The following is a 72,089-nucleotide window of genomic DNA, read 5'->3' on the forward strand; positions in this document are numbered from 1 at the left end:
GAAGCAATTCATTTTTTTGAAGAATTTATATTTATATGTGATGAAATCCTTTGTTTGGATAAAGAAATTAAAAATTATTTAAAATGAAAATATTTTTTTGAAGCATTTCAATTAGCTAAATTAGTAGAAATTAATATACCCTCAAAATAGGTGGAATTTGAAATTCTTCTCACTTAACCTCACACTCTAGACATCTTTGGTAGAGTTGCCAATTTGGCCCAGTCCATAGGTAGGCTCGATGAGTTGGGTAGACAACTCGATGAGCAAGACGAGCCGGGTGGGCCCGACGACTAAGACGAACTTGACTAGCCCAATGACCCAAACAGGTCGGGCAAGCCTGACGACCCACGCAGGCGGGGGGCGGACCCAATGACCCACACGTATCGGGCTAGCTTGACAATACAAATGGGTTGGACGAGCCTAACGTCCCAAATGTGCCCGACGACACAAACGAATCAGATGTGCTCGATGACCAAGACAGGCAGGATAGGCCCAACGACCAAGACAAACTAGATTGGCCTAATGACAAAGACGGACCGGATTGGCCCAATGACCAAGACAGGTCAGATGGGCCCGATGACCAAGACAAGAGAACATACTTGACGACCAAGGTGGGACTGATGTACCTGATGATCAAGACGAGTCAGACAGGCCTAACGACACAAGTCGAGTGGGCCTGACTACCAAAATAGGTCGGGCAGGCCCGACGACCCAAACTAGTCAGACGGGCCCCACGATTGAGACGTATTAGGCTGCCCGACAACATAAATGGATCGGGCATGCCCAACGTCCCTAACAGGCCCGATGACCCAAACAGGCCCGATGACTCAGACAGGCTAGACAAGCTTAGTGACCCTCACGGGCCTGGCGACCTAAGGGTGTCAAGCGGGCTTAGAGACCTAAATGTGTCGGGTAGGCCCAACGATTCGTACGATATTATGATTTATATTATGTTTATGTACATAAATGTGCGTTTATGTGCGTAAAAGTGTGATTATGTGCATGAAGATGTCAGAATGAATAATAAGATCATATTCTGCGTTTATGCTTACAATATATACTTTATTTTCTTCTTCTACAAAAAGATGAAAAATTTTACAAGACCATATACATAACTTAACTCTTACATCGTTTTCACAAACACGTTGAGAAAGCCATATTGAAAGTGTGAAAGCTGTAAGATTTCAAACTTCATAAATAAGATATGTTTTATTTGAATTAGCTCAAGCTAGTGATTATCCTAAAATAAAAAGTGAAGTTGATTGCTTAGCAATTTATGAATTAGAAAACTTTGAATTTTTGGTATGATATTTTATTCGTAGTTAACTCAATTTATAATCAAAATATATGTGCATTGATGAAATTATTGAACAATTAAAAGATTTTGTATTATTGTTTTGAAGATACAAAGAAAATGAATTTGATCATGCATTGATTTCTACAAAGGAAATTAGTTTTGATATGGATATAGAGCTTAAGTTTCATGAAAAATATATTTGTCATATAAAGAAATAATTTGATAAAACGTTGATAATAAAATCATAAAATAGTAGATTTGAAAATTTAAAATATTTGAAAATATTTTTATTTTTTATTTAGTGTGGAAAAAATTAAAGTCACTAACTTATATGTATTGAAAGAAAAATGCTTAAACATCGTAAAATATTTAAAACATGAAAATTTGTTGGATCTTAATATATTAGATTTATTTTAAAAGTTAAATATCTTAAAGAAAATTATATGATTGAAAAATTATAAACAATTAAAATTCTTAATTATATAAAAAAATATATTTTTTCTAAATGCATATATAACCATTAAAAAAGTTTTTCAAAACTAAAATTAATACAAACTTATTTAAAATAAACAATGTCTTAATAAATATTAAATGAATTTATTCCACTGTCTATTAGAAAAAGAAACATTAAATTAAATTAATTACAATAATTTAATTAATATTTTTGTATTTGAAAACTCAAGATATAAATTTTAAATAAAATTATTTTATTATTAAATAAAAAAAATCCAATTCTTAAGTTTGTTTTAAATGGATGATCGTGGGTTATCTATAATAGGTGTGGCTGCTATCACGGTAGGTGAAACAATTTTAATATCTATACTTCTATATAAACTTTTTTTATGTACATATTTTAGTTTTTTAATTTTAATCTTCAAATAAACATTGTTTTAAACTAAAATAATTAGATTTCCATTTTTTTACTTTTTAAATGACTATTAATTTAAATTTAATTCTTTTATAAATTAAAATCATTATTTTATCATTTTGTCCTTTTTAATAACTATTTTTTTAAAATTTAAATAAATATTTGTAATAAAAAATTGTGTATACCTATATATAATGAAATGAATTCGTTTCTTTGATGTATACAATTTTTTTCCCAATTTTACATTTTAAGTAATTGGTATCTTAAACTAAATAATTGTGTTTTCATCTGTACCCCTTGTTAAATCTAAATTTAATTATTTTATAAATTAATATAGTTATTTTATCATTTTATTTTTTAATTACTACTTTTTAAAATTTTAATAATAAAAAATTATATAAATTGTTTATTTAAAAAAATTTCATTAAAAATTATTGAAATATAAAAGATCATAATGAAAAAATTAATAAATTATATAGTTTGAAGCAGCTTAATTATAATAGTTTCTAAAATGGCTTATCTTAGTATACTAATCCAACACTTTTATATCTTTTATATTGATTAATTCAACTTATAAACTAGTAAAATAAATTAATACTTTACTTAATCTTACCAAAGTTACTCTTTTAAACATTTTAAAAAGAATTTGACATGTGATTCAAACGTAATAATTACCTGATTAAGTGAAAATGAACAAATTAATACTAATGCATAATCTAAACGGTAATTTTTTCTGTATAAAAGCTCGTCTTAAATTATAGATGAAGAAAGTAAAATGATTAGTCATTAATAGTGACCCACACAATTTGAAGATTTGTTGTCTATGATAAATTGATATTTCAATTTACATTAGGTATTCGTGTTCAACATGTATCTGTGTTTAACACGTATTGATGTCTTACACGTATCCGTGTCCAACACGTATCCGTATTTGATACTTTAAAATATTTTATAGATACTTATAAATGAAGTATTTAATTTATGAAATCATAATATACTACAAGAAAATATTTTAATAGAGATCAATTTTAGTAACAAAAAATAAGTGACTAATTTATAAACTAAACATTAACACTAAAAATTTCAAAAGTTTACAATTAATCTCTAAATTGTTAACAAAAAATAGTTTTTATTATAAATTAATATAGTATTTTAATTTAAATTCACCTAATAATATTTATATATTTATTATATTTCTAAAAATTACTATATTTTTTTTAATATTTATATATAATGTAGTGTATTCTATTATTCTTAAAATAAATTATAAAAGATGATTATCATATATATATATATATATAAATCATAGTGTACATACCGAATTTGATATATTTATTGTATCATAGGTTGTTGTACTTTTTTAGTTAATATTTAATGATGAAATATTTCATGATGGGCAGTGGTACGACGCCCATAAAAATTACATTCGTATGGGTTCCACGTAATCATTTTCCAATTTTTTATTCATTAGTGGGTCCTGGTTATCAGTTAGCAGAGGGTCATTTTGTAAACTGTCCTTGAATTTGAATTTGAGAGTAAACTAAGTCTCGTTGTATTAGTTTTGCTTGTTATTCCATTCCCTCTCCTCATTCTCGGTTGCGGTTGCATTTGTTGGATTCGTGAAGTTGTTGGTTGGATTTCACTTCATTTTGGGTTACTATTACTCTCCTAAGGTGTGCCCTAATTTCTGTTTCGAGGGGTTGTCATTCGTTGAGGTTCGTTCTCGTCTCCCATGGCCTGAGTGTGTTAGGTTTGTTGGTTTGATGCGTGAATGAGGTTAGATTTGTGTTTTTATTTTTGTATTAATCGATTTGTGGTAGGCGTATTCGGTTTTATTGTGTTTGTGGGTGTGATTTAGGTTTCCGAACGTTGTGGTCTTTGTGGTGTTATTTTGCTTTGGTTAAAAGAGGGTGAGAAGTGAGGTACTGGTTTCCCAACCACAACGGAGTGGTTGGTGGAGTGAACCTCGTCGCACGAGAAACATAGCTTGGCTGAATCGGCTCTGCATTAGAGAACCGTCGTGGAGCGGCCACAGTAGTGTCAAGGTCGCGCTGGTTTTGGCGCTTCAACGCTCCTGTTTACGATGCTGATGAGTTTTGGGGGTGAGAGTTTAGGGAAGAATATGGGATTAGGTGTTGGGAGATTTGAGAAAAGAGAAGCCTTTGTTGAATGGTTGAATAGGTGGATTTATATTCATTGTTCGTTTTCTTTGAGATGAAGAACTACTTGATAATTGAGTTTTTTTTGTTGCAATGTAGTTTGATGGTGATGAATTGTTGGTGAGCTATTTTTAGATTTCTTGGTGATGGATTGTGAAATGGGCTGAAATTTTATTGTTTTGAAGTGTTTTTATTGAGTATGTGAAGATGGAGTGTATTGGAAATTGGAGTCGGAGGCAAATGTAAGAAAAGAGAAGAAATTGTGCTTTGACTTATATGTTAAATTGCAAGAATTAATTGTTTTATTGCCCCTGAAGCCCTACCAGGGAGCTGCCAAAACAAAACCATTATTTCCTTAAAATGATCTAATCCATACTTGCATGGATTGATGGTTTGAGAAGGAATTCTTTTGATGCCCTTGTGGAAAGAGTACTTTGTCAAATATTTGGTTCTTTTAACTAAACTGCAGATCCTATGTAAGAGTGAAATTTATCTTTCTACTCACAATTTTTATTATTGCCATTTTAAATGAGCTAAATATTTGGGTTTCATTTTCTGTGTTAGGATTTTGTTAGTGTGAGTATACGAAGTATTTTAAACTTTATGACATATATGTGGTTTTTGTTTTGTTAATTTTATTATAAATATCACCTAATGGCAAGGATAATTGCTGTTTACTTTCTATGAGCAATTTATGCACTTAGTGTATGCTCGAATGGATCTTCTATCAATGCAACACGAAAATGCTTTGACAGGGCTAGTCTTATCTATGACTAGGTGCTTTCTCATTATCTAAGTGGCAGGAGAAAAAATGGTGACGAGGAGTGTTGTCACTCCCTTAATCAATTATTCGACGGAGTTTAGAACTTACGAAGATGACGCATGGTATACAGTCTACGTTTTGTTCGATGGAGATACTCTCAGGGTGAAATACTTGGATTTCTCTCCAGAAAATGACGTTGTGTTTCATTCTTCAAATTTTCAAAACTGGACAGACCTTGAAGCCTTTAAACAACGTTTCAGACCCCTCTCCAAACAACTTCAAGATGAAGAGTGTGGTTTACTCAATCATGGAACTAGGGTTTGTGCTTCTCATGTCTTCAATCAAGAAGACATTCGCTTTTACGACGCCGTTGTTGATGGGGTCAGTCATGGTTTACTCTATTATACCTTGAGCCTTTTAAACTCACATTTTATGTTTAAATCTACTTTTATTTCTTCGAACATGCAATTCTAGGTTATTAAAATTTGTTTGGTTAAATATGTTTTTGCCCTCTTAACTTTCAGTGAAAATTGAAATTAATCATTCTTCGAAACTTTGACTCAATTTAGTTCCTTAAATTCAGAAATGTTTGGATTTAGTCATTTTAACCAAATTTTGTTAAGTTTATTTAATGTTTCAAACATTTTTCATGTTAGTATTTGAGTTGTTTACACCGTTTGACACATTTTTGCTTCAATGTTAGTTAATAAACTATTATGAAATGTGTTTGAAACGTCAAATAAATCTAGCAAAATCTGGTTAAAAGAACTAATATACATTTCTAAAGTTGGAGACTAAATTGGGTCAAGGTTTCGAAGATGGACTAATTATAATTTTTGCTGAAAATTAAGTGATGAAAAATATATTTAACTCTATACTTTGTTTACTTTTGCAAAATTAAGCGAATTTAGTCTACTACTACTATAACATTAGATTTGTAATGACTTTTTGGTGAGTGATAATAGACATTTGAAGCCATAAGCCAGTGACGTCTTGTTTTAGTTAATCACTCTAAATTGTTGAAAATAGTGAAAATTATGTATAGGATTGATTCCTTTGTGTAGAAAATACATATAGGATAACATATATATAATAAAGAATAACAAAGGAAAATATGGACTAAACGTAGATACACATAATATTGTAGCTAACATAAGATGTATAACATAAAACAATTAACAATACAATCATCATAAAAATATAATCATATTTACTTATCATTGAGTGTCAACAATGATTGCCAACATTGGTTAGTATGACAATGGTTGGGCTCTTCTGGGGTGCATTTAGATGTTGGGATCCTTTGTGGACATATGGTATGGTGGGATTATTTCTCAAGTAAGCCATTTTGGTATGATTGAGGATGATCCTTTCAGATGAGTCATTAACTGAACATGTTGTCTTAAGCCATGTTTGAATGTAGTCCAAAACAAATTTGAAGGCTAAATTTTCATGAAGTTGATTGGTTGGAAGACTAAAGTAATTTTGGTAAAGGGCTTGGAGATTAAATTGCTAGAGAATGTCATAAGTTTACTGATTTTCAGACTAACTTGTGTAGATTGTAGAAAAACACTTTCAAGTACAAATCAACACAGGTTGCCCATCTTGATTTTAAATTGTATATCTACACTTTCTTTTTCAGTGACACTTGGATAAATTCTACATATAATGAAAAGTGTGATGGTTAATGTAATACTAGCATTCTTCTTATGGTCTTGTCAGAACAATCTATTATTAGCACCATATCACATGATCTTAAATGTTTCTTGGACATTTTGTTCCACCCGTTATCGGGTCGCTATCGGACCACCCATTTATAGACCTACGCACGAGATGTATATATCTCAATGTGAGAGGTGTGTGTTGGAAGTCCCACATCGAATAGAGATAAGACAATTTCATAGTATATAAGTGGGATGCAAACCTCACTTTATAAGCCGATTTTATGAGATTGAGTTAGGCTTAAGCCAGTGGGGTTTGCACCCCACTTATATACCATGAAATTGTCTTATCTCTAGTCGATGTGGGACTTCTAACACACCCTCTCACATCGAGGTATATACATCTCGTGCGTGGGTTTAGAAATGGGTGGTTCAATAGTGGCTCGATAGCTGATGGAACAAAATGTCTAAGAAATCTCATTAAGATAGACTTTTTAAACAATGATTCTGATATCAAAAGTTAATATAAACTAAAGAATAGTGTTATCCACTGTAGTGTCAGATGTTATTGCACAAAGTCAGATAAATCTCAACAAAATACCTTCATGCATCAACCTCCTCCAAATGAGTTGAAGCTTGACAATAAAAAAAATTTTCATCAAAGATTCCTATGTCTTTTAATGAGAAGTTTGACCATTACTCCATCTCTAAATCAAAAAAATTAATATGTGATAGATCCATTTGTGACTAGTTCTGTGTTTCCTTGTCAGGGATGAGAAACTCATTTTGGTATTGAATAGAGATGTCAAAATGGGTTTCAACCCATGAACCAACCCGACTCACCATGGGTTCGAGTCGGGTTGGGTTGAGAAAAATTCAATTTTTTCAAAAGTGAGTTGAACTCAATCCGGCTCACTTAACCCACGGGTCGAGCCGGGTTGATGGTGGGTTGACTCACTTAACCCACCAACATTTTTTTACAATTTTTTTTAATTTTTTTAGAATTTTCTTTTATTTTTTTTTTATTTTTTTAATAATTATTTACTACTCCTATTATATATGTTCACAATTTCATATTTTTAAATGCTAGAATGTTGTTGAATAATATTTGAATAGTTTGAATGTTTAATTAATTTGATTGTCAAGTTATATATGTTGATACTTTAATCTTTAACTATAATCTTTGTAGTAAATTATTCAAGGAATCGTCTTATAAACAAATTTTTCTAAATTAACATGACAAAAATGTATAGTTTCTTTATTTATATTTTGTTGAATAGCATGACAAAAAATTTGTAATATTAGTCATGCTTTCTTAGACTATATGGATACTTTCTTGGAAACAATTATTCATATATTGGTGGTGAGCATAATCAAGACAGTGGTTCTTGATTTTATTATAATTGTCATCTCATGGGTTACTTAAAAAATTATTTAAATATTTGAATACTAAAAAATAAATAAATAAATAATTTTTTTAGGTGGGTTGGTGAGCCAACCCACTTAACCCACCAACCCGTGGTGGGTTGAGCCGGGTTGGGTTCACTCATTTTCAACCCGGCTCGTGGTGAGCCAACCCATGTGAGTCGGGTTGGCTAACTTTGACATGTCTAGTATTGAATTTTCCAAAAGTACAAGAGAGGTATTGCTGACTAATTCCTTCTTATTTTTTGTGTTAGTATATGAATTTATAGGAGAATTATGAAGGCTGGGTTTATAAGTTATTTCTTCTTTAGGACAGACCATAACGACCTCATAATGAGTAACAACATGCTTAATACATGTTGTAACAAATTTATTGGTTACTGTTCTAGGATGTGTTTCTATGATTGATGAGTTGGTGGAAACTTGTGATCCTGTAGTTGTAGAATTTGCAATTAATGATTGAGTCACTAATGGTGGGAACATGTTTATACCTTTAACTTGATTTTTCTTCCCAGGTGGTCTACCACTAGTTTTTTTTTTCTTTTGCAATTGTGGGTGCATTTATTGCTTCACCATTTTTTCTCTAGTGAGATTGTTGCCAATGTACCTTGTTGTATGTGTTTGTGTTCTGTACAGACGCCATACCAGTACACATGCCTGAAGGGGTTTTATTAGCAACAAGGATTAGCCTTTGTAAGGTATGATAATCATCGACGACATTTTGCATGTCCTGCACCAATTTCCGAATCAAAAACCCAAGGATTAGGAGAAGAAGATTAGGTCAGACCAACAAAATATGTATATGCATGTGCGATAGATGCAATGAACTAGAAGACTGTTGATCCTTATACCATTTGAGAAATTTGTTGAGCATAGCAGGTGTATTAGATGAAACAAAAGAAGGAGGATCCCCAACTCAATTATGGATTGTTTAGGGCTCTTGATACAAAGGAGAATCCAAGCCTTGCCAGGTTACATCAGCTTGTCCCTGCCTTGTCCAATTTGTCCCGTTTTGGTGTGAGTCATGTCAATTAGGCAAGCATAGTCGTACTTCCTTTCCTCGTAGTGTCACACATGGTGCTTCGTCCCCTTTTGTCACGGTTCACTTTGACATTTAGGGACCTAGCAGCGTTAAGTCTACTTTAGGTTTTCAATACTTTGTTATTTTCATTGATGATTATTCTAGATGTACTTGATTATTTTTGATGAAAAATCGTTTTGAATTATTTCATATCTTTCAAACTTATTTTACTGAAACTAAAACTCAGTTTGGTGTTTCTATTAGAATTTTGCGCAATGATAATGGCTGTGAATATCTTTCTCATTCTTTTAAAAAATGTATGACTTCTCATCGTATTCTGCATCAAACTTCTTGTGGTTATACACCTCAACAAAATGATGTAGCTGAACGTAAAAATAAACATCTTATTGAAACAACTCACACTCTTTTAATTCATGGAGAGGTTCCTGAACATCTTTGGGGTGATGTCATTCTTACTGCATGTTATTTCATTAATCACATGTCTTTTTCGGTTTTAGATAATAACATACCTCATCCCATTTTATTCCCTCATGATCCTTTTCATCCTTTACCTCTAAGAGTTTTGGGTCTAGATGTTTTGTTCATAATTTCAGTGCTCGTCTTGACAAAAGTTTTCCTAGATCACATAAGTATTTTTTCTTAGGGTTTACAAGATCACTAAAAGGATACAAATGTTTTTCTCATTTTCTTAACTGTTATTTTGTGTCTACAGATGTCATCTTTGATAAGTTCTCCCGTTATTTTAAGAGTTAATCTTCACCTCTGTCTCCATCCAATCCTGTCAACGCTCCTAGTACATTTAATGTTTCTGTTGTTTGTGACCCTCTTACTATGTTCTTTTCACCATCAGTTCTGCTCTTCAGTCAACTTCTTCTCCATCGCTCTTTCAGGTTTATAGTCGCTGAAACCGTTCTCAACCACCACCATGTGACTCCAATCAAGTGGCAACTACTCTGTCTCCTCCGACTTTGACACCTGAGTTTGATCTTCCTATTCCTCTCCGAAAAGGTATGCGTTCTACACGTAACCTTTCTCCCCATTATATTGCTTTGAGTTATCATCGACTGTCATTACCTTTTTATACATGTCTTTCCTCTATTTCTTCTATGACAATTCCAAAAATTGTCCGTGAAGCTGTAGCCTATCCTAGTTGGCATCAAGCCATGGCATATGAAGTAAGTGCTCTTCATAATAGTGGAACTTGAGAATTGGTCCCGTTACCGTCAGGGAAATATATTGTTGTTTGTAGGTGGGTGTTTGCTATCAAAGTTGGACCTGATGGTACTATTGATCGCTTCAAAGCTCGTCTTATGGCTAAAGGTTATACTCAAATTTTTGGGTTGGATTTTCCATATGGCAAAGATGACTTCTGTTCGTTTATTTATCGTCATGACTGCTCTTCAACAATGGTCTCTTTATCAACTCGATGTTAAAAATGCTTTTCTCAATGGTGATTTACAAGAAATCTATATAGTAACCTCCTGGGTTTGTTGCTCAAGAGGAGTCTTCTGAGATGGTATATATCGTCTTCGCAAATCCCTATATGGCCTAAAACAGTCTCCCAGGGCTTGGTTTGGAACGTTTAGCAATGTTGTTTAACAATTTGGTATTACTTGGTGTGAAACAAATCATTCTGTGTTTTATCAACACTTGAGTGTTGGATGTGTTTTCTTGATAGTATATATTGATGACATTGTTCTTACAGGTAGTGAGAACCATCACATCTCTCAGTTGAAACAACATTTCTGTCACCATTTTTAGACCAAAGATTTTGACAAACTCAGATATTTCTTGGGTATTGAAGTGGCACAGTCCAATGATGGTATTGTTATATCTTAGTGTGGTAAGTCAATTTCTTAATTCTCCATGTGAAGATCATTGGAATATAGTCATTCATATCTTGAAGTATATTAAATGATCTTCTGGGAAAGGATTATTGTATGGTTAACCATACAAGAGTTGTTTGCTATTCAGATGCTGATTGGGCAATATCTTCTTCTGATAGAAGATCTACATCTGGGTATTGTGTCTCCATTGGTGGTAACTCAAGTGATATCAAGACTGAGTTTGTTAACTCAAGTGATCAGTTAGCATATATTTTTACTAAGTCTTTACGAACGCTTAAAATTGATTATATTTGTAACAAGCTTGACGCATGACTTATATGCTCCAACTTGAATGTGAGTGTTAGATATTGTTTGATATTGTTAAGATATTGTTAATCACAATATCTTCTATTTACTCTATTTATTTTTAGTTATTCCTTTTAGTTGTACCTCTCTATTATAAATAGATTACCGTATGTGTGGTGTATACACAAGGAAGATTAATATCAAACCCTATTTTTCTCTATATTCAACAATATGTTTGGATTTTTATGTGAGGTTTTTTCTTTCTTATTTGAGAAATAATAATGCATGATTTTTTCTTTATTTGTGAGAAGGTTTTATGTTATTGTTTCTTTAGAGCTCAAGGTGAAATGGATCAAAGGATTCTTGGAGCAATGAAACTAGTTGGTTGAAGTAGATGAAGATATAAAAAGAGAGAAAACTCATATTGAGGTTGTTTGAATCTGTTGGGCTGAAGAAGATAATACGTTTTGAAAAGCTCCAGATCGCCTATGATAAGTTAGGGAGTGAGAGTGTTGGTAAATATATAATGAACTCCAAGTCCATGGTGTTTTTTGCCCCAGTCAAAAACACTTAACTTTGTATTTGACTTCTCTTATACTCTTGTTGTAGAGTGTTATGAGGTTTCGTTAAATTCTTGCTTTGGAGAGTGTGTGTGTACTTGGAGTCAAAGGGCATGAGAGGATAGTCTTTGTGTTGTACAAATTTTCACATAGTGTTATTCTCTGGTTGTCATTAGACAATATCGTGTTTTTTCTCCAATTTTGGGGTTTCCACGTTATTATCTTGTGGTTTGCACGTGGAGGAAGTGCTCTATGGTTTGCAGATCTACCTTGGTTTTCACGTGGTGTAACTTGTGAATCTGGGCTCACATGGTGTGCGATCTGTTTCCATAGATGTCGCAGTGGCTCGCATGCGTCTTCCTACAATTGTTTGGAGGAGAACTTGTGATTTGTTTCTACGTTTTCCGACAAGGTAGGAGGTCCGGTGAGGCATGCACGATAAAGGTGGAGTTGTGGCGATGTCCAACATGTGTGTAAGGAGGAGCAGTGGTGCTGCGTCGTCGGCGATTGTGCGCGGTGGGGTCGCAGTTTGGTTGCTCCGGTGATTGTGTGGAGGTCCAGCAGTGGCTATGCGGTGAAGACTTGTTACGTCTCTAGATTTGCTTGAGGAAGGAAGAGATGACGTGACAACTCTTAGTTTGTCAGATTTGAAACTGGAGGACTGTGACACGTTAGCTCCTGGTTGGGAGATTGTGAGTGTTAGAATATGTTTCTCTAGCGGTAATTTTATACACGAGCATTGGCCAATATTAATGCAGGGTGCGTGGTGATTATACACGTGCATTGGTTAGCATTGATGCAGGGTGCATGCAATGTCTTGGGATGATTTAATTCCAAGTGAGTATACTCTTGTTGGAGTATGATTGTTGGTATAGGCAATGAAGATGTGTTTATTTTAATCAGGGTAAAGATTGTTGGGCTGATGAACATAATATGTATTGGAAAGTTTAATATCGCCTAAGATGGATTTTAAGTCCCTGATTTTTCTTATCCCAGTCAAAAACACTAAGCTTGTATATGACTTCTCTTATACTCTTGTAGTAAAATGTTGTGAGGTTTGGTTAAATTCTTACTTTGGATAGTGTGAGTGTATATGAGGTCAAAGGCATGAGGTCAAAAGGCTTGAGAGGGTAGTCTATGTGTTGTACAAATTTTCACATAGTATTACTCTCTAGTTGTCATTAAATAATGGTTGTGGTTTTTTTTTTTCAATTTGGGATTTTCACATTATATTCTTGTTTCCTTGTTTTTATCTTATTTTTATGTTAGTAGAATGGTTTTTGAGGGTAAAGATGATAATGTTCTTAATTGATGATGTGTTTTTTCCGACCAAATGACGAGAATAAAAACATATACACCTTTGGTGTTCGGAAAATAACAATAAACTTTCTTATATTCTAGATTAAAATTACTTCAGTTTTACCTTTGGGCTTGATATTGTGTATGCTTACATAGGTGCAACAAAGAGAACATTCTTGGAAAACAGGAGAGGAACAATGCTTCTGTACTTTTATACTTTTTTGGTTGCATGGACCAAATGCAAGAAAATTGACTGCTACATCAATAGAGAACATTTGTGTAGTTCAGCCTAAATGGGAGCTAGATCGTGCAGTGGCTTCATTTGTGGATAATTGTTCTTCTTTTTTAATGCCAAAGGAAGATTCTGGCTTTGGAATGGTTCCATATCGAGGCAACAGGTCTAACTCCGCACGTCAAATTACTTACTTTGGAAGAATGATAAAGGCAAGTAGTACATGCCTCTCTATGTAACTACGATTCCTTTCTATGACCTTGCTTGCTGAGGAAGATATAAAAATAGTGATACTGGACGTGTTCTGGGTGCTAATATTATATCCTCTAATCTATTGCCCTTTACAGGAAACACAATGTGCTAGGCGGTCTATAGTGAGTGCATATTCACCTGAAGGTTTGTTCCGATGTATAGTAGAGGTTAACACTATAAGTAAATTAAACTCGCTAGGTTCAGCTTCAAAAACCTTTTCGCTGCGATTAAGAAATTTATGGCTCTTTTCACAGCTTTTTCTCTATTTAACATAGTTCTAGACACCCCAGTATTATATTCATCAACCTTGACTTTTATTAGGGTAGTAGTTATTTATATTTTTACAAGGATGTTCCATAATATGAATCCTCTTACCTTTTCCTTTGATTTTTCCTTGGATTTCGTTTGATTTTTATTTTTCCTTATATTTTGTTTAGTCAGTTGTCACGACCGAAGAATGGAAGACAGGGATCTCGGGGGAACGAAAAATGTGTGTATGATAATGATTACAAATATGGATAAAAAGTTATGTTCATCTACAGTTGCAGAATTCTTACGAAGACATACTTCTCTATCAGTCAGAGTCTTCATTTTTCCAAATTTGTCAATGGAGGTATATACTAGGGGAGCCATTATGGTGCATTCTGAAAAAGAGTTCCAAGAGCTGTGTGGCTTTTTGAATAATCCCAACTGCATCATAACATCTTCAACTGGCAGGTATTCTACATTTTAGCTCTTAAATATTGATGTCTACTATGGTTTTCATTGTTATTGTGTTGTTTCAACTTAACGTTGAAACCAGGCTTGTCAATTTCTTTTTTTATTTCTTATTAATTGTTTTAATAACTTAACCATCAATTCTTACAAAATTGTATATATACTGATTTAGTAAAACCTCTGTTTAAAATTGATCTATTCATTGTGGTTTTTAGGCCTTGGGTGGTACTTGAAAAACTAGTGGGATTAGAAAATATTAAAGCATCAATAGGAGAATTGGTGCATATATCAGAGGTAGGTTTGTATCCAGAATTTTACTTCAGAAAGTTGTTTATACAAGGTAGTAATAATCCTCACAGGCTATGTTTTCATTGTTTTCTTCAGCAGAATATATTGCAGGAAAAACAGAGAGGAACAATGAACAATTTGAAGGTTGTATATTCAGGAAGTAAAGAATTCAAGATAGCTAGTATTATGAGGGATTTGTTTTGGGCATTTTCTGAGCACCAAGAACGCTTAAAGAAGAGGCTTGCATTTGAGGAGAGAAAGATATTTGCAGCTAAAGAAGAACTAGCTTAAATGTTTGTCCTTCGCTTCTTACTGTTTTTTTTGTGCTCATATGTGTAAATATGTAAATACGATGACTACTGCAAGCCTATGGCTTACTTTTTCTTTTCTTCCAAAATTGTTGATATTAAAGCGTCAAGAAAAAGTTGATCGGTCCAGAACTTAGGTTTTAAAGTTGATTTTTATATTGTAAAACCTAATTTGCAGGAATGCAAAGAAAAATAGTGAGATGTGCGGATAGAGAAAAGAGAAAAGATGAAAGCCTACAATTTCTTAGTGCGCCCACAAATTCTCAAAATGAGCATTTTACATGTTCTGGAAACTTTCTGTAAAACATTTTCTGAAATTTTCAGAATAAAATTTTTAAAACAGAACTTTTAGGATGAGATTCTCATAACAGTTTTTAAAACGTATGAAATATATTTTGGAAGAAGTTTTTTCAAAATTAATACAATGTCTAGCAGAACGAGTTTAAATCTTACATGAAATAGGTTATGGAAAGAGATTTTCAAAATGAGTTTTTTTTTTTTTTTTCTGTATTTTTTCTCTTCTGCAGCGTTCTTTCTGTTTTCTTCCTCAATAACAGTGGCCATTATGGAAAATGGTAGTGTGGTACAATGATGAAAGATATTTGAGTCTTTTTCTATTATCGTGGGGTGTAGTTTGTAATTATGGATGTGCAGAAAACAATAGCCGAATACGAATAGAATTATCCAATGACCAAAAATGATTATTTTTTTCACAATAAACCCTAATAAAATAAAAATACCCTAGTAAACTATGTCAGTATGTATTACCTAAATAAATCTATTTACTTTTCATATTGTGAGTTTGATGCCCATCTTCAAATTGGTATCATAAACATTATTTTTTTCCTTACACTACCTAGTGGAAAATAGCTCCTTATACCATATTTCTATACAGGGATTTTGTTTTTACTTTTTTTAATAATTTAAACAATGTTCAAATTATTTTCATATTATTGTATTAGAAAAATTGATAATTAATAATGAATCTATTTATTATGATTAAAAAGAAAAATGTTTATAATACTAATTAATAAAAAAAATAATTAGAATTCATATTATTTCTAGTTTTATGTAAAAAAAATATCATATGTAATTAAACTAATGATTATTATTACCAATCAATAATGAATGTATTTACTCCGTTATTAAAACTTTTAAGATTACATTTTTAATATTTAAAGAACTTTTTGTGAAATTTCATTAAGGAAGTTAAATAATAAATTGAGTCTTTTAAATATGATTTTATAGAAATTGTAAATAGTATAAATATTTTTATAAAAAACACTTTATTATTATATTATCAAAACATTCAAATTATAAATAAAAATTAGTTAATTGAATTTTATTTTATAAAAACTATTATCTATTTCCTTTTTCTTCTTCTGCACTCTTTCTAAGTTTTTGACCGATTTATTTCAATGTTTAAATATCGAAATACATCATAGGAATCCTTGTGAAGAGCTCTACATTCCTATTTGAACCTTGTTATGTTGAATTATTGTCTTATGGTGTAAATAGATTGATTGTTTATGATCAAGGACTATATATATATATAGTATATGTGAGAGTAAGGTACATTACTTTTAATTTATTTTTGCCTTTTATGGTTTATAAAGGAGATGAAAACACCTATTAGAGGCAATTGAGAAAATTGATATATCTGCCATGTCTCTAGTTTTATACAAATTCATTGGATGAGCCAACATTAGTGAGTGAAAATAAAAAATTAAAACTCTAGTGAGTTGTGGACGTTCTACTCGCTGAGCGAGCCATAGTTCGCTAGGCGATTCCAATGAAATGGGCTTGGTCGCTAGGCAAACGAAATTGTTAGTAGGAAAGAAATCTTTTTGAAAAATCCAAAGAGCTTAGGTTGGCTGTGGTCATTGGGTCACTAGTTAAGAATGTGAGATTTTTACTCACTGGAGATTGTTAGACTTTTAGATTCCCAGTGGTCATTGAGCAACCTAATTGCTTTCAATTTGAAAACTTTGGGCAAAGTCGATGAATTTGAAAACTCTCAATTGCTTACTAGGCGAGTTAAAGAGCTCACTTTGCAAAAAGGGGGGATTTTAAGAAGCAAAATTATATTCTTTTAAAGAGAAAAAGTGTGTTAGGTTAAGTAGAGCCTAGGCAATGGGTAAAATCTACCGAGGTATTGAATGTCAAGGATGAAATGTTTTGTTGTGTGATTTAAGATGTGTATTATGCAAAGATTCTTGAACGTGATTATGCAAACTATTAGATGTTCGAACTCATATAAATGAAAGTATTTAACTAGTGAGAATCGATGAAGGTTCCTATAATTAAATTTAGTGTGAGTCGAATAAGCAAGATTGTAAAATCGTACAAATCGTAGTCTTCTCGTATCTCTTTTACTACATTTCCATACATTACTTCACCTTTTTAAATTAATGGTTTTCAATTAATGTTCAATCCCGATTAAAAAAAAGGCACATTATAATGTTTTTCTTACATAATCTTCAATACGTAAAATTACACTTTTCTCCTTGTAAAGTCACGATTTCTTCTTCTCAAGAAATTCAGAAATCACTAGCTCACAAACTCACGCCAATAGCAAGGTTTTGCTTTTACACCTATTTTTTCACTAGAAACCAATCTCACAAGCTCACAACACCAAGACAATTTAGCTTTCGCATCTCCATGTTCACTGAAAACCACTCATACTCACGAACTCATGACACTGACATTTTTTGTTTCAGAAGGAGATCTCTTTGATCACTAAAAAAACTAGCATCCAATTACTAATGAAGTAGAAAAAAGAAGAAATATTTGAGGTTATTATGGGTTGGTAGCAAATATTAATGAAAAAAAATAAGGTTTGATATTAAAAATGATGATTAGAAATTGAATAAAGAAAAAAGACCAAGGGGAAAATGTTGGGAGTTGTAGAAATATTTTTAAGAAGAGGGTACTAAGTTCACAAACCACAAGAAATCAACTATCGAAGAAGGATAAAAGAAAAAGTACTTGTAAAGATTTAACAAAGTTTATCTACAAAAATATCATACCATTTGATGTGCCAAGAAGAAAAAAGATTCAGAAAGATTTCTAATTCAATTTCAAATTATGACTCGAAGATTTAAGTCACTTTCATACCATGATCAATATATGATTCATGATTCATGTAGATGGACCAATAAGAGAAAATGACTTGGAATTTTTTGTTAATAATCCGAAGTGTTCTTCTTAAGTCTATTGATGCATTTGATATCTTAAAAATAGTTGATAAAATAAATCCGCGAAAAGAAGGTTTTCCGAATTATAAGAGACAATATTATAAAGGAGTTGGTGAGCTCTTAATGAAGAAAAAGACTCTATCGAAACCCATGTGTTGCATATTACATTGACTTAATGTTAGAAAATTTAGATGTTCATCAAAATACAAAATGGGAAAAACTCTAATTCAGAAATACATGTTTTTTTTTATAGTTTTTTTAGTGTTAACAACTTCAATAAGACGAATAATTCTTATCCTAGTTTGAAGGGAAGCTAATAATACTTATTTTCAATTGATTAAATACTAATTTTTGCTTATCCTCATTTTGAAGGACAGCTAATAATACTTACTTTTTAATTGATTAATTAGTATTTTCTTTTTCAATTAGGATGCTAGTTACTTTTCTATTGTGTGTATAATTATATATTGAACGATGAGTTGAGTTTTCTTGCTCTTTGATTTGTATATTCTCTCTCTTTTATTACAGTCAAAAATTATAAAAAGAAAAGTCGAATCAAGAATAACTCAATTTATTTGTGGTCCCAATCGTAAGTAAGATAAATGAATTAATCTTTTCTCAAACATCATTATTTCTACAACTGTTAAATGAAAAAAAAAAGTTTTATTTTCAATTCTCTCTTTGCATTCACTTACCCTTTTTTTTTTGCATTCACTTACCTTTAATTCTCACCAATAATATTCTGTGTAAAACGTAGAACATTATCCAAAAACCTAAAAATGAGTGAATGAACAAAGAAACTTGTATTAATATATATATACATTATACACATATTACGTGTTAGACTAAACCAACTTGTGCCTCATCATGCCTCCACGTGCTGGAAATTCTGTGTTCTAATTCGATTATATTTTGGAAATTTTTTACTACCTAATGGCATTAATATTTTTGAACATATCTTTGGAAAAGTTATATTAAGTTGAAAGATGACATATGAACCAAAACTAACTGGCTTAGTGGTCCTTCGATTCTTGAAGAATATTCTTTATTAGGAAAAAAAACAAAAATGGGATCTGCAAGTGTATCTGAGATTCACATGAATTCAACACTCTTGTAGGTCATAAATAAGATGAATATGATAGTTGAAACTTCAGTTCTACCTAATGCTCATCGATCAATTCAAATTGTTCCATAAACGCGTGCACGTGTTTCAGCGTGTGTGAGTTGTGATCTCTTATGGCTTCAGCTTCATGCATATTGAAGGTGTTCACACTACTCTTATCTAACTTTTGTCATTTCTTGAGTAGAACAAATTGAAACATTTGTTGAATCTTTAGTTTTAATATACTCAAATAACTATTTTCGTTAGCAAATTTTTAAAAAATAGCTATTAAGTCTAATTCAATTCTATTAAATCAATTTGTAAAATAAGATTTATATCCATTTACATGATAACTTAATGGATCTTCAACACATTCTTTTTATACCTATATATAATATGTGAGGACTAAACATTTACAATGATTTAATACTAATTCAATGACAGGTGACATGATAAATTATAAATCTAAAACAGAAAACAATGTAAATATATTTTGTATAAGAATTGGAACACCTTCGAGTGTTCTATTATATTTTTTTTATCAGTAAAGAATAAAATAAATAATAAAAAATATTCATGGAGTGTACTAACCCTTTTAAAATGAAAAAAATTTTAAGTCTGAACCGCAATACAACACTTTCCTTCAAAATTAAATTATCCTCAAACTAGCAAAAACAAAAAAATTCAACAAATACGGATGTTTTATTATATATAGATATATATACTGATAAAAAGAAATTCAACACATAACAAATTCACTGATAAATTTTTATATAACTCTATATTAAAGAATAAGCTTTTAAATTTAAGACAACTTTATAAAATCAATTTATATAATGTAAATTTAAATTATTTATAATCGATGTGAGATCTATAATAAGATTGAATATTTAAAAATAAAATAATTTCTTTCAAATGATAAAATTTGTTTATATATATACAATAATTTGTAAAACAATTTCTTATAATTTTTCTTTCAATTTTTTAATTTTAAGAAAACTTATATATAATTATTTTTTATACCACATTTACTTTCATTTAATTATTCTCATTTAATGAAGTAATAGATTTCATTCTCTTAATGCATTTTGCATGATATAAGTATAATTAACTATTTAATACAGAAACATCTAAATCGAGTGATATGTGCATATACACAAATTAATGTGAAAAGGCCTTCGGTACAAATACGCAATAATACCAATGTTTTCTTTTTTTCTATAAAAAATTATAAGTGATATGTTGTCTTATTGATTAAACTTTAGGAATATTGCAAGTGTACACACTAATTTTCTTTTTCTATGAACTTCTTCATTGGAATAATAAATAAACAAATATTATCATGTTCCCACTTAAATTGGACTATACCCAACCATTGTATTTTTGTCGTTAAACAAGAAAAGGATATTCTTTTGAGTAGCCTTGATCAAACTAAAATATTAAAGTCAAATTTGCGTGGATATTGAACAAAAATAAACTGAGAAAAAATCGGTCAAGATTTTTGAAAAATTAGGATCTATTTTTTTTTAAATAAAGTAAACAGAAACATGTTAATAATTATAATATACATGTTGTAAGAAGATTATAATTACTCTTCACACAAACATGTGCGTGTTTACAATTATCAATGTGTTAGAATATCCTATTTTCTAGTTTAGTTCAATCTTTTAGGGACAAGGTATCCATAGGTAACTCGGGTTTGCAAGTCCATATACTATTAAAATATACTTCTTAATTTTTAACAACATAGTGCTATAATTTTTATATAAAATTGTTATTTTCCTAACACGTTATATCACTTTGATGTTGTGTGTAAACTTTAAATTAATATATTAGATATGGTAAGGCATGAATTTTAGAGATATACAATTTAATGGATAAAGAGTTAAAAAGTTTATAAATAATATATATTAGTTTCATTTTTTATTTTATAAGAATTTTTTTAGAAAATTTTTTCTACAATATTTCTAGAAGTATATTACCCAACCTCTATTTCCACTTGTCAATTTAAGCCGTATTAAACAACGTAATGTCTTTGATATCCGGTTTTCTCATTTCTCAAATTTTGATATTCTTTCATTTTATTCATGCTATCTCTTTATTCATTGTTTTCCAATCCCATAAAAAGTTTCTTTTGTACTAATAATATTATTTAGAAGGTCTAACATTTTTAGTTGATTATCATAAGAGTGTGTTTATCTGTTATTTACATTTTATCCTAAGTTTCTTTATGTGTAATATTAATGTTTAAACCTTCTCTTTTGGATGATTTTTGGTAAAAAAGGTTAGAATACCTCAAGTGTTCCAATTAATATATTCTCTATCCCGATGAAATATAAAATAAAATTTTTGCAAGTTGTGGTCACATGAGCAAAAGATATTTTTTGAGCCATCTATACATTCCTCTTAAGCAAATCATCTCACACTACAACTTTATTCCCAACATGGTCTAAACAACCTTATTTCCAACATTTTCTAAACAACATTGGGGGATTACAAACCTCACCAAGGAAAAAATCAAAATAACGGTTAAGAAGTTAAATTTCAGTCTAACTCAACCTCACCAAGTAGGTTTTGTAAAGTTGAGTTAGATTTAAAATTCACTTCTTAATATAATATCAAAATCATAAGATTCCAGCCTATAGAACACATCCTAACAAAGTTTGTTGCTTGTTGAATCTATTGTTCTACTTACTATTGAGTCGCTATGGCCACCTATTAATGTATAGTCTCACACTTGAAATGTATATGCCTCAATGTAAGGAGGGTGGGTTAAAAGTCTTACATTCACTAGAGATAAAGTCATTTTTACAATATATAAGTGAGTGTAAATCTCACCTTACAAACCAATTTTGTAAGATTGAGATAGACTTAAAATCTATTTCTTCACAACAACAAAAATCACAAAGACAAAAGTACCAAATTGCCCGATGTCGATAAAAAACTATGAAAAAGAAAATCTAAAATTACTATCTAGAATCACGGATGAAAAAGGAAAAAACAAACCACGAAACAAAGTGAGAAAACTGTAGACCAAAAGATGAACAAACTTATTGAATGATAATATTTGACTTATTTTCACACCTTAATTTTGTTTTTTGGATCGAGTATTTTGCAGACAACGAGATTTGTTGGGGAGAAAGAAATGTACAATATTTGTTCACAAAGGCAATTGCAGCTTTAGACGCAAACCTTTCCCAAAAATGACATGTTTTTCCTTTAAGAAAAAAAAATATTAAGTTTTCCACAGAAATTGGGCTAAACTAATTATTCATTTTCTGCCAAAATATAAAAAAATAATCATTTTGTCATTTTGTTTGAGCTAACCTTCATCAATTTGATATATATTAAAGTCAAATTTGCGTGGGGCATTTGAGAAAAACAAATGAGAAAAATCAATGAAGATTATGAAGAAAATAATATTAAGGGTCCAATTCTGTAGGTAAGTAAACAGAAACATGTTACTAATTATTTAATCATTTTTTTCTCTAGAGGACTAAATTTGTGGCAGTAAACTATATAGCTTCTTGCAGAGAATAAGCTCCACTAGGGTTTTTTTTCTCTCTCAAGTGAAATATAGCTTTTATTTTGATTAGGGCACTTCACTAATTAGCTGTTTTAATTAATCACAGTTATTATCATACCATGTTGAAGAAATTTGGCAATCCAATTAATTGAGTAGAAAAAACCTAATTTCAATAAAAGATGCATAAGGGTATCACGTTTGCTAGTTGGCAAGTGATTAATTCATAATTAAGCTGAAATAAACTACCGAAACAAATCTTGAGAATCTACTTATATAAACCATTACATGCTACTTTTTCATTTGATTTTGTTCTTGTTCAAGAGAGATTGTTAAATTGAATATTTTGGGAACTGTTTGTGGAAAACGAAGGTTGCAATCTTAATAAGGTAGTGAGAAGCAAGGATCGGAGTATATAAGATTTTTCACACATGAATGTTTAATTAATTATTAATTGTTAACTATGATAATAATGATTGTAGTACGGATATGTATTCGTAATTTTAAGAAGATTAATCACATAAGCTAGTATTAGTTATGAGAGGTTTTAATTAATGACGAAATGCCAACTAATATAATTATGGATCACATTCAGCTTTACTATTTGAAAATTCATTTCTTGTACATGGTTTAATTATTGTACATTTTAGACGTGTAAATTGTGTAAGAAAGTAAACAAAACATGTCATTTAAATTCATTTTACTGACATAATAATTTGGATCGTTAAATTTATCAATTTTATACTTTTAACTAAATTTTGGCAATTATAATTAAGATAAAATGTAAACTGTAAAATATGAACGAGTCAAAATGCCATATGAAATAATATCATACAGATATCAAAGACTAATATACTCAATTTTTAATGTGTCTAGGCTCCTTTAAAAAAACATATATAATTTATTATTTATGTAATCTGATTTTGTGCTGACTGGTTTCATCATTCGTTGTATAATAGGCAAAATTTCTCTCCTTCAACTTCACATCAATGGACTTTGCTTCTAAGAAAAAATGTAAAAAAAAAATATCAACTCAAATCTAAAATATTGAGATCTTATGTTAGGATTAATTGAAAAATTAATTCTATTACGTGATTCATTTGAAATATTATGATGAGCTCAATTGTGATTTAATAAAATATAAGAATCTATTGGTTATTATGGGAAGTCGTAATAAAATAAAATAAAGCTCAACCCAACTTGATCGACGTTGGCTTATAAAAGGATATTTGGGTTATGTATCTGGCCATAAGGTTCTTTTCATAGTAACCTATCACGAACGTGTGATAAGAGAAAAGAAAGGCAAAGAGATGAATTAGAAAACGGTAGTTGAAGAGCACAAGAAAGAATACAAATTGAAAAACGCATATTCACAGAATCTCTCATAAATCCATAAATCATAAATCTTAACTATCCTCTTAATTGTTTTACATCTTATGCACCCAACACTAAAACAAACATTAAATACCAATCAAATTTAAAAATAACAAACAATTAATTATTATATTAATTAAATTAAAGATAATTATAAACTAAAGATTAATTAATGACATACTATATTTGATTCTAAATTTAATTGCTATTATATGATTTTCTTATAATGTAATGGAAAACATATTAATATAGTGGACATTATACAAAATTGAATATTCAATATTTTGTTGATGAAATTATATATATATATATATATATATATATATATATATATATATATATATATATATATATACCCTCAATTTTAGAAATTAATTTCCGAGAAATAACATGTACTATTTGAAGGATTGTGGGATTGTGTATGCATATCCTACAAAGGATAAAGGAGAAAAGCAAAGTTTATCCAGAGAACAATACTCGCGGAGTCAATTCAAAACCTTAAAACATTATATTTACATTAAAAAATGTGCTAAAATATTTTTCAATTTATCTATTTTTATCTGTACTTCAATATTAACACGTTATACGACCATAGTAATGTACTTGTGCAAAAGGGTTTAAAAAATGAAATGAACCTGATGCTAATTTATAGAGAGATAGATCATATGTGGAAGCTTCAAATACATTACTACTAAACAAGTGGTTTTGAATTAATTTAATTCAGAAGAATAAGACGGTAAATAAAATAAAATAAAATAATTCAAGTATTAATATCAGTTTTGTTGAAATAAAAAAAATGCAAAAAAGAGCAAAGTTTAAAGGAAGATAAAGCAAGTTAGTAGCTGTTATGATAAAGATATAATTGCGATGATTATAATTATATTAATAATGATAATAAGTGTCATTATTATCCTTATGAGGAAGACTCGGATGATAAGTCCCTTCCTTCAAAATGGTATATCTTTGCTTTAAATTATATATATATATATATATATATATATATATATATATATATATATATATATATATATATATATTCTAAAAATTTACTTTCTTAATTATATTATAGGATACTAATAAAGTAATTTTAGATATTAATCTTTTATATTTTAGTTTTTCATTTTTCAGGTTTCAGTGTAATCCTTCTCTTTTCTATGATGGATTGTGGCTTGGAGGTGGCTCCTATTAGGTTTTATAGGATAGGTAGGAAAACTTAGAATGAAATGTAACTCTGACTATAATGACAATATTATGACTTTTTGTGTGAGTGTAATGACAATATTAGGACTTTTTGTGTGTCTGTAATGTGATTTTGGACTCATGGGCACATGTAATCTTGGACTCATGGACTTTTGTATGACTTTAATTTATCCTAATTAAAGTCACAATGTACTAAGATTTTATGTTTGTAATTTCAGTTCTAAATGAATGAAATGATATCATGGATTGTTTGAAATGTATCTGGATGTCGGTTTTGAAAGTGGATTCTGGTAGTGGGTTCTGGAAATGGATGCAATTCTGCGTCTGGGATGTAACTGGAAACAGACATTTCATTTCAAATTTAGCAGGTATTTGTGTCGGCCAAACCTACTCTAGGTCGACACCAACTATTAAAATGGCAATTGTTTGTGTTGGTCTAACCCATGCACAACCCCTTCAGATTTTTAATTCAATCATGCGTGGGCTTAGCCTACACATAAACACTACAAAAATAAGCTATATTACCGTCGGATATTTACGGACGGAAACTAATCCTTTGAAAATTCACCTTTACTGACGGATTTACGGGCAAATATATTTTGAAAACTTACCGACGAATGATCCGTCGATAATACTGTCGGTAAGACGCTTAACTTTTTTCGACGTTTGATTCCGTCGGTAAATCCTTCGGTATGTCAGTCGAGAAAAACTTAAACATATTAGACTCTCTCCCCTAAATCAGTTTCTGCCATTCCCTCTCCTCAATCTCTCCAATCTCTTGCCCCACCATCTCACGACGCCATTTCGCCCCGCCTGGAAGGAGCTTGCCGGCCACAGAGATCCGATTACGACGACGTTGTCGCCGGTGCCAGCGCCCCCAACGCTGCTCGTGCCGTCTCCTCTCGATCGGTAATCGTTGTCCCCATTGCAAGCCTCACGCCGACACATCATTGACGAAGATGGTGAGTGTTTTTCTTCTTCTTTTCGCCATCCAATCTATCACGTCTGAATCATAAAGTGTTTTGTAGGTCCTGCACATCAGAACTGTGAATCACCTCCGTGGGAGGCTAGGTGTTCGCATGACCGGGGCTGCGAGGGATCCAGAGGCTGTTGCTTTTGTGGTTGCATCGTGGAGAAAGGTAAGTGGCAATGTCTGAGAATGAATTGAGTGTGGTCATGCCTGAAATTTGTGTAGCATTCACAGCATTGCATCAATTCAATCTGCCTTAATGAATTCAGTGTGGCCATGCCTGAAATTGATTTTGGTTTGCTATATGCAATTAAAGTGGATGTCATCCAGATGCATCTTGAACTGTTATGCATTTTCAATTCAAATATGCACACACAAGTTTGGTCAATAATTCTACCCACTGCCAAAGTTGTGTTTTGTTCATAAATTCTGAGATTAACCGTGCTTAGCCTATGTTTGTTGGGTGATGGTTGTTTGACTGTTTATGAATGAATTGTTGTGGTTGCATCCGGGTTGTGAGTAATTGATATAGGTTGCTAAAACCTATAGGTTCTGTTATGGTTATTTTTGGGTCATGTGCATCACGATCACCCACTTCAGATTATGCAACTCTACTTTTTATGCATTTGTCGAGTTCAGTTTTAAAATGTTGATACTGCCATGTATTGTTTATTGAAGAGGTTTATTAGGGTAGTCATGCATTTAAAGTGTTAGTGTTTGAGATGGACTTAGGGCAAATTTATTCACTTGGGGCTTGGGGCAGATTCATGGACTTGGGGAGTGGTTAATAGCAAGGCTTGATTAACTTATGCTGCACTTAATTTAGTCAACTTGTTTCTAACTTATTTGAAGATTTATAAGGTGATTTTGGCAGATTTATGGCTCTACTCCCTATTTTGGCAGATTTATGGAAACCTGCTGCACATAAATTATTTTTGTGTTTGTATAAATTTAATTTGTCACATGTTTGTTACTTTGTCTGAATTGTTGCAGATTTACTTACTTATTAATGATGTTTGTTTCTAATTGCACTTTAGAATTAGAAATGTTGTGCCTACCTGATAAATTTTGGTTTATTTCATCTGCTAGGTGCCAATTTCCTTGTGATTAATTTAAGAATTTCTATTCTCGAATTGGACTTCAATTGGACAGTCTAGGTGATTCTCTAGTTTGGCGATTCTAGTATGAGCTCTGAACTTAATTATTGTTTCAAAGAAGCTTTAATGTCTTTGGTTTGTGTGTTAAAGCTAGTGTGAACTATTAAATTGATGATTTGCTTTTTGTTTTGAGTGTTTTATACAACCAATAACACACCTAGTGTCAACTACCTACTATAGTTAAAAATACCCAATAGTCATTACCAAAAGCTAACTAAACTAACTATGTTTGGAGGAATGAGTGCTGATTTCATAACACTTTCAGTGTATTCCAATCCCTTTTAGTGTTCTTGAGCACTTCCAACTCTTGAATCACCAATCCAGCCTTCATATTTGAAAGTCAACCCTAAGGTCAAACTTCTATTCTACAAAAGCTCTTAAATTTTGCTTCATCTTTGTGTGTAGCTGTTGGATGCCACGAATTCAGATTTCCAATCAACTTTCAACCACTGTTTAGAATGTTTTATCGTGCACACAAGTTTGTAATACAAGTTAGTGTTTTATTCACCTAAATGAATGAAAACTAGACATATTTAATGCATTTGATTTACTAACTAAGCTAATTCTATGTACCTAGTTTAAAGTGGTAAAATAAAGCTATGGATAAACTCATGTTCTACATTGTAGATAAAACTCAACTTCTAATATGTATACTACTTTTTAAAAGTTTAAAACACTAAAATAAGACTACAATTAATACTAAGTGCTAGAAATTTCGTATACTAGCTCCGAATTGTACACAATTTTTATCAATTTAAACCTCTTTCCTCAATTTCCTCTCATTCTTTTCTATTGCACTTTGTCCCTCTTATGTTATAACGTATGTTACCATTTAAGGTTTGTAAGATACGAAATAGAAATTGGTAATCAGAGGTTTCCTTTGATGTTAGACTTAAGTAGTAATAGGTTTATTACTTAAGCCCCATGTTCTTTGACTACCACAAAATTAACATTGTCATTGTTTGCCTTCTCACAAAACATGGGTGAAGTTCCCAACCACCGTCGTTGGGTGTATGACCGTTGTTACAGTGGTAAGAGAGGATTGAAGGAAACTTTTGTGATAGGAGTTGAACAATTTATTCAGACTGCTCGACAATATAAATATTATGCTCTTGAGGGAGGGATTAGATGTCCCTACGTTAAGTGCGAATGTACTCATATTTTGAAAGATGAGGAAGTTAAATTTCATTTATACAAAAATGTTTCATGCCAAATTATTGGATTTGGACATTTCATGGTGAAGAAGTGTCCTCTATTTATTCGGGTGAACATGACACACATTTACCTAGTTCAAGCACGGTGGATCATACCTCTGAGATGAATCAAATTGTGTATATGCAAGATATGTTGAGTAATGCTCTTGGCCAACATGATTCATTTGAAGAAGTAGACGAGAGTTATTTAGAAGAGTCTTCAAATGACTTTACTCAAAGATTTTACAATTTATTAGCAGAGGCCAATGAACCTGTATTTGAAAGGGTTACAGAGTCTAAATTGTTAGTATGCATCAGCCTTTTGTCCTTCAAATCCAACTGGAACATTCACAACCAAGCATTGGACAACATTGCAAAACTCATTTTAAATCTAACACCACCAAATAATTCTTTGCCCAACAATTACTATGAAGCAAAGAGATTAGTTTCAAAGTTGGGAGTGGAGTCTAAGAAGATTGATTGTTGTATGAACGACTGTATGCTTTTCTATGACAATGATAATGGAAAAAATGATGCATCTTTGCTCCAATGCAAATTTTATGGACACCCTCGATATCGTACACTCCATGGAGGCCAGAGGCAAAAAAAACCAATTTCATTGAAGTCCATGTTCTACTTGCCTATAATTCTAAAACTACAAAGAATGTTTGCTTCAATGCAAACAACACAACATATGACATGGCATGATGAGAACAAAATACAAGGCATGCTACGTCATCCATCCGATGGACAAGCTTGGAAGCACTTTGATCGAAAGCATCATTCCTTCGCCAGTGATTCTCGCAACGTTCGACTTGGTCTATGTTCAGATGGATTGAATCCGTACATCCAGGCATCGTCATCACCCAATTCTTGTTGGCCTGTGATTGTTACTCCTTACAATCTTCCACCTGAGATGTGTATGACTAAGCCTTATATGTTTTTGACGTGTATAATACCAGGTCCATCTAATCCAAAGGCATCGATAGATGTTTATCTAAAGCCTTTGATTGATGATTTGAATAAGCTGTGGAGTGGTATTTGGATGTATGGTATTTCAAGGAAGCAAAATTTCCTAATGAGGGCAGCTTTGATGTGGACTATTAATGACTTCCCTGCATATGGGATGTTATTCGGTTGGAGCACAAATGGTAGATTAGCCTGTCCGCATTGTATGAAGCATACTAAGTTATTCACATTGAATTATGGTCGGAAAAATTGTTGGTTTGATTGTCATCGTCGATTCTTGCCAAGTGACCATCCATTTAGGAGAAACACTAGGGCATTTCGTAAAGGGGAAGTTAAAACGGATGGACCACCTTCGAGGTTGACTGCATCACAACTTTGAAGAAGAGTCAAACATTTTCCAAAAGTGACTGAAAGTGGTGTCACAAGGATCGATAAGTATGGAGAGTGGCATAATTGGACTAAAAAAATATCTTTTGGGATCTTCCATATTGGAAAGATAACTTGCTAAGACATAATCTTGATGTCATGGATATATAAAAGAATTTCTTTGACAACATCTTCAACACAGTGATGAATGTTAGTGGCAAGACAAAAGATAATGACAAAGCAAGAAGAGATATTGGTTTATATTGTCGGTGCAAAGACTTGCAGTTGAAGTCACAGGGCAATGGGAAGTGGCTCAAGCCAAAAGCAAATTATACCATGACAAAAGATGAAGCTAAAATAGTTTATCGTTGGATCAAGGAGCTTAGAATGCCAAATGGTTATTCTTCAAACTTGACAAGATGTGCTGATATTGAAAAGGGTGGTATTCATGGTATGAAGAGTCATGATTGTCATGTATTCATGGAGACATTACTCCCTATTGCGTTTAGCTCGTTGCCGATGCATGTGTTAAATCCTTTAATAGAAATTAGTCACTTCTTCAAAGACCTGTGCTCAACGACACTGAAGAAGGATTCATTACAAAAACTGGAGGAAAATATTCCTCTTATTATTTGCAAATTGGAAAGAATATTTCCTCCAGGATTCTTTGATTCAATTGAGCATCTTCCTATTCATCTTCCATATGAAGCATGGCTTGGCGGACCAGTACAATATAGGTGGATGTATCCATTTGAAAGGTGATACGATTACTTAATTGTTTGAACTTTGAACTTTTATTCTCGTGTTCAATTCTAATGTGCACATTTTTTTATTTCTAAAGATTTATGGGGGAATCAAAGCGTTCTGTAAAAAACAAAGCCAGAGTAGAAAGATCCATTTGTGCAACTTACTTGCATCGTGAGACCACATACTTTTGCTCTCACTATTTTCAAAACTTCACGTTGTGCCCGAAAAATCGTAGGAATGAAACACAATGGCAAAGTCAAACATCTGAGTCAACATTATCGGTGTTTAAACAAGTCGGTCGTCACGCAGGCAAAGAGTGCACTTATTGGTTAACTAATGCTGAATTCAACCCTGCTCATGTGCATGGGTTAATTAATTGCACTGAAGTTAAACCGTACCTTGAGTAAGTTCTAATCCCATTGTTTACAACCTAAACGGTAAATTCCTTTTAAGCTATTTGTATTCACCGTATTGTTAATCTTCCCTTGACAGCTCATTCCTTGTAGCTGAGCAAATACCTCAAGCAACGTCTTCTACCAACATATACTCAAATTTTCCTCATTGGTTTAGAAACCAAGTAAGTGCAGTCTTTTTAGTTCAAGAACCTTTGTTGCTAAAGTTTTGACTAAACTTTCAATTTTCACACAATTTTTAGGTTTACAACGAGCCATTATGTGTTAGAAATCAAGAGTTAAAGGATTTGGTAAACCAACTCATGAGATGTGTGAAGGAATGGCACACATACTTTGTCAATGGATACAAATTCCACACTAATGCCTGGTTGAACGGGAAGAAGACAATTAATTGTGGTGTGTACGTGAAGGGCCTCACAGAGGATGGTTATGACGATTTTTATGAAATAATTCATAAAATATATGAGCTAGAGTACAACACCTCTACTTATCCAAAGAAAGATGTTCTTTTTTATTGTGAATGATTTGATCCTTCTAGAAATGGTACAAGAGTACATCCTACGTATAATACTGTCGAACTTCAAATCAATTTAAGATACCCACCATTTGATCCATTCATTCTAGCAAATAATGTTAAACAAGATTATTATGTCCCGTATCCAGCATCTCGGAACATCAACAAACGTGGTTGGTGTGTTGCAATACAAACTAAGTCTAGGGGTCGTGTTGAGTCAAATGAGGTCGAATAGGATATTCCCTATCAAGTTGATGAAATGTCACATGCCCATCAAATAATTGAAGTTAAAGGTGTCTCTACATTACATGACCTTGGTGGGGATGGTGAAGAATTGGAAGAAGAATTGGAAGAAGAAGAAGAAGAAGAAGAAGAAGAAGAAGAAGAAGACAACGATGATGATGATGATGAGAATTATGAAGTCATGAACGGTGACAGTGATGATGATTAATTTTTAATATTTATAATTTGTATCATGTGTCATTGTTGTTGTATAGTTGTAACATGACCTTTTACTTTTTAATATTTGTACGTATAATTTGACATTAATATTCATCGTTTATTTATTCTAATAGTATTCATTAAAAATAGTGCACAATGTCATCCGGGGGTCCACCTAATCCTGGCAAGGGGATAGAGGTAACAAAACCTAAAGCAAAAAAGGCACCAAAAAGGCCACACTACCTGATAAAAGTTCCTCCTGCAAGACCATCCACATCCACTCCATCCACTCTTGTTGACACACATAGTGCAGCCTTACAGTCAACCTCTCTAGGTCTTGCACCCACACCATTACCTTCCCCACCCGTTCCTGCAGTTAAACCCACACCACCTCCTATTATGGTACCCACACCACCTCCTGTAATGGTACCCACACCACCTGTTGTTATGGTACCCACACCACCTCCTCTTATAGTACCCACACCACGCCCTCCTTTGGTACCTACACCACGCCCTCCTGTGGTACCCACACCACCTCTTGTGATGGTGCCAATGTCACCCCCTGTTGTGCTATCACAACCTTCTTCCTTACCCTCTGCTGTTGCTGCTGCCATACCTTCTCCATCATCAGTCCCTTCACCTAGTAATCCTACCTCTTTTGGTCCTACTGATGCAGATGCTACTTTTGTTGACCCTCCTCCCAATGAACGACCCACGATTGAACCTTATGGGAAAGGGTAAGAATAACTTCTCCCATCTTAAAAACTATTTTCTTTTACATGACTTATTTTACCTTGCCCTTTTGTGCATTAATTTTCTTAAATCATGTGCAGGTTTTATCCTTCTAGAGTTGCTTCCTAGGCCATCACAAGGTCTATTAAATAACAATATTTGGCTGCTTGGTCGACATGAGGAGCAATACCTCCAGCAGATAGAGATGTATTTTGGCAACGCTTTAAGGTAAACATATCATCAGTCTTTTTAAATATTTAATAAATGTGTATGTTAATAGTGCAATGCAATTGATGATTTGTACTTTATTCGTTGTCGTAGAGGAAGGTTCAGTGGAGACCTGAGCATGAAGCTCAAATTCACACAAATTTTAACTCTAGAGCTTCACATAGGCTCTTAGAGATGTTTAGAGAGGTCAAGATTGCAGGACAACGACCTTATTGGCTTAGGGATGATGTGTGGAACCAATTGCTGACACATTGGAATTCTCTAGCCTATCGCAATAAATGTATTACAGCCCAAAGGAAAAGAGCTTCCCCCAAAGGTGGGAGCCTACACACAGGTGGTTCCATTACTACTCATGAGCATGCCATTCGTATGGTAATAAACTTCTCTCTTAAGTAATTCATCACTCAAAATTTTAATAATTTATGCTTAAAAATTAACACCATATTTTGTTTTACAGGCACAAGAGCTTGGCCGACATGTGCATATTGATGAGGTTTTTCAACAAACCCATATCCGTAAAGGATCTAGCGAGTATGTTGATGAAAGATCTTGGAGGACCCATGTAAGCAACACTTTCATTACTTTTCCATAAAAGTATATTGTTGACCCTATTTCACTAATACCGTCTTGTTTACTTGACAAGAAGAATTTGAAAATAGACTTTCACAGGTAAGATTTGAGCAAGGCTCTTGTGTTGGTCCATCAGATCCTATTGTTGATCCTACAACAGAAGACACAATTAGGACTCGGTGTTGGGTTGAGGTTGTTGGTGGAAAGAGTAAAGGAAGAGTATATGGGGCAGGCCAACTTGTTGCAAACTCAGGTGCAAGCGGTAGCCTCAGGCGCCAACCATCTTCTTCCTCTTCTAGTGCTGAGGACGTTACGTACCTCAAACAAAGACTAGAAGCCCGTGATCAAGCTTTTGAGGAATTAAAAGGCCAATTTCAAAACTTACACAATCTGGTCTTAACATTGCTGCCTTCTGACCATCGTGCCCTTCAACAACCTCAATCCAACGTAACACCGTCCCAGCAGGAGCCCGAAGCAATCCAGCCCAACATAGTCCAGCCTACAGCAGTGCAGCCCGCACCAGTCCAGCCCGTACCAGTCCAGGCCGCAACAAATCCTGAGGACTCTGATTACTTAGACTATTAGGACTAGCTGTCAGAGTTACTCAGGACTATAGTTTTTAGTTTGATTGAGTTTTTCAGTTTGATTAATAATAAACACTTGATGCTTTCACTTATGTGATACGGATGACTGCTTGTAGTATCACTAAGGACTAGTTTTTTACTTTGATTGAGTATAAACATTTTATACTTTTACTATGTTTATGTTTAATTAATGTAGTCATATATGTTTATGTTTAATATTGGAGTTGAAGTAGATATCTACTATTTGTTTAGAATGGATAAGATATTATAATTGACAGGTTTGTTTCTGAATGTCTGTGATTTGCAGGTTTGGTTAATTATGTGTGGTTTTAGCAAACATGTAGAACAGACTCTGCAGTCTGATGAATATTTACCAACAGCATGACCGACAAATGTATCCGTCGGTAAAACTCGTACTACTCTTTCTGACGGATCCTTCGTCCGTCGGGAATTACCGACGGATAATTCCGTCGGTATAAGAAGTCGTTATTGAAGGATTAATCCGTCAGTAATTACCCACGGACGAAGGATCCGTCGGTAAACATTACAGACAAGCCTGTTACCGACGGATGTGGACGTCGGTAATATACGATTTTCTTGTAGTGAAAGTTATTTCAATGTTTAGTGGGCTTAGTCCACGCAAAACTGAGAAGATACGTTGAATTATACACGTTTGCGTCATCCTGATCGACAAAATTGTTTTCAAAATTTTTCATCCTTTTCTAGTGTTTGTGGGTTTGACCCATGCACAAAAAATTCTTATTATATTCTTTATTATTTTTCATCGGTTGAGCCGACGATAAATATGCAACAAAAGTTCGTTCCCATTTAGCCGACGCGTACAAGCTTTACATCAAAGAAATGTGTGTGGTCATGTTCTTGTCGTTGGACCGACGCCTTCACCCCTCTTCATCGATTTTACGTTGGTAGCATCTGTTTTTATGTGACGAAAAAACAATAAATTCTTATAGTGTTAGTAAAAATACATGTATTTAAAACAAGTAAAAAATATAACAGAAGTATATAATGAAGAAAGAAAATAAGGAAATAAAAAAAATCATATCTTCCATTATTTTCAATAATAAAAGGTTTTGTCCTTAAATTTTCTTACTAGATTTTTTATTTTATTTTTTATAATAACGTATTTTATCCTCAAATTTTCTTACTATAAAAAATAAAAAAATATATTTATTTTCTTTCATCTTCTGAATAGAATAATCATATCTCAAAATCCTCTTGGAATAATCATATCTCAAAATCCTCTTTAGATATCACCATAATTTCAGATGTCAAAATTTATTTAAAAATATATGTGAGCTGTAATATATATATATATATATATATATATATATATATATATATATATATATATAATTCTTTTCTGGCAAAGTAGAAAAAAATATTATAACACTCATTCCATATCAAATATTCTTTATATTTTTACTTGAAAAAAAAATTAAAAAGAAATTCCCACGTTATTATTGTCTTCATATGCTCAGATTAATCATCACTGTCTTAATTTCATCAGTAGCATTTCCCCTCAATTTTACCTGCTGAATTATCAGGTGCAGATTTATACTCTATTATCAGATGCCTTCCCTTTCTGCATCAAACTATGAAAATTTGAACAAATGTTGTGAAAAAAAAAAATATATAGAAAATACTTACAGAGTGAAGCATATCTCTTTGACTGTAAAATCAAATGCATCAGAGGTACCAATTGAATGATAGAACAACTCAATTTTCACCGTGATGAATCACACAGATGTAAGAAAATATTAAACTAGAGGAAAAATTAATGTTAATATATATTAAGAGAATATTAAAGACTATCTAATATTAATTATTCATGTAAGAAAGTTGGATAGTATCAAATTTAAATCATGTTGGACTTCAATAAATTAGCTTGAGATTTAAATATAACAAATTGAACTAATATTTTATTTTATTTTTGTGTGAAAAATAATTTGAAAAAAAAATTAACAGCAAAATTTATCTAACTATTTCCTTGCAAATTATAACAATGTTATTATCAACAAACTAATATTCTTAAAAAAACACTATAACTAATAAACATTATATATTTCATTTAACAATTTTGCTATAAATTTCCATGCATTTCTCGCAAACAAACTTTTACAAGAAACTCTACTATATTTGTTGCAATCAATATTTTACACGAAAAATTGCATATATTTTTTGAAAAAAAAAATCATAGAAGTTGCAAGTTGGATTATAGAAATTCAAGTGCCATCAATTTGTCTCCTTTCCAAAATCAAGATCAACTATATTAAATCTCTTTGGTGTCGCCACTTGAATTGTAAATTTGTTGTTTATTAGTGTGAATAACAGCAAATGGCATGATGCAATGTTTCTGTCAACATTAGTCTGCGGCCATTGACGTTGATTCTTAAACCACGACACAAATTCTTAGATCAGCAAACTCTACAACATTCAAAATGACAACAAACGATGGTTTTGTCGACTCAAACCCTAAGATACAAACAATGGCAACCTTCAAAACCATACGTAAATTAAGTTATTTTGTTCGGTTTTTGTTGTTTGCCAAATCAACAATGTTGCGGTCGGTACACATAATTATGGACATATTAAGCTTATGTTCAAGTTTTCAAATTAATATTATAAAATGCATTTCTTTTTGTTTTTTAATTTTGAGAGTGATAGCCACTGGTTTTAGAATCTGTATATTACTTTGTGTTATTATTCATTACTAAATATGTACGCCATTAAGCACTCATATCTAAGTTAAAAAAAATAATGTTTCTTTTGGAATCAAACCCTACATTCTAATATTAATATATACTTACCATATACCAAGAACATCTAATATTAACTGCTTGTTTCCTTTACAAAACAGGTAGCCAGAATCACAGTGCATTGGAAAGTCTGATTCTATGATATCAAGTTGGTAATTAATAAATTAAACAATACTTTTTATATTTTTTTTTTAATTTTGAAGTAATTAAATTATTTTTAATGATGAATAATTGCGTTGTAATTTAATTGGACCAAATAAAAGAAATAAAACATTAAAAATTGTGGATTTGTTTGAAATTGAAGGAAATTGCTGAAAAAAAATAAGGGATATATATATTAAAATTATGTATAAGTGGTAAAAAAAAAAAAGAATGCAATTTAATCTAATATAATAAAAATAAAGATCTATAATAATTTATCTAACTCTAACCAATTTACAAAGGTTGATCTAGTTTATGTATGAAACTATCTCATATCTCATAAAAATAAGAATTGGATTCAACTATGGATGTAAATATCTTGTTAATAGAGTATATTTATAAATGCTATTGAGATTTCTATTAACCCTAATGAATTATAGAAACTGAAATCACAATGACATGCATGAGTAAGCCATGGTAAAATAAAGGACAAACGTGAAGTGAGACAATACCATTACTTTCTGAAGATATGTTGAAAACATATATATGGTGACAGTACTATATTTTGTTTGCTGCATCTTCTTCGTTTTCTAGAACAAAAAATTGTTAGATACAAGTAGATATAATCACAAATATTATTTCATACTCATAAACATATTGTAAATTGATAGCGAAAACATACCTAAATTAGACATAATGATAATACCGGTAGAACACTGTTGATCCTCTAATATTCTTTTTATAAAACACCTGTATTTCTTTATAGATTTTCTTTCTTAATGGAAATAAAAAGAAAGAATTAGGAATAGAAAATTTTACATTCTATCTGTGTGTTCTCATCGATCAAGAAACAAAAGTTTCCCTCAATGCATTGCATTCACCTTAAGCATTAATTTACCAAGGTATATATATAGTTACCTAACATGTCATTAAAATAAGAACTCTTCGCGAGCATTTCACATCATGCTCTGGCCAAAAATAGTACTTTATTTTATACAAATAATACATATGTTTATGATATCTTCTTATAAGTTTTACTTTATTTTCATTACACTACTCATTTTATGTCATCTTATTTTTCCTTCAATTAATGAAAATTTATAAAAATATTGATATAGTTGTCTACTAAGGATGCAAAAGAAAGCCTATCAAGCAGTATAAAAGGATGCTCACTTTCCTGCAGAGTGCTCGACATTAGCTTAAACTGGAGGAAAATAAAATATTGTTCCTTTTTAGAATTATTTAAGTAGCAAGCTATAAATAAAAAAGTTATAAACATATTTATTGTATTAATTAAAGTTACTATTTCTACTTTCCAGTATATATTTCTTTATTTATTTCGTTTGTGTTTATTAATTACGTGAGACTAGTATACTAAAAAAATTTATATTTCCTATCAATTTTGTTTTGAATTTTTTTTTTAAACATACTTACAAATTTTGTTGTTAAAAAAAATAGCAAAAAATTGCTATCAAGTTTTTTTTTAAAATATTTTGTATAAAACACTTTTCACAACAAATTTTGTAAGAAATACTTGTGAATTTTATAATTTTATAGAAAATAATTATTCAAGAAGGAATTATATGTCAATTAAGATTCTTAGAAAAAATGACAGAAAAAAATCTTTTCTTGCAAAATTTTTTAACAAATTTGTAAAAAAAATCTGATATAATTTGAAAACTTATAATGGTGGTATTACTATACTAAACAAAGATATGCGAAAGAATGCACCATCTTGCAGGATAAAAACTATTACTTGAAAAAATTAGAGATTATATGATAATTAAATATATAACTTGAAAAAATAGAGATTATATTATTATAACAATTTAAAAAAAAATATAACTAAGAAACAGTTGTTTTTTTTTCTTTTCTTTTTATTTCCCACAATGTTAGTTATTATTGAGAGAAATCTAGTAGTATCTAGAAAGTGGAAAAAAAAAATGGTGTGAATTACCTATGACTTTTAGTCTTTTGGAATGAAACTGCCATTTATGATTGCTAACAAACAACCAAAGAAAGTGCTAGCAGACAAGGGTGGCAGATGCAGAAAAATCAGTGGTTTTTGTTGTGACAAGAACTACAAAAAAAAAAAAAAAACCATATTGTGGGCTGCAAAGCTGGTATTATATATATATATATATATATATATATATATATGAATAAACACAAATAAAAAAATATTTGTGAGAGAAACAAAAACAGCTTTTGATAATACCACTTTGGTACGAGGAAACTGCGGCTGTTTTCTCTAACTACCGTTTAGGTCATTAATTTTCAGCCACACAAGGTTCTTTGTCTGTGTTTGAAGTTTGATTTGTTTTGCTACATAATAATATTGATCATTAATTTTTAACCACATGAAATGAAACGTGATATATTATTTTGTCTCAAGCAACTCAAATGCAGTTCAATGTTCTAACTCCCCATTTACAACTCGCAAGAAGAAACACAATAATATAACTTACTATTTGCTAATAATTTCTAATAATAAATCATTAACGAAGATTGCAGTGATAATAAAAAATGGAAAAGAAAGAAAGAAATGGAAGGTTTTAAGTTTCTATGTGCGGCTACAAGACCATGGGTCTGTGTAATGACAAAATGTGCAGAGGTTATTGTACACATATATGTGTCGTTACACTGAGTTCTGATATTTTTGGCTAACAATAATGATGCTAATTAAAATCGTTATTTTCTAAGAGTTAAAAAATATTGTAGTAACATTATAGTAATGAGACAAGGACGAAAAGAGGAACTAGTTTGCGTGTGGTTTGATGGTTGAATGATAGATCAGTTCTTGTCGGGGTGATTAACAATGTTTTGGCCAATTGTTTCAGTGTTTGGTAGGGTACAGTGTAGCTAATGTGTTGTGTTGTGTAGGAGTTTTTTCTATTATTAAATTATTAGAATTATTTTAGACATATTAAATATGATGATAGGAATTAATGCTTTGTTATTTTAACAATAGGGAAACAATGTGAGAATATGTATTATGTTATTTTTTAATTTTAACGTTATTTTTTCAATATTTTCTATTATGTTGATATTAAACGTAATTTAGTAATACATTTGTTGATTTGTATGTTTGTGACTGTATGTTCATCGCCGTGTTTTTATTGTTTAAGTTTAACAAAATTTAACATGAATAATCGTGATGATATAAAATATAATTTGTTGATCGAATTAATATATATTAAAAAGAAAACTTCTAAATAATGATCATTAGTAATTAGTAATTATAATAATTAATTTGGATACTAATTTATAAAACTAAAAATTATTAGTTACTAAAATAATCACTATTATGAATAAAAAAATATAATTGGTCACTAAATTGATCTTTTTAAATTAGTTTTCATAATTTTAGTTACCAAAGGAAATTAATCACTAAATATTAATTACCTAAATTTTAACTACCAAAATGACTTAGATTCTAAATTCGTTTTTAATTAATTAGCGATCAATTTATTGACCGTTTATAATTTTTAATTTATAATAGTTACTAAATTTATATACCAATTTATAAAATTAAAAATTATTGGATACTAAAATTGGTTTTTGAGGATTCTTGTAGTAATAATTTACTTTATATAAATAAATATTATTAGTATAATAATATTTGGTGAAACTTCCACAAAATGTAATTTAATCACGAATACAATTATAAAATATCCAATGAGATTGTTTTACGAAAACAAATTATTTTATAAATGTATTTCAAAACAGTTGTAGTAAAACATTCAATATAAGCATTGTTCAATTATAATATCTAAGTTGGGCTTTATGGTTTCTCTCTAACTTTGTATCATCATCTTCTTCAATATGAAACACGATTATTTAATAATTTAATAGTTGAAACATAACTTAACACACAGGTAAGTTAACAGAAAAAGAACAACACAAAAATATCTAAATGCATGAATCTGTAAGCATACATATCAATTTCATATTCTCTCTCATTAACCGAAAACAATAGAAAAATATCTAAATACATGAATCTTTAAGCATATATATCAATTTCATATTTACTCTCATTAAATGTACCGATATCAATCCTTATCTCATCAAATTTTCAAAACTTTATTATCAAGAAAATGTATAAGAATGGTGTAATTTTTCACAAAACTTATCAAAATTGATAACTTTTAAAATAATTATGAAAGTTGATAAATCGTGCCAGCTTGACACAATTTCATTATAAAAAAAGTTATGTTTGCATAACACAATTTGAGTATAAAACACAAATTTGTTTAACATTGTAATTTTTTTAAATTTTAGTTAAGTCAAATTTGGGTGGCATAACTTTTGTGTATAGTAATGTAAACCGAAGTCATATCACCCTTCTATGACTTTAGTTCATATCAAACTACATTGAAGTCGTACTACCTGGACATAACTTTTATAAAAAGTAAAAAAAATAAAATTGAAACATTTAACAAAGTTTTGTTCTATTAACATAACTAATCACTTATAAAGAAGTTGTGTCATACAAACATTATTTCACATTAATAAGTCAGAGGTCGTACTAACCAAGTATGATGTTTTAAAAATGAAGTCATGTCAAAATGATAAGACTTGTCAACTTTTTTAATTTCTTAAAAAGTTGTCCATTTTGGTAATTTTTGTGAAAAAATATACCATTCTTGTACTTTGACCTTTTTATTACCAAGATACCAGAAACATTTTAAAAGATAAGTATTTAGTAAGTTAATATGAAAGTAATTTCTAATTTAACTTTTAAAATAATAAATATAAATTACCATTATAAAATTCAAATCTAAATTTAACGAGAAGAACAAACTCAAACTGTTAAACGATCATTGCAAAAAATCAAATTAGTTTATGTTGTTTTAATTATGTGAATCGAACCTTAAGTATTACTTCTCTATCGATGAAGATCAAAGAAAACAAAAGAGATGAGAAAATGAAAAAACAATTGTGAAATTAAGAAAAAAAAACAAAAAACAATTTCTAAAATTGCGAAACTAAGCAAATAATTTCTCTTTTTTGTAATTAGATCAATTATATATATATTCTCTGATAAATTGCACATAAAAGGCTGATTATAAAAGGCTAAGCTGTAAAATAAGGAAAATTGAATTCTTAGGTTTGAAAGAAATGTTTTGCCAATTACCTCAACTTCTGAAAACTCCTAATGGAAGCATAAGATTCCAAACACAATAAACCATGCGTCCATTTTGAAGTTCTGAAAATGAGAATCCAATGTAACTAAAATCAACAAAAAATAATGTTTATATAAAAAGTTATGAATAAAATAGAGTGAATATTAAATTAATTGAGAATGCAAGATTGAAACAATTGTGTTCATTAGATAAATGTTTAACCCACTTTCAACATGGATCGATGAATTGGGTCTAATTTGACCCACATTTAAAAGAGTTAAAAAAATTTCAATCCAACCTCGCTCGAACCTTGATACGATCTTATCTAAAAAAGAGTACAATCATCTCTGAATTTGAATCTTCCAAAGGCACAATAAGAATAAATCAACAAAGAACATGGAATAAGACATAGATGGAGGGCGGCACAATCTATCAGATTGATCGTCAAGTGAAGATTCGCTACAAAAATGTTAATCTTTGATAAGAATCAAAGTTCTATAATCCAATAACCAAGAGAAACATCTCTCAAATAATGCAAATGCATATAATATGACTCAAAAGTGTTTACATTAGTTTTTTGTACTTCTATATATAGGCATATAATTTTAAGAAAACCTAAAAACCCTATAAGATGGTCGAAACCCAAAACATAGAAAATCTGGAAACCCTACAAGAAGGCCTAAGCTCAAAAACATAAAAACATAAACTAATTTATAAAAGAAAACCCAAAGCCCAAAGCCCAAAAACATAGAAATATAACTAATTTCTAAAAGAAAATCCAAAGTCAAAAAACAAACTAATTTCCTAAGAACTATCCTTCAAATGTGCTCCAAGTCATGATCTTCATATCCTTTTGAATTTCTAGTTGGTTGTAGCATCAAGAGCCTAGAATATATTTGATCTTCCAATCACTTTTAGACCAAATGTCTTAAAGTCTCAAATTGTTTCTAGGCATTAAATTGGCTCAATCAAAGGAATAAATTGTACTTTCTCAAATAAAATATGCTCTAGACATATTATGGGAAACAAACATGATTGATTATAGACCAATATATAGGCTTATTTTATGTTTTTGGTCCTTTAACTTTCGTTGAAAATTGGAATTAGTCTATTTTTTTAACTTTGATCCAATTTAATCCCCAACTTTAAAAATATTTGAATTTAGTCATTTTTACCAAATTTTGTTAAGTTTTTATGATAGTTTCTTAGATAATATTGAAGCAGAAATATGTCAAAAATTGTAAACAACTCAAATGCTATTATGAAATACATTTGAAACGTTAAATAAAATTAACAAAATTTGATTAAAATGACTAAATCTAGGCATTTCTAAAGTTGGGGGACTAAATTTGGTTAAAGTTTTGAAGAGAGACTAATTCCAATTTTGATTGAAAGTTAAGGGATCAAAAACATATTTAACCCTAAAAAAAATATAAATATATGAATTAAAATTCTAAGCTATCATTCAATGAATATTATTTCTTTCACTAATAACTATATTTTGATCACTTAGATTTAAAAAAAAACTTAAGTAAAATTTATTAATAGTTATTAACGAATAACACGTATTCACATATTGGATACCATGATACTTGTACTCGTTTCATCCACAAGTGAGTAATTAAATACCTGTACCCATTGGGTATCCATCAAAAATATTTGTTTATATCCATTACAAATTTTACGCATGGATATCTATTATGTCAGATTTTTTTCCATTCTCAATGTTGTTAGTCAGTTTATCCAAAATATTGTATTGATCATTGAAATGCTATCATCCAAATCTTAAGGTACCTCAAAATAACTCTAGGGTAAGGTCTATTGTATAAAAATAAAAGAAATACTCACATCTTTGGATGATGTTGATTAGACATGATTTCCTCAAGGTCAACTCAAGGGTGAAACATGTAAAACACTCACTTTAGGTTTCGAAGAAATAAAGACTTAAAAAAATTGTTAGTACTAATATACTTTCATTAAATTAATCATAAAATTGTGTTTAAGAAAAAAAGCCTAAAAAAGCTTCTTTTTTTTTTTAGTTCTAATACACATTAAATTAATTATAAAATTATGTTTAAGAACAAAAAGGGCCTCAAATTATTTTAGTACTAATACATCTCCATTAAATTAATTCTAACTTTATATTTGAGAATAAAATTTAATTAAATTATGATCATTGTCTATTGATATATTTTTATCGGTATTAAAAATGATATTAATGAATTAATGACAATAAATTATGATTTTGTTTAGGAAAAAAGGATTAATTATTATATATTGTTATAATCAATTTTAATTTCTATTTCTTTAATCTCTCTCACTTCTCATCCAGTGATTTCACCCCTTGCCTCTCTTTGATTTCTTCTACTCTAGAGTTTTCTTTTAAGGATTTTGGCAGATTCTATTTCTTGAATCTCATGCTGCATGTGTGTATCAATATTTTTATCCTTATTTAAAGTTAGTGTGTTTTTTCTTTTTATTTGTGTTGTTGTTATTTTTATTCTATTTGTTGAATTTGTATTAGGATTAGAAATGCATTTCTTTTGTCTAATTTTAGTTTTTGGTACTTGTTTCGAGAATTTTTATGCATATATTTTTGTATGGAACTAAAGTTTTTGTTTGGAATGAATTGCAAAACTATCAACTAGGTTAGGATTTAACATTTTGATAGATAATAGGGATGAAATCTCTAATGAAATAAGCGATGAACACGAATTGAAATTGGAAAACAGTGTAAAGGTTAAATGAAATTAATTACAATAATTTAGTAAATAATTTTGCAATAAAAAAAGTCAAAAAATAAATTTTAACTAAAGAGCCTCATTCTTAAATTTGCTTTTAAGTCTCCCCAATCCTAGAGTCGCCCATAGATTTCCTATCAATAGACACTCCACTGCAAGCTATTAGGTTGAACTTATTTGATCCATTCAGATAAAATTTGTATCTCCACCTTGAAGGTGAGTGTTAGAATAGGTATCAAATGTAGGTGATAGTAGTTGTAATAGAAAAGTGTTATATGATGTGACTATGAGTTGTTTACTTATTAACTTAATTGCGTACTTTTTCCTGTACCTTTTAGTATTCTTAATGTAATATTTTGAGAGATAATTTATCTCTTAAATTCTTTTTATCATGTTTCCAGTTTTCGGCTTAGGTATATCAAGTTAAATGGATGGAGTAAAAAAGTCGAAATATTTAAAGGCTTGATTTTTTTATTTTTTTATAGTGATGGCATCCTTGAGAAATGAAATTTTTTTGTTCAAGTATTTTCTTAGACCGAGTCAACACGGATATTAGTTAATTCAATTAGAGTATTTATCCTCCATGTTTAAACACTAATGATACATAAATTTGAAAATTATGCACCGAATTTTTTTCTAATGTCAAAGTTGTTGAAATAAGTGTTTAGCTTAAATTATATCAAACTTTGCGACTAAAAAGATATTTTTTATTAGTAGAAATAATTAAACAACGTTTATTTAAGTAATACAAAATCTCAATAATCTATTATAAACAAAAAATGTTAAACAATTTTTGTTTGACTTTAAGTCACTCAAGGTGAACACTAAATGTGTTTTTAGTGCAGTAGAAAAGTAAAGCTACGATATTCATTTATGGGGTTTAAAGGAATAGAAAACTAAAATTAATGCCGAATTTTATTACTAGAGGCAATCATAACACATATATTAAAAAACTACGTAAGGTATATTTGATCGCAAGGTGTTTGATCCAAGTCCTCTGAGGTGAAAGTGGTCTTCATTAGTGCTTATAAAACTTCTGCTTTATGATTGCAATTTATGCAGTTTTCTACACTAAAATAATCGAAGTTGCTCTTAACATGGAGCATTGATCAATAATGTTGAAAGCAAGGAGTAAGAGATAGTAAAGAAATCACAAACGAATATAAAATTGTAGTTCATTGTCAATACACTGCAGTACGATGCTTGCAAGAAAAGAATACATTCGTCAAAATCTCAAAGTTACAGTAACAAAATTTATTTTAAAACATTGATGTAGAAACATTGTTAGAAAGATAAGAACATTTGGCTAAACATAATCAGTGTACGGAATATATGGGAATCTAGTCATAGCCAAGATAATAACATGATGTTGGATGATTTTGGATGATGTTTACTTGAATTTTGATGTAAAACAACGTTTCTGCATTGGTATGTTTTATGAAAGTACAAACATATGCAATCCATGATGCTTGGAGATATGTCTAAGTGTTGAGATAAAGTTGTGTAGAAGTCAACAGTCACTGTAGAATTGTCGAACGAAAATCATGGAAGAAGCAATCGTATAAATAAAAGAAGTGATGAGACAGCAACGTTATTGGAATGATATGTTTTTGTTATTTGTAATATTGGAATGATCTTGAAAATTGGTGAAATTGGATGATGAGTTGTACTTAGAGTGGTACTCCGCCACTACTTTTTTTCACGCATTCATACTCAAGAAAAGGCCTCTTCATGCCTTGTGAGCTCAGTGACAACGTCACCACAATGACCCCTTCTGATTGAGGCAAATCCTATGATATTCTTAACTCAACCGTTAAAACCTTTTTTTTTATTGAGCCTCTCTTCCAAATCCTATGCTACTGGTAGAGCAGTTAATTTAACTAATGACTCATGGGTCAATTTTAACCCACTCCACTCTTTAATAAGTTTCATTTTATAGAGTTAGTAAATGAGGGAGCAAAAAGAGCCTTAATTCTCACAGCCCATGTTATAGTGGGTTAGGTTGAGGACCAAAGTAGACTTGGTCTCACTACTCAATTTTAATTAACACTTTAAAATAATACATTTAACTTGATCAAAGGTTGAGTCAAGTCGTCCTAATTTAAAGCTCGATCTGAGTCTACTCGGACTGTAATTCAACCTAAGTTCGCTCGAATGAAGTGTTTGATTGGTCCGGGTAAAAGTTATAACTAAGATCGGATGGAACAAGGGACAAGCTAAGATGACCAAGCCGAAAACGTCAAAACGAGATCGCCAAGCCAAAGGTCGAGACGAGATCGCCCGAACAAAGGCTAAGACGTGCTGATTCGAGCCGAAGATCGAGATGGGTTGGCCCGTGCAAGGGAGAGACAGGTAGGGATGGCAACGGAGCAGGACAAGGATGAGTTTCGCTATCCCATACCTATTTCCATCGAAAAAATTCATCCCCACCCCATACCCAAACCCAATGGGTATTAAAAATTTTCTCTCATCTCCATCTCCACCGGGTAACGGGTAGATACTCGTACTCATACATGTACCCGTTTTCTTATTGTTTCAATATTAATTAATTCATTTTTATAAAAAAAATACAATAAAAAATATTCAATATTAAGAGGATGGTTGTTTCTTCGATATTAAATATTTATAAAGAAATTATATTATAATTGTATACATTTCAAATTAGAATACCAAATAAAAAAATTTTAGAATCAAAACATTTGTTAAATTTGCAAACTGATAAAGATATTATCTTCTGCTCTTATTTGTATTGATAAAGATATCATATATTTGATTCTCTTTTATTATTATTATCAAATATTATGTTTTATTAGGTTTTACTTTTCTCTCTTTATGATGATGAGACATTGTACTTTATATATTGATCAAGGTTCTAATAAATCAGTAAGCAGTTGAGTTGTTTTCACCAAACACCTCTTGTGCATAATTTTCTTTCCCATGGTTTATACATATCTAACACAAACATTAATGAATTATAGTTGATATTTTATTTTAAAGAAGAAATATTAAAGGAAAACAAAAATTCAAATTTAAATATATTTTAAATGACTGTTTATTTCAATTTTTTAAATTTTAATGAATCTTTTTTTATACACTAATAAAAGTTATAATACTTGATCAAAATAACGCAAAGAATAAATATTAAACTAATAATAATAAAATTTTAACATATATATTGTATCTTTTGAACTTCAATTTATGTTAGATGGTGATAAAAAGAAATTCAATGACAATTACATTAAAATTTTATATAAAATATATCAAAATAATATTTTATATTATAAAAATAAACAAAAAATATAAATATTAAAAAAATTTCAAATATTTATCTTAAAAACAATTTGAGAGACCATTGAATGAAATCATACAAAGAAAAACAAATATATAATTAAGGGTATGATAAAATGAAAAATACTTTAGAGATCTAACAAAATTTTTCAAATATCAACACACTCAATGGTTGAGAAATAACGAAAATTGTTTCATGCTGATAAAAAGAAATTTATGGCAATTACATTAAAATTTTATATTATAGTAAATAAAATTTATTTATACAATTATAGTGACAAAATTACAGTATAATAATAAATTAAAAAAATTAAAAAATTAAAAAAAAATTATATAAAATATATCAAAATCATTTTTTACATTATAAAAAAATTAAAAAATTATCAAATGTTTGTCTTAGAAACAATTTAAGAGACTATTGAATGATATCGTACAAAGGAAAACAAATATATACCTAGTAAATTAAATGTTTACACTATTTAACACTCAAATATAGAGAGTGTTAAACGTTCTCATGTGAAAGGAAAATATACAATAAATAAAAATATTAAAAAATTAGAAATTTTCAAATGTGAGACATAAAAATATTTTATTGACATACATCTTTTAAACATAATTGCATAAATGTTATGATAAGATGAAATATATATTGGAAATGCGAATGAATTTTATGTCAAACCAAACAATTAGAAGAAATATAAAATAGAATGTGTGTGTGTGTGTGCGAATGAATTTTACTTAATTGACTAATAATTTAAATGGGGACAAGAATATGGCGGGGACAGGTATTTTGGTGGTTATGGAGACAAATATGTACATCCTCATACCCATTCCCATACCTAGTTAAAAGGTTAGAGATTTTCCATACCCATACCTAGTCAATGCGGGGATTCCCCGTCAAAACGGGGACGAGTTCGGGCAATACCTACGAAGACGGATTTATTTGTCATCCCTAGAGACAAGCCATGTTGGGGATCACAAACACACACATACAAGCAATTAAAAGTTGAAATTAAGTAACAAGAACACAAAGGATTTACGTGGTTTAGTCTAAATGACCTACGTCCACAACTACACTAGATGGTAATTTTGTTTGATAAATTAGGTTTACAAATTACATAAGTATTTATAAAACTAGAGCAAGTAAATGGGGCAAGTCCAATAAACCCTTTAGACTCCACATACTCAACAAACTACCACTTGGAGGCTGATCACATCATATGCACTCCAAAGTAAATATAGTAAACCTTAAAACTGTAATGCCTTCAAACTAGTGTTATGTCTTCTCAACAATTAACCATGAAGGCTAATTGAATCCACGCAAACCTTGAACTTCTCGATTGTAACCACTTTGGTTAAAATATATGCAAGATTCTCTTATCGAAGGATCTTGTCCAAGAAAAAAGTACCATCACTAATTAACCTTCTAATGAAATGGTATCTTAACTAGATGTTTTTTGTCTTTGCATGGAACACATGATTTTTAGCAAGATGAATGTGATGCGGACATAAAAAACCAAGGACATGATGTGAATCATCAAGACCAAGACCAAGACCTAATTCAAGACTTAAGTGGACCCATGACAAAAGGAAGGACTAGAAAGGCCCAAGAAACATTGCAACACAAGGTAACTCATCTTGATGCCCAATTGAAGATCTCACATCTTGATGAGACCAAGCTGATTACATGTATTGCATGTCTGGAGTGTTAAAATAAAAATATTAACATTATGGTTATACTCAAGATTTGAACCTAAGACCCATAATTGATTTTATATTTACAAACCTTTAGGAATTCATAATAGGGTAGAACACTTTTGCCAAAAATATCTGAGGTTATCTTTGTTAGGATTTTCCTGCATCTTGCAACCTTATCAAGAATTCCTTAATTCTTGAAGCGATCATCTCTAGGCTTATCGAAAATTGGTTTGTGGCGCTTTCACTTATCCAAGTTTTCTCTATTTTATTTAAAATTCTCAATTTTCTATTCTCAATTGATTCCAATCCCTAAATATTTGCATCCATCCTATTTAGAATCATATCTAGCACTTTGACTATCACAATAGAGAGCACTGTCACACTAATTCTTGCCTAACTCCTCAAAAAATTCTTCAACCAAATCATTTCCTTACATCCTTTTGAAATCACCATGTACTCCGCTTTTGTGGTTGAAAGTGCAAAGCTTTTCTAAAGTCGAGACATCTAACTAACAGTTGTGCCACCTACGATGAAAACATATCCTATAGTACTCTTCCTTGTGTTTGAACAACTTCTCAAATATGCATCACTATATCCTTCCAAAATATTATCGTTCTTACTAAAACATAATGTAGTTTTAGAAGTACCTTTCAAGTAGAGTAACAACCACTTAACAGCTTCCCAATGCTTCCTTCTTGTATTAGACATGAATTTGCTAACAACTATCACTACATAAGCAATGTATGGTCTAGTGCATACCATTTCATACATTAAGCTACAAATTGTGGAAGCACAAGAAATCTTAACCATTTTTACCTTGTCTTCATCTGTTTTAGGTGATTGCTCTTTGGTGATATTAAAGTGAAATCCCAAAGGTGTACTTACGATCTTGGTATCTTGCATATTGAATCTCTAACACTTTCCCAATATACTTATCTTAACATAATATTAGAGAATCATAGGATACTTTTCTACTTATGTTTATGCCAAAAACATGCTTTGCAACACCCAAATCCTTCATCTCAAACTCTTCAGACAATTTTGGCTTCAATCTATTAATTTCATCCATATTAGAGCCTATTACTAATATGTCATTAACATACAATCATAATATAATATAGGATGGACCAAAATCTTTCATATAACAACATTGATCCATGACACACTTCTTGTACCCTCTCATATTCATAAAATTATCAAACTTTAAGTACTACTATATTGGTGCATGCTTGCTTCAATCCATACAAACTTTTGGTTAACTAGCAAACCAAGTTTTATTTCCTGCCACTTGAAAACCTTCTAGTTGTACCATGTAGATGTTCTCATCAAGGTCACCATGTAAGAAAGTTGTCTTAACATCTAAATTTGCTAGATGTAGATCCTCTACAACCACAATGCTCAACACAAGTCTAATAGTAGTCATTTCAATTATATGAGAGAAAATCTCATTATAGTCAATTCCTTTTTTTGGTTGAAATCCTTTCACCACTAACCTTGCCTTGTATATCTTGATGTCATCATGTTCTTCCTTGACCTTAAACACCCATTTGTTCTGCAACGTCCTATTTCTTGATGGTAGGTCAATCAAACACAAAATTTTATTCCTCTTGAGTGAGTTCATGTCCTCTTGCATAACTAACTCCAATTGATTTGCTTCGTCCATTTGCAATGCCAAATGATAACACAGACATTCCATCATCAATCAACAACAAGTAATTTGCTAAAGGAGAGAATTGTACTTAGGAGGCCTAATAACTCTGTTGGATCTCCTCACTTGAACTACTGAGGTGACAAGAGTGGTCTCCTCAACTATCATGTCTCTTGGACTTCCACTTTTTCTTGCAATATTGTCTTTTGTAATGTCCTCTAACACTATTTTTTTTCTCTGTTGGCATCTTTTTAGCTTCAATATTTGCCTCAAGTTTTCCCTTGTACACTACATTTTCATTGAAGATAACATCTCTACTACTAATGATCTTTCTATTTTGATCACCCCAAAAGCAATATCTCATATTATTTGCTCCATAGTTAATGAAAATGCACTTTCTTGCTTATGGATCAAGCTTGTCCCTGTCAATATCTCTAACACGAATATAAGAAACACACTAAATACTTTTAAGTGAGAAAGACTTGCATCCTTGCCTTGCCATTCCTCCTCAGGAATATTTAATCTTATGGGAACTGAGGGTCCTCTATTGATGGGGTATGTTATTGTGCTCACTGCTTCTGCAGAAAATGTCTTTGGTAACCCTGCATGAATTTTGATACTCTTTGCCCTCTCATTCAAGTTCATTCTTTTAGAAACACCATTTTGCTAAGGTGACTCGGGAATAATTTTAAGCATTCTAATTTCGTTCTCAACACAATAATCAAAAAATTTAGAAATAATATATTCATCACCATTATTAGACTTTAAAAATGTAATTTTTAACCCAGTTTCATTCTCAACTACAACTTTCCACTTCTTAAAGGTATTGAATACTTTTTATTTTTGCTTAAAAAAATAAACTCATACCTTTCTAGTGGAATCATCATTGATGGTGACATAGTATTGTGATCCTCTTTATGATAAGACTAATGTTGGCCATACACATCTGTATGAACAAGTTGCAGCTTCTCAAGCTTGGGCATCCTCCCTGTCTTGGCAAAAGTAACTCTGTTCTACTTCCTAAACACACCTGGTTTACAGAAACCATCTTCTACCTCTTTTAATTCTTGAATCTTCCCCTTTAAGACCAATACCTTTACCTTAAATGTTCATATGACCAAGTCTTTGGTGCCACAAGTTGAAGGGTGACCAACAACATCCCTAATTGAATTTACTTCTTCTATAGGTAATTCTACCATGTATAGGGCTCTTTTCTCCCAGCCACGACCAACAACTAGATTTCCTTTCACCACCTTCCTCTGGTTATCTCCGAATATGACTCGATATCCTTGAACATCCAACATGCCCACAAAGATTAACATTCTCTTGAGTCTTGGAACATATCTAACATCCTTCAATGTTATACTAGTAGAAGTTTTAAGATTTATATCTCTCATGCCTGCAATGTCCAAAGCTTCATCATCTACTAGACGAACTTTGCCAAAATTTACAGTTCTAAAAATTTTCATCAAGTGCTTGCAAGAAGAAGCATGGAAAGATAACCAAAATCCCTGATCCAGGACTCAAACTTGCTCTCAACACAACAGATCAACACATCACCAATACCTCCTCTTGCTACATTCACTATGTTGTCATGCCTATTTTATTTAGTAGCAGCAAGAGCAATACACTGGTTTCTAAAGTGGTCATTCTTCTAACAATTTCAACAAGTAATATCCTTGCGAGTTTTGCATTGTCCATGCTTCTTGGACTTTGATCTGCCACGCCCAGAATCGCGCCCTCTTTCAGACATTCTACCGCTACTTTCAATGCTTAATAAGGACCCTGATGAATCTTCGACATTCCTTCTAGAACATCCTCACTAAGGATTAAATCCATAATTCCTTAAAAGGTTAATTTTATAGTCCCAAATGTACTGGCTACTACCGTGACAGTTCCTGACCAACTATCAGGCAATGAAGATAGCAACAATAGGGCATGTACTTCATTCTCAAATTTAATATTCATTAAAACTAATCTTGACAGCAAGTAATTAAATTCGTTTACATGATTTGTACACTAACACCTTTTTGCATCTTCATAACTAACTAACGAATCAAGAATACCTTGTTTGATGTCGATGGATTTTTTTTACATGTTTGATAATGCCTTTATCAAATCATATGTCGTCTTCTCGTTGACATTATTGTAAGCAACATTCTTCGTCAAGGTTAATTTGACAAAACCTCAAGCTTGTCGATCTAGCAACTCCCAATCTGCTTGAGACATAGTTTTCAGTTTATTCTCAGAGAAAAGTTGGTACAACTTCTTCTGATACAAATAAACTTCAATTTGCATCTTCCAGAATCTGAAATCACTTGTCAAACTTGTCAATTTTTACTTTCCCTTCTTTTATTATTGCTCTTTCTTGTGCAAAACCCTAAACTCTTGATACCGGTTGTTGGGGATCGCAAAAACACACACACATGAGCAATTACAAGACGAAAGTAAAATATCAAGAACACAAAGTATTTACGTATTTTAGTCAAAACGACATATATTCCTAACAACAAAAATAAATAATAATAATAACAATAATAATAAATAATAAATAATTGTAATAGTAATATATTAATTTTAATTATAAGAGAAAAATAATAATATCATATTTTAATCTATTAAAGCTTGTTTTTTTATTTATCACATTAGTTAAATTATTCACAAATTTTCATAATTTTTATTCTCAGAATTCATTCACTCTTACTTTTCAAATTTCTTAAATGAAACGATACAAATTTTTTCGCTTACTTTTCCTTAAATCATCTCCACATTAATCCTAAAACATCATTTATGTAGACAAAAATGTGTTATATTTATTTATTTATGTAAGGTATCTAGGAGAAAACTTTTTATCGAAAGAAATTGGTTGTGATCTTTTTTCATTTTTAAAACATAATAGTAATTGAGTATCATTATTGAACTGTTAGAAAAAAGAGGTGATGTTATTTATTGATTTCTGAGTCCAATCACGATTTCTTGCAGAGAAAACATCATCATATAGCTGTGTCTAACTTTCAAGCTTCAAAGTCGAAATCATGAAACAATGACAAATTCAGGCCACCCCCCATTATTATTTCTTATTTAATTATTTTCACAGAATTTTGATCGCATCTAGACTAAATCTTGTTCAAAATCATTTCTGTGTTTTCAAATTAAAAGAAAGACAAAATTAATATTAAGGCTCACATAAATTTTATAAAATTTATAGTGTTTACTCAATTTATATAGTTTTACAACTTATTACTGTAATAACCATAATAAAATTTAAATCTTAAAAAGATAATAAATAAAAATTCAGCTCATTAGATAACTGAATAAAACTTTATAAAAAAATTATAAACTTCTTTATATAAAAGTCCTCAATTTGTACTTTATTTTATTAGTATAGTCATTTTCATGCCTATGTCATGGATATTCTTGATCATAGAAATTCATATAACCCTGAAAAAAAGACAGGGCTGCAATGCAAATATATGATATATAGATTTGCACACAAAGTTTTCTACATTACTTATACACTACACAATGATAAAATAATGTAAAAATGAACACTTTAACTAAACATTACATTCTTTGACATATAATCTTTTTGTCTTTATTAGTTTCTTATACCAGAAAATTTTTAAATGGGAAATATATCATTGTACATGCTATAAGAAACTCATATTTCCTCATAATTCTATTTTGAAATTTTGTTCATAGAAAATATTTATCAATTTTGGTATGAAAAATAATTTGCAAAAAATTACTGCTGGTGTTTTTGCAAAATATTTTATATAAAACACTTTTCATAACAAATTTTGTAAAAAATATTTATGAATTTTATGATTTTGTAAGAAATAATTATTTATGAAAGAATTACCTGACAATTAAGATTGTTAAAAAAAATATCAGAAAAAAACCTTTTCTTACAATTTCTTTTTAATAAATTTACAAAAAAAAAATGTAATATAAAAAATTTTAATAAGGAATTCTTAAAAATATTTTTTTACAACAATAATATTTGAAGTTATGATTAAGTAAACTACTCAACTCCTTTATTATATTGAGTTATATATAATATATAACTCAATATAATAAAGGCCCTGAGCTATGGCTACCATACCACCTTAATTATAACTAAATTCTACTAGTTTAGAAAATGTGTCTTCAATTCTTTTTGTAGACTAGCTTGTTTTGTTACATATCATAGCATGTTCTCAGATTCTTCACAATTAAAACTGGCATATTCATAACTTTTTTTTTTCAATACTCTCATTGGGATTGAACTATTTTAAGTGGGGGTGCATTTAAGTGACAAAAATGAAGAATCATTAAAATTAAAGAAATAATTCTAAATATTATCACGATACCAATCGAAATGAATGCTCAACCATCCTACTCAGAACTAACGAAGCATTTTCAAAACAAATAAATTATGTGGACAAATTTCAACTTTTATGAGTTCAAGAAAATTAGAGTTGATAAATTCCAATTTGACCAATTTGGATACACTGTTTCCTACTGCATAATAACGCGCTAATAATACCTGTAATTACCACAAACGAATCCTATTCACAAGAACACTTTGTTGTATGATAGATACACAGAATAATAATCTACATAGCCATTTCAAAAATGGTGTTGCAAGTTGCGAATCATGTGGCCACCATGTGTTGCGGAAGATTAATTGTTAGGCTTTGTAGAAGCTATTAGTAGAACAAGTTCGTGGACCATGCGTTATAAATGCGTACATGCATATATACTTGAAGTTGGTACCAAAATAGCGACAATAACAACAATAATGAACTTCATCTAAGTATAGTTATGTGGATCAAGATCATGCAATAGAGCCAAAAGTGTAATAGGGAGTCCCTACATGCAAACAATTTCCATATAGGGAACAAGTCAGTAGTGAGTAGAAGACAGGAAAAATCAAAAGGGTAACCAAAAAATTGCTTATGATATCTGCATATTCGTAAAGTAGCTAAAAAACAGATACAAAAGCCAAAGAGATTCGTTTGAAAAATAGTACGTGGTGTTGCATTCACACTTCTATTATTGTATATACGTTTTCGTAAGAATACTGTCATAGAGATATATAGATATACAGAAAAGGTCTACATTTTGCAGGTGGGGTGAGAATGAAGGTTCTATGTGCCTATATTTAACCCTTTGTGATGGAAAATGAAACTTAAATAGATAGATAGATAGATAAATATATAAAATGTGTGATTCATTATTTTAGTAGTGTGGACAACTATTAAGTATATAACACATATATTGGATAGGAAAGTAAGCAGAAAAGAACAAAAAAGGATCACCCACCAATTTGAATTTATGAGCTAAGCCAAAGTTTGGAAGCATTTGGGGTGTAGGACCCATCTCTGAAATCTTCTCCAAGGTGAAGTTTTTAACATGCAAAGAACCTGAGAGGGTTTATGATGTTAACTACCATTCCTTTTGGTTTCAGACAGATCTGAGGGTCAAACTTTCCAACAAATTCATATTAATAAATATGTAATTTTGGTTTTAGAAATTTGGGTGGAAAAAGACAAGAATGTCCCCCTCTATTTCTGTAATGTGAAAAGCAGATTCCATTTTGGTCTTAGGGTATAGGTGCAAATGAATAATATATATCATATAATAAGCAATTTGCAACAAGCTTTTCATTGTGCTCTTATAAATATGCTTCAACTTAGTACTATATTGTCTCAAGGTAGTATTTCCAAAACAATTAGCCATCACACCACGAGAGAAAGAGAGAGAGAGAGAGAGAGAGAAAAGATGGAACTTTATGATAATGATTTCTTGGAGGAATCAATGGGTCTAAGAAGAGAACCATGGGATACCAATCCATGTTCACAAGAAAACCAGCTTTTTTCTAATGCTTGGGGTTTTGATTGTTTTGATCAAAACCAAGCTTTTCCTTCAAATTCTTTCTCTTTTCAAGAAGTGCCTCAGAGTTACAACTTCGACTATGCCTTCAATGAAATCTATAGTTCCTTGTTTGATGAATTTTCTGCACCCCAGATTGTAGATTCATCTTATAACACCCTTGAGGCTTCACATAGCATCCCTTCATTTGTTCCTCATGAAGATTTTCCATTGTCTTTGATGGAAGAAGAAGAAGATCCGGGTTTGCTTGGGGAAGAGCTTCATTGTTTGGACCTTCAAGCCTCATGCAAAATGGAGCCAAGCCATTCCCCTGAAATGCCTGTTTTCAACACAGATTCATGTGTGGAGAGAAAGAATAGGGCAAAGAAGCTTCAGGGGCAGCCTTCCAAGAACCTAATGGCAGAGAGAAGAAGAAGAAAGAGATTAAACGACAGACTCTCCATGCTAAGGTCAATTGTCCCAAAGATAAGTAAGGTATTATGAAGTGAGAATGAGTCATTATATCATTACAAGAAGTACTCAAATATAGAACTACTTTGTTGTGTTTCATATATATGCAGCATAAGTGCTGATTTTCTTGCTGAAAAAATGCTTCTCACAGATGGACAGAACCGCTATTCTTGGAGACACTATTGATTACATGAAAGAGCTCTTGGAAAAGATTAACACTTTGAAGCAAGAAATAGAACTGGATTCCAACACTGCTAGCATTTTCAAGGATTTCAAACCAGATGAAATCTTAGTGAGAAATTCTCCCAAGGTATGTGTTTTTTTGGGGTTTTCAAAGTTTGTTTTGGGATTAACTTAACTTTACAAACCCAGTTTATGAAAAATCTATGAAAGTTAAAGTTACCTGCTACTCATACATTGAGTTGTAAGGTTAGAAAGGGTGAGAGAGATAGCAGGTTCAACTCTTCCCCCCAACATTTGGGAGAGACAAAAACAACTAATAACTAATATTTATGGATAGAATAATCCTGCTACTTATACACATTAATTTGATCATATTATAGGACTAACCTAGCAAAATTCTTCTAAAAGTGAAAATAGATATCATGATTGAAGAATCTGTATGGTGATTTTGTGCAGTTTGATGTGGAGAGGAGAAATGGCAATACAAGGGTGGAGATCTGCTGTGCAGGGAAGCCAGGCATGTTGCTGTCCACAGTAAACACATTGGAAACATTAGGCATGGAGATCCAACAATGTGTTATTAGCTGTTTCAATGATTTCACAGTGCAAGCTTCTTGTTCAGAGGTATATATCAGATAGGGGTTAAAATCAATAGAGAATACATGTTCTATTTTCTACTGGGTGCATTTCTAAAGTTGAAGTAGATATGAACATGAGATTTTATTCTGAATTATTAAAGACCAAATCTCTTAATCTCTTAAGATAGTGAAATTTACTTGCAGGACTATTTTCTCTCAACAAATATTTGTTGTGATTTTTACATTCTTGAAGAACCATAGTTTATCATAAATTATATCACTCCATAAGGATGGAATTGAAGAGAGAAAAATCAAAGGCTTTCTGTGGTGGTTTTGGCACTGTCTAAGAAACATTTCTTGTACATATATATACATATATAGTTTGTGTTTATATGTTTTTGTATTTGTAATTCAACAGGAAGTGCAGCAGAAGAAAATTCTGAGTGCAGAAGATATAAAACAAGCACTATTTAGAAGTGCAGGATATGGAGGAAGATGTTTGTGAGAATAGAAGCTAGAGAAGTGCAGAATATCATCACAGCAAGTGCACTTTAGCTATGTAGGAAGAGTTTTTGAGTTTCTGATAATGATCCACTGATTTAGAAGCAAGTTAGCTGGATTTCTTTTTCTTAATGTATGACAATAATTGATTTCTTCAACAAGAACATGTTAACATGTTCATTATATATTAATGGAGATTCCTATGAATCATGGTGATTGGTTTTGGTTTGTTCTCTAACATCCTTAACAAAAACAACAGTCAAATATGGCACAGAAACTGACAGAACAAGTTAGAGAGATCAAAGTGTATACAAGCTAATATTAACCATATAATTTAAAACGATGGTTAAGAACAATTAGTTAATCTTAATGGTGAATGCATAATAATTAATACAATTATGAAAGTTAAGTATTGCACTTTGTTATTGGAATGGAAGATCAAGTCAAAGTGCCACTGCTACAACATTAATAAGAGAGTAAAGTTCCAGCTTTCTGTGTCAATTCCTTTCACATATTTCCTTTTTCAGTGTTAAGCAAAAAATAACTTAATTGTAACAAAATAAAGCATTTTCAGTTTTCCCTTTTTGTAAAACTTTTATGTATAGAAAGTACAGATATTTTTAGCATGAAAAAAAAGGTACAGACATTTTCCTATAGATGATGTGACAATTAATGTTTAATGTCATTTCCTAAAAGTAAAGAACATGACAATGATAATTACTGAGTTACAGTTACATATACAGTGGCTTTAAATTGTTAAAGAATTTTTTCTTTTTCATTTGTTATTGAATTTATTTTACCTGTACTGTCAGTATATTTATTTTTATAAATATTTAATAAAGAAATTGTTTTCTTATTGCTTTATTTTTATTATTAATAGGCATGGAAATAAGATGAATTATAATTAAATGTTTATGTAAGATAGGTTTATATGATATATATTGTGTGTGTGTGTGTGGATTAAGAGCTTTATAACTTAGATAACCGTTATTAATTTGAAGGGATAAAATCTGTTCAGATAAAACGGCAGAAGATCACAACCTTGAATGTGTAAATTATTTTTCTATTTATAAGAGAATTATTTTCTTCACATAATTAAATAATGCAAAAAATTACATTATTTAGAATTTCGAAAATGCTATTACTTTTCTAAAATAAATTGGAGCAGAGAGCCAAGTATAAAAACTGACTAATTATTGCGATAAAAATAATTATCCCACAGAAAATGAGAAAAACCTACGAAGTTTATTCATTTGTTCTAATATTAAGAAAATAATACTGAAAAAGAGGAAAGGAAAATGAAGTTTTAGGTTTAGAAGAAGTTTATTCGGAAGGAAGATCCACCACAGTCTACTGGGGCAATCATCCAGGTCCCAAATTTTAGAAGCCACAATTTTTTTAATACATATATTAAAAATTAAAAGTTATATTTATTATTATACTATATATTTCACTAAATAAAATATATTTATTAATAATATACACTTCAATTAATTGTAAGCAAATATTCATAGTCTTCATGATAAGACAAAGACTTGATCGTCTATAAAAAAAAAGAAGGAAATGCAGCTTATTTAATATGTCAGGTATACGGTTTATTAATTATTAATAGAATAATTCAATAAAATCTTAAGCAAAAATTAGGGGAATATTTAGTTTTAGTGCAGTTGAAAAGGATATAAATTTTAATAATGAAATAATATTAAATTAAAATAATAGAATAACTAACTAAAAATTATAACAATCATAAATTTTTGTTAAATAATATGCAAAATCTCAAGATCTAGCTCTCTTGATCATAGAAAAACAAAATACAACCATCAAATTAAATTAAATATGTACGAGAAATAGACAAAAAGCATATACGTACGAATAACAATCATTAAAAAGGCTATGGATTATATGTGACATTTTTACTTTAACCTATCTGATTGTTTATATCTAGTTCTTCTAATTTTTGAATTATTGAAATTAAGTTTCTCACTGAAATTTGTCTAATAATTATTTAGAATATTGGAGAGGTGTGGCATAATATTAATTTATATAAATCTACAATAAATATTAGAGAGGTGATATATATATATATATATATATATATATATATATATATATATATATATATATATAATTTTCTTCATATTTATTTTCATGATTTTTTTTTGTTCTATATCTACAAAATTTAGTCACATATCTTTTCTTTATCACAATCTTAATTATATATTTTTTTTCTCTATGTAATTATGTTTAAATGGTGGATTATCACTTTGGTCAATCAAATAGTTTTTGGATCTCATCTTCAATTATTTTTTTTTCTATTTAGTATTTTGTTTATTATTCAGTTTTGTTCACATGAGAATGTTTGACTTTCTCAATTTTAAGTCTATCATTGCCTAAACCCTTCATTTTCAAGGTAATAAAAAAAATTATCTTCTATATTCTCTTTGATCCTTAAATTTTCTTTAATTTGAAGAACTTTTTGTTTTGCTTAAAAAATTTTCATTATGAACAATTTGACTAGTTTGATATTTAGAAAGTTTTCTCATATATTTTCACTACAAGAAAATTCTTATATAATAACTAATTTTAGTAACATTTGGTCACTAAAATTCTTATATAAAAATTATTGATTACTAAAATAGTCATTATTATGAATAAAAAGTAATATTTGGTCACTAAATTGATCATTAATTAATTAGAGACAAATTTATAAATTGATTCATTTGGTAGTCAAAACCTTGGTACTTAATGTTTTGTTTTGTGACCAATTTATAAATTAATTCTCTTAGTAGTCAAAACCTTGGTAGATAAATTTTAGAAATCAATTATAATCTTTTATTCGCAATAATGACTATTTTAGTAATCAATAATTTTTTATTTTGTAAATCGGTATCTAAATTGGTCATTACAGTGGTGAACAAGTTTTTGTCACGAAAATTAGTTGTTAATGGGGATTTTCTTGTAGTGTTTCTCTCTCATCATATCATTTCTTATAATTTTTTTTCTTTGTGCAATTTCATTTAATGATATATCAAAACATTTTTAGGACACACATTATTTACAATTTTTGTTTTAATTTTAAACTATTTATAACCCTAAACAAAAAATATTTAATAAAAATGTGAATTTTAATAAAATCATTATTATAACTTTAATATAGAGTCTTAATTTGGAGAGAAACAAGATTGCTCCATTTAAAAAAAAAATAGAACTAATTAGTGACCAAATTAAATATAGAACATTAACTCGGATATGTGGCTCGTTGTTGGGTTGACACCTGAATATTTTTTCAAAAATTAAAAAATTTGAAAGGAAAAATAAATTTAAAAAAAAAAAGATGAAGTGACACATGACACTTACTATTCATTACTGTTAAACAGGGTTAACAAAAAAAATCAAAAACAAAATTGACAAAAATTGTGACTTTATTGACTAAGAAAATTATTAAAACTGAATTGACACAAGTGAATGAAAGTAGGGATAAATGTGTATTTTAATCTATATTTTATTTACATTAACTCACATTTGTATTATAAGTTGTTTGTTAATTATAATAATTGTTCGTGATATGGATGTCATTAACACTACATATGCCAATTAAGGTTTAACTACTTTTACTCTTACATCAGTTTCTGATTTAGATAGCTTCTATCTCCTATTGCTATTCCTTCTAATACATCTTCACATTGTATATATGTATATCTCTTATTTTTATCATATGTTACACTCTGCAACATGAACAATAACCAGAACACTGAAGCCATACAAATACAAATATTATTACTATAACAGTTTTTATGATGTATTTTGAGCAGTTTTGAGTCTAAGAAATTATTGTATTTGTTACAACATACATGTTAAATTCCTACAACTACTATAATATGTTTACTTCTGCAGATTTTATTTTACAATTTTGGTATAAATCAGAATCCAACGTCCATATATGTGAATCGATTCAAAGTGGAAACAAAACCAAACTTATTGCATCTTATATATAGTACTAATTAACTCTAGATCTGTGATTAGTGATGAAGGTGTACCTTCATTATTTTCCACTCCATAGTTATTCCATTTTCACGTTCTGCAATGAACTAAAAAAATTAAGATGAATACTTCCAACACGAGATATGCCAGATCGAGGAATAAATTAAAAGGAATAGTTGGATCCACGGAATATAATAACATCATTATTCTGCAGCTAAATCAGTGTCTTAACCAATCATTTCTTTGTTGGATTCTTTCTGCAAAATGGTTCTTATCGTTTAACCATATACTATATTTGGTGAGAATCTTTCGGACATGACCAACGAAGTGGTCTCAAACTTTGTAGAAATGAGTAATCTCTAGATTTGTGCCACATAAAGCCATTGAGAGAGTTAAAGCTCAGATATTTTTGTTTTCCACCATAACCATGATTTTACAGTTGGATTGATCAATTTGTGTTGTGGAGGGAAAAACATCACCTGGGCATGAACAAAGTTAAAATATTTTGATGAAGAATCGTTTAGTAACGATGATGGTTCAATGATTGAGTTAAATTTTTATTTTAAGACAAACTTTTTCATGTTGCACATAGCACGTTTGTGTAGCCAAAAAAAATTCATAGCACGTTAAGCTGATTAATGTGTCTGTGCAGAAATGAAAACCTGGTCAAAGTATATTCTACCTGTGCAAAAGAGGACAATGCAGTGTGGTTAAGAGTTTAATCTCTAAATTATATATAGATAAATAGATATAGATATATAGATATATTTAGTATTGATTTACTGAAGAAAAAAATAAAATTAAGTCCTCAATTAAATAGATTTTATTTTCTTACTCTTTAGGTTTTTCGACAGAGATAATTAAAAGAAAACCTTGAGTCTTAAAGATTTGATTCCAACTTTAGGAGATGGGAGAACTTTTTTATATTTTATATGTAGTAATGGCTAGAGAATGGGAAGAAAAATGATGAACTTTTACACTTTAGGAAGGAATATTATTTTTGTTCTTATCTGTTTTCCTTTTGTAAGTATTTCAACTAACCCTAATTTTGTATATATTTCCTTTTTTGCTTTTTTTTATCATCATTTTCATTGTTTAAATATATTTTAAGCTTTTACAATGTCTCTCCTCATTTATAGTTTGTGTCCTTGTAAAAGCTTTTTGGAATGCTATATGTTGTCTAAGAGACTATTTCTCTAACACAATATTTTCTATTAAAATTCATTCAAAATGATAAAATCATGAGAATAATTCCATAGGTTGTAGGACCAAGAAATTTGTGACTTTTTTTGATAAATTTCAACAAACAAAAGAGAGTTTCTTCAAAAGTTTATTTTAACATTTTTAATAAAAGAGAGTGTTTTTTTATATATTTATCTACAATTAGTTAGTTCAGTTGAGAAATAAAATTATCAATTAAATAATTAAGGTGATAAAAAGTATTTTGAAAATTATAATGGTTCTGGTACATCCAAGTCTAATATCATTTAGAAATGAAGGTTAAGTGCATTTTAAATATTTCTTAGTCTCTATATTTCGATAATCTTTTAAGTACAAAACTAGTTTTATGCTCTAAAACAATGATGTCGTCATAACAATAATAATGCAATTATTATTTTTCTATTTTACAAATAATTATATTGTTATTTCTTTAATATCATAAAGCAGATATAATATAATCGATACTTTTTTCATTAATTAAATATTATTTAAAGAAGGTAATTATGTAAATTTGTTATAATATATTATATAATATGTAATTATATATATATATATATATATAGATATATTTCTAATTAAATATGTAAAGGAAGCATGAGAAGAAAAAATATATGTAATATATTATAAACAAAATTACATATTAAATTAACCATAAAAATTATTATTTTGTATATAATGTTTAATAGATTATGATCAATAATTTAAAAATATAATAATGTTTAATCGTCTACTTTATTTTTTTTATCTTCTGAAATAATATCATTGTTTTTATATATTTAAAAAATATTATTTTATAATAATTTAAAATTAGATTTCCAAATAAAACCTAATATATTAAAAATAAAAATAATAAATATCTAATTAAGTTATAATTTTCTTTAAAAAATAAATTATTGAATAAAAAATTAAAATATTATTAAACCAAAATAATAAAAATCAATACTGTTCACGTTATATATTAAAACTATAAATAAATTCCTAAAATAAATTACATGTCATTACCTTTAAAATGTATCGATTATCTTAAATATTTCAATGCAAATTCCCATTTTCAACACTAAATTAACTATATAATTAATTATAAGGACTAAAAAACATTAAAAGATCTAGAATTAACAAAAGACCTTGGAAAGGAGTAAAACTAGACATGACTTATATAGTTTAGGGTCTAGGGCACATAGGTGTAGTTTTTAATTACATATTGAGTTGTTGGAGTGTGTACATAGGTTGCAAATGGATAGTGTGTCTAGGTTAATTATTCAAACATATCCACTCAACTCAATGACTCTTGCTAATTAAGTTGTATTTATATTAAACAAACTAGTGGGTTAGGTTTGGTTGAAGGACAAGTGTTGAGTAAAACCTATGAAGGTTTGACAATGCAACCAAAACAAAAGTTTGGATATATATATATATATATAGAAGAATATTGTTCTTGCCTACATAGACTAATTAATATTGTACTTGTTTTTGTAAGTTGTAGGTGTTGTTTTATGGTTTAGAATATCTTGCAAAGGTTGATTATAGTGAGGTTAACCTCACAAACCCTAGTATTTTGGTGTTGAAGTGTTATAGTGTTGAAAGGTGTTTGGAGTATTGGTTCCTGCAAAGAACTATGTAAAAAAGGATGTAGCAATGTAAATTTTGAAAAACAAAATGGAGAAAAAGGTTAAGAAGTAAATTTGATTGAGGAGAATGGAATTTGACATTTAAATGAAGAAGAAGCATAGAATATATATTGAAAAGAAATAAAGAACTTAAATAATTAATAAAAAAAATTGAATGAAAATGGAAATGAAAATGGTGGTTTCAACAAAACAATCCAATACTTGTTTAATCCTTTGAAATTTGGCAAATATGTATGAATTTGTTAAGTTTTGAATGAAAACTAAATTTAAGCAACCAACTTTCTTCCTTTGCTCACCATTCCATTGATTTCAACTATATATCTAGATCTTCCAAAAACAAAATAATTTTTTTGTTTCTAAAAGTACATATGGGTATAAGAAAACTAACAAAATAAATATGGAATTAAAATTTGGATGTTGATACATAAATACCTCTAATTTGTTTACTAAACATCCAACAAACATCAATCTTTTTTTTAAATATAAAATAATTTAAAATGGATTTACTGTGAAAATTGAAATATTATTTTATTAAGTGTTTCAGTACAAATATGTAAGAGTATATATAACATTTTTCTTAATTTTTTTTTCGTTTAAGTGTACGTCTCTAAACTTAATTTTTCATAAACATTTTGGTCTCTAACACAAATGATAATGTTATACGTATAATATTTTGACTGATGTACAAATTTTACTTTCAAACTATCAAACTATTTTTATTTTCATCTAGTTTTTTTTTTTTTTTTTTGGACTTCAAAATCATCTAAGTACCTCTGATATAATAGTTGGTGATCTATGTGCAGGAACATTTAATATGTTTTTATTCAACTAGTCTTCAAATTTGAAATAAATATTTGAACTTCTTCAAAAAAAACTAAATTTAAGAAACAAGTATTCAAGTATAAATAAAATAAGTCAATCATTACGTACTATATTTTTTAACATTTATATTTAAATATTGCAAACTACAATTAGATACATTAACTTAAATAAAATATATAAAGTCTCAGAAAAAACTACTGTTTTCTACTAATATTGTTACTTGCAGAAATATCTCCTCACATCTCACATGTCGAATTGCAATTATAATAAAATGAAAAATACTAACAAAAAAAATAAAGAGTTTCAATTAAATATATAATATATCTAATTCAAGGTATTATTAGAACTTATAAATATTTTATACATAATATCTCGTTAATACCTATTTGATATAACTAATGAAAAATATAAATAATCACATTAATACCATCATGGTAATATTACTTGTATCATCCTTCACCAATTATTCACTCCTTAATTGTACTCTTTCATTCACATCATATATCATACCTCACATATATAGGAATGTCAAAAAAAAAAATCATACACGCAGATATCTGGAGATAAAATCTGCAACAGATAAGAAATAAATACTACAAACAATACCTGCGAATAATAGGTACGAATATTTTTTATACCTGCATGGATATCATAGTATCCGTACTCGTGGATACCCGTACACGCTATACTCTAATTTAAATTACAAAAAATAAAAAATATATATAATATTAATATATTGATTTTGAATGAGTTATTTTTTTTATCAATTAGTTTTAAAAAAATTCATTTCTTGGTAAACTATCATTCAACACTATTTAAATAAGTTATTTGGACTTTGTTTGAAATTTATGAATGTTATGCACAATATTTTATTTGAATTTACGATTAAAATATATTGTTAAATATTTATTTTTATTTTTTGGTAAATACTCGTGGATATCCATGGATATCCGTGAATATTAACAAATTATGCGAGTATCCATATAACAGATACTCATACAGATATGGGTATGGATACTCACCAAATATTTATCCAACGGATAGGGTACGAGAGAGTTAGTACCCGTATCCTACCCATCCCATTGACATCCCTACTCACTCACTACATACATATTGGCTTTAAATCTTTAAATAAACAAAAAATAAAAGTTGCTCAAACCATACGTTTTTTTCTTGAATGAAATTATAGAAGAATTATGTTCTTCATAACTCTTAGAATAAATAAGTATACAAACTATAAAAAAAAAAAAAAAAACATAAACACACATACACAATTTTATCTCGGTAAAGTATGAAGATTTTATTGATGAAATCCAAAATAAATTGCAAATTATTATTATTATTATTATTATTATTATTATTTTATCATGGATTTTCTCTCACTTTTTTTCTTTCTTCTTACTAAAAGGGTCAACTATGTAAAGCTACCTCTCACAGGTTCTTTCTTTTTGCACCTCCAAATTTTCTTTCTACACCTCCAATTTTATTTTTAAATCTCAAAAATACTCTTTGACCGTTTAAGTAAAGTCACGGACATTACACCCTCAAAATTACTTTCGGATGTCAATTTCCGAAAATCAAAATATATAACCGGAAGTCCAGAAGTTAACTTTCAGAAGTCAAAATATATTACCGGAAGTTGATTTCCGGAAGTCAAAATATATTATCGGAAGTCGATATCCGAAAACTTGGGGGTGTGATCTACGTGGCTTTGCTCAAATGGTCAAAAGATATTTTTGAAAATTTAGAAATTTTTGGAGGTGCAGAAGAAATACTTGGAGGTGTAAGAAGAAACCTTCCCGTCTCACATATGAATTGTTTATTATAATTTTGCCTACCACAGCCCACAACTATTTCGGCCAGGAATGCCCAGTCTCGTTCCAGAGATCAGACCATGAAACTTTTGAAATGGATTTGGAACCTCTAGCCCAAATTTTTGGTATTTCTTCCTGCAACCCTCTAAATTTCTTTCTGCACCCGATAACAGTTTTCTGGAAATTTGAATCGAAAATAAGAGTGGGATGAATCTCTTCCGGAAAAATATTTCCGAAATTGGTCTAATGTGTTCCGGAAACCAAAATTCAGTCGATGGGTCGCAAGAAGAAATTTGATGGTTGAAGGACGAAATTTGTTGTGGTGCAGGAAGAGACACCCTCAATATTTTTACTTTTAATTCAAGTTAGATTGAGTTTCAAGATTCTATAGAAAAAATATATATTATTAACACAAATTCTACCTTATTATTTGAGCATATTTAAAGAAATACTTTGAAAAATGTCTAAGAATCTGAGAAAGCACAACATTACTACCTTTTTTGTAGACTGTAGAAGCCAAAAATAGATATATCAAGGGAAAAAAAAATATCTAAATTTCTCCCATTTGAAAGACTATTATTCACTACTAACAATGAAGGAAAAAGTTTAGAATTTAATTAGATTATATGATACAATTGTTACTTTTTATAATAATGACTTAAAGTTATATTTATTTAAACTTAGCAGTAATTATTATCACAATAAAATGATTTACTTTTTTAAATTTTTTTAAGAATAGTGTATGATTTCATTTGCCAAGTACTTTATTTATGTAGTATGTTAAAGAATATAAAGCATGTTGAACACGAAGGGGTCTTTTTTCTTTGTGTGGTGAATGGTTCAGCTTTCTGATTATGGAATGCACTACAACTCAAAAAAAGTATGGTAACAAAGCCCTTTACATGTGGCATTTTCATTTTAATAAAGTTAGGTTCAAAATTATTTTGCTTTACACATAAGAGTTCCAATTTTGATGTTGACCTAGACCTAATGTTAAAATGTTAATGCCACTTTCAATACACCCACTCATAAATTGATTTCATGTTCTTTCATAAAGTGTGTCAAATCGAAAGCGATCGAGTTATTTATACTCTTCTTAGCTTTCAATATTTTTCTAACAACTTCCCTTACAACATATTCTCTAGTTTAGAAGCATTTAAATATTATTTTTTTAATAGTTTGTGGTTTCATATATTGATATCAATAATATAATTTATTCTTAAAATTAAAATATTTATAGCTTTACTTAATCCTAGCAAATTAAATGCTACAAATACCCATTTATATCTTAAAATGATGATTGTATCAATATAAAAATTTACAACTCTTGATACGTGCATAAACTATTTTGTTTGCATCAAGTTATGGAATTTGTGATATTGCTTTGCTTTTTTTCCCATAATAGTCTTTTGGTCATTTGAGTTTATCAAATTACCTCTTTCATGCTGTTTTTATTCTCCTAACTTATATTTCTATAATTGTGGTGATTGAAGAAATCTATTGCATGTGCACGTATCTAGTTCTTCTAAAATTAATCTTTGATAAAAGAAATTATTAATTAAATTTTATCATTTAATTCAAATGATACTAATGCACATATTTTAATGACTGTAAATAGATAATATACATTGGGAGATTTTCTACATTACCTTGAGTATGTCTTTTATACCATCATGTGATATAAATGAAGTGTAGTTTAGCTTAAGTTGACGATTTATTGAGAATATATGTATCCCTTACTTTCAAGGGCATTCTCCAACCTAACTTTTATTTTATTTTTTCAAAATAAGCTAAATTGGTTACAATAAACTAGATATTTAAAAATTACATTTTTATTTCAATTTTATGATTATTTAATTATGAGATTATTTGATATTGAAATCGTTAGTAAGATATCTACATGATAAAGTCATTTCTAGTCAATAATGATTAGTTGAACTCAATTAAATTATGAACAAAGAAGAAGAGAAGTTGATAATGACCACGTTAAGAGAGTGTGAAAAAAAATGAATGAAGAGATAAAGATTATCTAGATATTTTATCACCCAATTTATCATTAACATCGACTAGTTAGATATTAAAGATATTATAATGACATGAATGAAGTAAAAAACTAACCCTATAAATAAAGAATAAAGTTAGAAATACCAAAACATCACTAAAAAACAAACACAAAGTTCAGTCTAATTAAAATCTTCAACATTTGAAACAAACAAATAAACCAACCTTAATATAGAGTCCAAATTTTTAACTGTTTTTTTTGGTGTCATCTGTTATATTTTCAAAACATACTATATCTTCAAAATATACCGATATTAATACTTTAAAAACTTTTAATATATTTTATAACATTAAAATAAATGTCCATCGGTGTATTAAAAACACAACAGAGAATCCGTACATAAAAATATAGTAAAAAATCTAAATTTCCTCGATATGTTTAGGTAGATATTTTTTATTAGGTTAAAAGTATATTTTTTTCCCTTTTGACCAACATTAGCAATTACCCACACTTCCAGCTTTCTTCTCCTTTTTTTTTCTCCAATCCCACCAATGAATTTAAACGAGTAAACAAAATGAACTTCACTTTTAATAATGTTGGTAAAAGAAAAAAAAAAACAAAACAAAGACCCTTTTTTGACTGTGTGGGTGAAAAAGCTTTATTTCCGAAATTGTTATGTGATTTGTCTGGTGAAGCAAGAGAATAAGCTTTATAAGCAACCGTGCTTAACAGCAATACGCCACGCATCTCATCATGGTGAAGTAGGGCACTCCACAAACAATAATTAACGTTAATATATTCTACCAATGACTCACCTGGGAAAGCTACCTTAAAAAGTTATATGGGACTTTTGTCTTTTTCTGACTACACATTAAGGTCACATTGCTGTCTTTATGATATTTACTCTAACTAACAAGTTTCAACGAAGCTAATGTGTCGTCAAAGTGTGGAGTATTATTGTACCCACACACAAAAATTTGAGGAATATTAACTCCATATGTTCAGACATATTTGCTTTTGCATTTCATAATTAAAGAGGTGATGTTACTAACACAGTGTGGTGGAAACAGCTTCTCTTGTTCCATCATTATTGCTGAATTAATGCAATGCCAATGTGTGTGTGTTCAGTGATACTTGAATTCAACAGGAGATAGATATGATTTATTGGAGTTCAGATTTTATATCAGTTTATGATAGGTTCTTCTTCAAACAAAGAAAAAGTAAATTCGTAAAGTTTTCTTTGGGGTGATTAGTTGATTTAAGTTTTTGAATTTTAAAAATTAAAAGTAAATTTTAGTTTCAAAAGTGAGATTCCTATTTGATAAGACCT

The 72,089-nt window shown here is 29.9% G+C and overlaps 2 protein-coding genes, 1 long non-coding RNA gene and 1 pseudogene across 7 annotated transcripts; 3 read left to right on the forward strand and 1 right to left on the reverse strand.

Moving 5' to 3' along the window:
- The first annotated feature begins 3,668 nt into the window (after positions 1 to 3,668).
- On the forward strand, positions 3,669 to 15,243 carry LOC114195491 (uncharacterized). 5 transcript variants are annotated; one of them, XM_028085978.2, is made up of 7 exons: positions 3,669 to 3,880; positions 5,102 to 5,468; positions 13,363 to 13,650; positions 13,786 to 13,834; positions 14,128 to 14,407; positions 14,623 to 14,701; positions 14,792 to 15,243. In XM_028085978.2, the coding sequence occupies exons 2-7, from the start codon at positions 5,136 to 5,138 to the stop codon at positions 14,984 to 14,986; spliced, it is 1,224 nt and encodes a 407-aa protein (XP_027941779.1). In that variant the 5' UTR covers positions 3,669 to 3,880; positions 5,102 to 5,135; the 3' UTR covers positions 14,987 to 15,243. The 5 variants fall into 5 exon arrangements, with proteins under 5 accessions (XP_027941779.1, XP_027941783.1, XP_027941780.1 ...); XM_028085982.2 differs by having other exon boundaries at positions 14,795 to 15,243; XM_028085979.2 differs by having other exon boundaries at positions 3,679 to 3,880; positions 5,080 to 5,468.
- Positions 15,244 to 28,505: 13,262 nt separating this feature from the next.
- LOC146884401 (uncharacterized) lies at positions 28,506 to 30,067 on the forward strand (annotated as a pseudogene).
- A 4,912-nt stretch (positions 30,068 to 34,979) lies between these two features.
- LOC146884402 (uncharacterized) lies at positions 34,980 to 38,064 on the reverse strand. The gene is made up of 4 exons (XR_014983974.1): positions 37,884 to 38,064; positions 37,714 to 37,791; positions 35,834 to 35,886; positions 34,980 to 35,216 (listed from the first exon to the last, which is right to left on the reverse strand). It is a non-coding gene; the product is annotated as an uncharacterized LOC146884402 (long non-coding RNA).
- Positions 38,065 to 57,382: 19,318 nt separating this feature from the next.
- LOC114193658 (transcription factor bHLH93-like) lies at positions 57,383 to 59,498 on the forward strand. Its single transcript, XM_028083541.2, has 4 exons — positions 57,383 to 58,053; positions 58,181 to 58,339; positions 58,669 to 58,836; positions 59,209 to 59,498. Exons 1-4 carry the CDS (start codon positions 57,469 to 57,471, stop codon positions 59,293 to 59,295), a joined length of 999 nt encoding a protein of 332 aa, XP_027939342.1. The 5' UTR covers positions 57,383 to 57,468; the 3' UTR covers positions 59,296 to 59,498.
- Positions 59,499 to 72,089: the final 12,591 nt, after the last annotated feature.

The sequence above is a fragment of the Vigna unguiculata genome, chromosome 8, assembly GCF_037176805.1.
Source record: "Vigna unguiculata cultivar grain cowpea cultivar isolate G323 ecotype 2 chromosome 8, ASM3717680v1, whole genome shotgun sequence".
Lineage (NCBI taxonomy): Eukaryota > Viridiplantae > Streptophyta > Magnoliopsida > Fabales > Fabaceae > Vigna > Vigna unguiculata.

Excerpts from the sequence above, each read along its gene's own strand:
- LOC114193658 (XM_028083541.2), top strand. The coding sequence starts at position 57,469 with ATGGAACTTTATGATAATGATTTCTTGGAGGAATCAATGGGTCTAAGA. Across the intron at positions 58,340-58,668 it reads TAGTGAGAAATTCTCCCAAG|TTTGATGTGGAGAGGAGAAA; the intron begins GTATGTGTTTTT and ends GATTTTGTGCAG. Across the intron at positions 58,837-59,208 it reads TGCAAGCTTCTTGTTCAGAG|GAAGTGCAGCAGAAGAAAAT; the intron begins GTATATATCAGA and ends GTAATTCAACAG.
- LOC114195491 (XM_028085978.2), top strand. The coding sequence starts at position 5,136 with ATGGTGACGAGGAGTGTTGTCACTCCCTTAATCAATTATTCGACGGAG. Across the intron at positions 5,469-13,362 it reads ACGACGCCGTTGTTGATGGG|GTGCAACAAAGAGAACATTC; the intron begins GTCAGTCATGGT and ends ATGCTTACATAG. Across the intron at positions 13,651-13,785 it reads ACTTTGGAAGAATGATAAAG|GAAACACAATGTGCTAGGCG; the intron begins GCAAGTAGTACA and ends TGCCCTTTACAG.